Source organism: Cherax quadricarinatus, chromosome 83 (genome assembly GCF_038502225.1).
Source record: "Cherax quadricarinatus isolate ZL_2023a chromosome 83, ASM3850222v1, whole genome shotgun sequence".
NCBI lineage: Eukaryota > Metazoa > Arthropoda > Malacostraca > Decapoda > Parastacidae > Cherax > Cherax quadricarinatus.
This window is the reverse complement of record NC_091374.1, coordinates 5,335,469-5,400,858: the sequence shown is the minus strand read 5'-3', so window position 1 is coordinate 5,400,858 and position 65,390 is coordinate 5,335,469. Positions and strand designations below refer to the sequence as shown.

Genomic DNA, 65,390 nt, shown 5'->3' with positions numbered 1-65,390 from the left:
ATGGGTATGGGGTGACTACTGTCACAGGATGGGTATGGGGTGACTACTGTCACAGGATGGGTATGGGATGCCTACTGTCACAGGATGGGTATGGGGTAACTACTGTCAGAGGATGAGTATGGGGTGACTACTGTCACAGGATGGGTATGGGATGGCTACTGTCACAGGATGGGTATGGGGTGACTACTGTCAGAGGATGGGTATGGGGTGACTACAGTCAGAGGATGTGCACGGAGTGACTACTGTCACAGGATGGGTATGGGGTGACTACTGTCACAGGATGGGTATGGGGTGACTACTGTCACAGGATGGGTATGGGGTGACTACTGTCACAGGATGGGTATGGGGTGACTACTGTCACAGGATGGGTATGGGGTGACTACTGTCACAGGATGGGTATGGGATGGCTACTGTCACAGGATGGGTATGGGGTGACTACTGTCACAGGATGGGTATGGGGTGACTACTGTCACAGGATGTGTATGGAGTGACTACTGTCACAGGATGGGTATGGGGTGACTACTGTCACAGGATGGGTATGGGGTGACTACTGTCAGAGGATGGGTATGGGGTGACTACTGTCAGAGGATGGGTATGGGGTGACTACTGTCAGAGGATGGGTATGGGGTGACTACTGTCAGAGGATGGGTATGGGGTGACTACTGTCACAGGATGGGTATGGGATGGCTACTGTCACAGGATGGGTATGGGGTGACTTCTGTCAGAGGATGGGTATGGAGTGACTACTGTCACAGGATGGGTATGGGATGCCTACTGTCACAGGATGGGTATGGGGTGACTACTGTCACAGGATGGGTATGGGGTGACTACTGTCACAGGATGGGTATGGGTGACTACTGTCAGAGGATGGGTATGGGGTGACTACTGTCACAGGATGGGTATGGGGTGACTACTGTCACAGGATGGCTATGGGGTGGTTACTGTCACAGGATAGGTATGGGGTGACTACTCTCACAGGATGGGTATGGGGTGGCTACTGTCACAGGATGGGTATGGGGTGGCTACTGTCACAGGATGGGTATGGGGTGACTACTGTCACAGGATGGGTATGGGGTGACTACTGTCACAGGATGGGTATGGGGTGACTACTGTCACAGGATGGGTATGGGGTGGCTACTGTCACAGGATGGGTATGGGGTGACTACTGTCACAGGATGGGTATGGGGTGACTACTGTCACAGGATGGGTATGGGGTGACTACTGTCACAGGATGGGTATGGGGTGACTACTGTCACAGGATGGGTATGGGGTGACTACTGTCACAGGATGGGTATGGGGTGGCTACTGTCACAGGATGGGTATGGGGTGGCTACTGTCACAGGATGGGTATGGGGTGACTACTGTCACAGGATGGGTATGGGGTGACTACTGTCACAGGATGGGTATGGGGTGACTACTGTCACAGGATGGGTATGGGGTGGCTACTGTCACAGGATGGGTATGGGGTGACTACTGTCACAGGATGGGTATGGGGTGACTACTGTCACACTACTGTCACACTACACACAGTGTCAGCGTGTCAGCGTGCCTCGTTGTGCTCCCGGTTTTCTGGTGTTTTCACGGTCGCTCTTACGTGCTAGAACTTTAATTTGTGTCATCAATCCTATACGATACATCCCTCTAGCGCCTGGAACCAATCTTGGGCGGAAAACATTATATACTGAGTAAAAAAAGGAGAATTGTGTGCACTACCTAACAGAGTTTACTGCCAGAGGGGAATCATAGGCCTGTCCCGTGTGGAAAAATAATAATATTGAACTTTGTGTCAGAGGAAAGAAAGTCTCCCTGAAAGCATTGAGTATACATAGTGTATAGTGTATACTACAGTGGCTCCCTAGTATATTGATGATAAAGGCTAAAGTGTCATTTGAAAACAGGTGAATTTGTAAATGAAGTGATAAGCCTATAGAGGCAGGTGCCAGAAGTCGCCAGAAACTTACCACAGGTCAGCTGTTTTTAATAATCTTCCTGGCCTGCTAGTGTACTCGCATATAATCTAGTGATACCAGTGAATAGCAGAATACAGTGTTGTAGTAGCAACTAACCAGTATTATAATGGTACTTAGTGGAGTGGAGTGACTTTCATTAGTTTCTTTTTCTTGAAATACCAGACGTTACTGTGAATTTCATATAACCTGTAGTTACCAGCGGTCGCAATATACACAACGAGAAGCAATTATTACTACAGAAAAAGCGCCCTTCCTCCAAAATTTGCACCAGTCAACTATAGTGATAATATAGCATTTATTGTGGTGGAGACGGAAAAAAAAAAAATAGAGAAGCTAGATACAGCGATTGATAAACAAAGGTGGAGGTTCGACCGTTCGCCATTGTAGGCTTATTCCTCTAAGAAAAAGGAGGAGTAGATGTAAAACAGAAAGAGACAGGCGCTCCCTTTACAGGCGACGGAAAAGAATAACAGAGCGGCTAAAAGAGGTCAATATATCTGAAATGCGTAGGGAGACACTGGTCAGAGAAATAGCAAGCATCGAACTTAAGCTAAAAGAATCCTTTAGGAGTCAGGAATCGCGGGAAGAACTAAAAGCCATAAATGAAATCGAAAGAAACCCAAAGTATTTCTTCTCCTATGCCAAATCAAAATCGAGAACAACGTCCAGTATTGGGCCCCTACTTAAACAAGATGGGTCCTACACAGATGACAACAAGGAAATGAGTGAGCTACTCAAGTCCCAATATGACTCAGTTTTTAGCAAGCCGCTAACCAGACTGAGAGTCGAAGATCAAAATGAATTTTTTATGAGAGAGCCACAAAATTTGATTAACACAAGCCTATCCGATGTTATCCTGACGCCAAATGACTTCGAACAGGCGATAAATGACATGCCCATGCACTCTGCCCCAGGGCCAGACTCATGGAACTCTGTGTTCATCAAGAACTGCAAGAAGCCCCTATCACGAGCCTTTTCCATCCTATGGAGAGGGAGCATGGACACGGGGGTCGTCCCACAGTTACTAAAAACAACAGACATAGCCCCACTCCACAAAGGGGGCAGTAAAGCAACAGCAAAGAACTACAGACCAATAGCACTAACATCCCATATCATAAAAATCTTTGAAAGGGTCCTAAGAAGCAAGATCACCACGCATCTAGAAACCCATCAGTTACACAACCCAGGGCAACATGGGTTTAGAACAGGTCGCTCCTGTCTGTCTCAACTATTGGACCACTACGACAAGGTCCTAAATGCACTAGAAGACAAAAAGAATGCAGATGTAATATATACAGACTTTGCAAAAGCCTTCGACAAGTGTGACCATGGCGTAATAGCGCACAAAATGCGTGCTAAAGGAATAACAGGAAAAGTCGGTCGATGGATCTATAATTTCCTCACTAACAGAACACAGAGAGTAGTCGTCAACAGAGTAAAGTCCAAGGCAGCTACGGTGAAAAGCTCTGTTCCACAAGGCACAGTACTCGCTCCCATCTTGTTCCTCATCCTTATATCCGACATAGACAAGGATGTCAGCCACAGCACCGTGTCTTCCTTTGCAGATGACACCCGAATCTGCATGACAGTGTCTTCCATTGCAGACACTGCAAAGCTCCAGGCAGACATCAACCAAATCTTTCAGTGGGCTGCAGAAAACAATATGAAGTTCAACGATGAGAAATTTCAATTACTCAGATATGGTAAACATGAGGAAATTAAATCTTCATCAGAGTACAAAACAAATTCTGGCCACAAAATAGAGCGAAACACCAACGTCAAAGACCTGGGAGTGATCATGTCGGAGGATCTCACCTTCAAGGACCATAACATTGTATCAATCGCATCTGCTAGAAAAATGACAGGATGGATAATGAGAACCTTCAAAACTAGGGAGGCCAAGCCCATGATGACACTCTTCAGGTCACTTGTTCTATCTAGGCTGGAATATTGCTGCACACTAACAGCACCTTTCAAGGCAGGTGAAATTGCCGACCTAGAAAATGTACAGTGAACTTTCACGGCGCGCATAACGGAGATAAAACACCTCAATTATTGGGAGCGCTTGAGGTTCCTAAACCTGTATTCCCTGGAACGCAGGAGGGAGAGATGCATGATTATATACACCTGGAAAATCCTAGAGGGACTAGTACCGAACTTGCACACGAAAATCACCCACTACGAAAGCAAAAGACTTGGCAGACGATGCACCATCCCCCCAATGAAAAGCAGGGGTGTCACTAGCACGTTAAGAGACCATACAATAAGTGTCAGGGGCCCGAGACTGTTCAACTGCCTCCCAGCACACATAAGGGGGATTACCAACAGACCCCTGGCAGTCTTCAAGCTGGCACTGGACAAGCACCTAAAGTCAGTTCCGGATCAGCCGGGCTGTGGCTCGTATGTTGGTTTGCGTGCAGCCAGCAGCAACAGCCTGGTTGATCAGGCTCTGATCCACCAGGAGGCCTGGTCTCAGACCGGGCCGCGGGGGCGTTGACCCCCGGAACTCTCTCCAGGTAAACTCCAGGTAAACAGGATGGGTATGGGGTGACTACTGTCACAGGATGGGTATGGGGTGACTACTGTCACAGGATGGGTATGGGGTGACTACTGTCACAGGATGGGTATGGGGTGACTACTGTCACAGGATGGGTATGGGGTGACTACTGTCACAGGATGGGTATGGGGTGGCTACTGCTACACTAGTAATGAAGTATTTACAGGATCTTGATCTGGTTACATCTGGAGTTTACCAAGAGATAGTTCCGGGGGTCAACGCCCCCGCGGCCCGGTCTGTGACCAGGCCTCCTGGTGGATCAGTAGTGAGTTGGTAATAGACAAAAAAATCAGTAACAAAACATTACAATGTAGTTGCTAAATGTTTTTTTTTAATTATTTATACATTTTTAAGTAGTAGAAATATTTATAATAGCCAAAATCGAGGCACATTGCCAACTCAAAATTTTATTAGACAAAGAAATATACCTTTTCCATAGATATTTCCATTTTAATAATGGTTTAAATCAAGGCCAACCAAACGTAATGTAAAATTTGGCATTATTCTATCTATTTTTTATTTATATATGAGTCAAAGAGAGTGTATATAAAATAATCCGAATAAGTAGTTTTTTCAACTATCGACTAATTTTTAATAACCACGTTAAATAGAAAAAACCTTGCATTTTTTATGGGTACAAAAATATGAGTGTGGAGTGTATATATATAAAAAAATTATATATATAATGTATATAAATGTTCATGGTTGGGTAGGACACCACCGCGGAGACTTCAACCATGGTGCGTCTGTTTTTCTCTTATTTCTGCTCTTATTCGTGGTATATATTGACATTTAGTGGAGTGTCTTGTTGCTAACATCATGGTGATATAATGGTAGAGGTGTGGCTAGCTATGGGGTGTATGGGAGGGGGTTTAATGGCAGAGATGAGACATGGACGGGGTGTTGAGGTGGATAAGTTGGAGACGTACATAAATACGCTATTAAAATTAAATAAGGTTATTTAGGCTCAAGTACATTTTAAATACAATTATTATACATATAAACTGCCTAGAATAACCCGAAACACGATTTTTTTTCCCACTGGGGTGGTGTCCCTGCTTAATATTACCTCTAAATGGAGTCGCTTTTAAGCGTAGCCACAATATGTTAATTCTACAATTATTTCCCCTCAAGGAAGGTTCCTTGATGCTGGTGAGGGGCTCTTGATCTAGGAAATTGGATCTGTGCTCCAGTTTCCTGAATTAAACCTGAATACCTTCGACCCCCCCCCCCATCAGGCACTGTATAATCCTACGGGTTTAGCGCTTCCCCTTGATTATAATAATAATCTGCAAATATTAAGCGAACTGTGTAATGGAGAGAGTTTAATTAAGACAGGAAACCCAGTGTTTGTGGTCACTGTGGGGCCCATACTAACCTCCCACTGGGGTGTACAAATATTAAATTAATTTAGGAACAAGTACACGTTCAGTACAAGAATTATTTGTAGTGTAAATTAACCAGGACCCCCCCCCCTTCCTTCAAAAAAAAAATGTGAGTGACTTTCATTGGTGTTCTAGTTGGATGATGCCTATTGTGGCAGTTGGTCCAGTGGTTAGCGCACTGACCTGGGGGTTCTAGGACTATCCTGCCAGGGGTTCTAGGTCTACCCTGCCAGGGGTTCTAGGCCTACCCTGCCAGGGGTTCTAGGTCTACCCTGCCAGGGGTTCTAGGACTATCCTGCCAGGGGTTCTAGGACTATCCTGCCAGGGGTTCTAGGACTATCCTGCCAGGGGTTCTAGGATTATCCTGCCAGGGGTTCTAGGACTATCCTGCCAGGGGTTCTAGGACTATCCTGCCAGGGGTTCTAGGATTATCCTGCCAGGGGTTCTAGGACTATCCTGCCAGGGGTTCTAGGACTATCCTGCCAGGGGTTCTAGGACTATCCTGCCAGGGGTTCTAGGATTATCCTGCCAGGGGTTCTAGGACTATCCTGCCAGGGGTTCTAGGACTATCCTGCCAGGGGTTCTAGGTCTACCCTGCCAGGAGTTCTAGGACTATCCTGCCAGGGGTTCTAGGACTATCCTGCCAGGGGGGTTCTAGGGGACTACCCTGCCAGGTGTTCTAGGATTATCCTGCCAGGGGTTCTAGGATTATCCTGCCAGGGGTTCTAGGACTATCCTGCCAGGGGTTCTAGGACTATCCTGCCAGGGGTTCTAGGGCTATCCTGCCAGGGGTTCTAGGACTGCCCTACCAGGGGTTCTAGGACTATCCTGCCAGGGGTTCTAGGTCTACCCTGCCAGGGGTTCTAGGTCTACCCTGCCAGGAGTTCTAGGACTATCCTGCCAGGGGTTCTAGGATTATCCTGCCAGGGGTTCTAGGACTATCCTGCCAGGGGTTCTAGGATTATCCTGCCAGGGGTTCTAGGACTATCCTGCCAGGGGTTGTAGGTCTACCCTGCCAGGGGTTCTAGGACTGCCCTACCAGGGGTTCTAGGACTATCCTGCCAGGGGTTCTAGGTCTACCCTGCCAGGGGTTCTAGGACTGCCCTACCAGGGGTTCTAGGACTGCCCTACCAGGGGTTCTAGGACTGCCCTACCAGGGGTTCTAGGACTGCCCTGCCAGGGGTTCTAGGACTGCCCTACCAGAGGTTCTAGGACTGCCCTACCAGGGGTTCTAGGACTGCCCTACCAGGGGTTCTAGGACTGCGCTACCAGGGGTTCTAGGACTGCACTACCAGGGGTTCTAGGACTGCCCTACCAGGGGTTCTAGGACTGCCCTACCAGGGGTTCTAGGACTGCCCTACCAGGGGTTCTAGGAGTACCCTGCCAGGGAATCTAGGACTACCCTGCCAGGGGTTCTAGGTCTACCCTGCCAGGGGTTCTAGGTCTACCCTGCCAGGGGGTTCTAGGACTACCCTGCCAGGGGTTTGAGCCCTACCTGCCCTGTGATTTGAGAGTTGTATGTTATACATATGGGGAGACTTGTCCATTGGTACGGAGGAGGGAGGTTAATAATTGAATATTGTTCCTTACCTGGAGTTTACCTGGAGAGAGTTTCGGGGGTCAACGCCCCCGCGGCCCGGTCTGTGACCAGGCCTCCTGGTGGATCAGAGCCTGATCAACCAGGCTGTTGCTGCTGGCTGCACGCAAACCAACGTACGAGCCACAGCCCGGCTGATCAGGAACTGACTTTAGGTGCTTGTCCAGTGCCAGCTTGAAGACTGCCAGGGGTCTGTTGGTAATCCCCCTTATGTGTGCTGGGAGGCAGTTGAACAGTCTCGGGCCCCTGACACTTATTGTATGGTCTCTTAACGTGCTAGTGACACCCCTGCTTTTCATTGGGGGGATGGTGCATCGTCTGCCAAGTCTTTTGCTTTCGTAGTGAGTGATTTTCGTGTGCAAGTTCGGTACTAGTCCCTCTAGGATTTTCCAGGTGTATATAATCATGTATCTCTCCCTCCTGCGTTCCAGGGAAAACAGGTTTAGAAACCTCAAGCGCTCCCAGTAATTGAGGTGTTTTATCTCCGTTATGCGCGCCGTGAAAGTTCTCTGTACATTTTCTAGGTCGGCAATTTCACCTGCCTTGAAAGGTGCTGTTAGAGTGCAGCAATATTCCAGCCTAGATAGAACAAGTGACCTGAAGAGTGTCATCATGGGCTTGGCCTCCCTAGTTTTGAAGGTTCTCATTATCCATCCTGTCATTTTTCTAGCAGATGCGATTGATACAATGTTATGGTCCTTGAAGGTGAGATCCTCCGACATAATCACTCCCAGGTCTTTGACGTTGGTGTTTCGCTCTATTTTGTGGCCAGAATTTGTTTTGTACTCTGATGAAGATTTAATTTCCTCATGTTTACCATATCTGAGTAATTGAAATTTCTCATCATTGAACTTCATATTGTTTTCTGCAGCCCACTGAAAGATTTGGTTGATGTCCGCCTGGAGCCTTGCAGTGTCTGCAATGGTGTATTTTGGTGATAATACAGTGGACCCCCGCATAACGATGGCATCGCATAGCGATTTTTCCGCATAACGATTACTTTTATCGCAAAATTTTTGCCCCGCATACCGATTAAAAACCCGCATACCGATTTTCGTCCGAGACGCGTCCAATGTGCCCTCACATGTGCCGGCCGTCCCATTGTTTACCAGCCAGCCTCCGCGGTAACATCCAAGCATACACTCGGAATATTTCGTATTATTACAGTGTTTTCGGTGCTGTTTTTGGAAAATAAGTGACCATGGGCCCCAAGAAAGCTTCTAGTGCCAACCCTGTGGTAAAAAGGGTGAGAATTAGTATGGAAATTAAGAAAGATTTTGAAGGGTTTGGGGCTAACCCTGAGAAGCCTATGCCAGTTGTGGAATCCATTGTGCCTACTTCAAAGATTAAGGAAATGTGTGCAGAGTGGTTTGAACTGCAAACCTTTATAGATGAAAATCACCCTGACACAGCTGTTGCAAGCCGTGCTTGTGACTATTTCAATGACAATGTTATGGCCCATTTTAGGAAAGTCTTGAAGAAACGGGAGGTACAGAGCTCTATGGACAGATTTGTTGTGCGACAGAGGTCCAGTATTGAACATTTTAAACTATAATTTAAGTGGATTGCCCAATGATGATAGCTTTTTGTTGTGCAAATACGGATTAAAATCGTTAACCGGGGGTCCACTGTATTGAACATTTTAAACTATAATTTAAGTGGATTGCCCAATGATGATAGCTTTTTGTTGTGCAAATATAAAAAAATATGAAATGTAACCCAACATAACCTAACTTGTGCCACATGAATGTTCCTCAGTGTATTTTTGGTTATAGTATTATAGTTTAAAATGACCATTATTAAAAGGTTTATGCGATGGATATAGCTTTTTATTGTGCAGATATGAAAAAATTAAATGTATTCAAATATAATTTAACATGACCTAACTTGACCTAATGTAACCATATCAGCAGATATGGAAATGATTTGTATTTATGTTCATTATGATTGGCTCTATAAGTCTAATGACTGATCCATGATTGGCCAGTGCCACTGGATATTCTGTGTGGTATTCTGCCCAAAATAAAGGTATTAGTTTTGCCAATATCCCCCAAAATAATTTGCATAAGGGTGTAGATGGCTTGTATGCATTGCTAAGTATTAAATAGTGACCTAGTTCTACCGGGGAGTAACATTGTCATAAAAAAAGCAACCCTGGTCTCAGATTGGGCTGTGGGGGGCATTGATCCCTAAAATCCTCTCCAGGTATACTCCTCTCCAGTTAATTGAGATTGAGGTAAGTGCTAGGTCAGGTTTGTTGGATAATGTTTATTTTTTAGGTTACCAAGAAAAAACTTTCTCTCCATAGGCTTAAAATGGCATATAACCTTAACTGCTAATTTTAAATAACTCATAACCACTTTAGCTTGCCTAAATGCAACCATTTCTTGTCAAATATTGTGTATAGTAAATTCTGTTACTAATAACCAAATGAAACTACTATATGCTATCATGTTTTGGTACTGAATTTATAACTTTAAACTCATTACTATTGTTCTAAAATCAACAAATTTGTAAGTAGCTCATTACCACTGTACCTTAAGTAGCAAACTCGAATGTTGAAATCCAGTCCATGAACCTCTTATACGCCTTGATAAGTTTTTGACTACTGTCCACAGGATAGATATAAATTGCTTAATTAAGATATCAAACTACCTAACCTATACAGTAAATACAACCATCATATTTTTTTTTTTATTACAAATTCTTACTAATTCATGTGATTTTTTTTATTTTTAAGGGCCCCCCAAAAATGTGAAGCATACTTCTAAAAGCTCCCTATCTGTTAACCATTTCAAAAATAGCAAAAACGAAAACTACTGAATTTGATGTAATTCATGATGATGATCATGATCAAATATAAGTGTCAAATATATCTAATTCAACCTGCCCATCTAGATTCCAGTCATCAAATTACATTCGTGCACTACTTGTCTCAACCATGCCCTATCCTCCAGTTTTATTACTCAAGCTGCCAGTAATGCATTGTGTTAATCCCCTCATATTAGCATTGCAGTTATTTATAGAAGGTTTGATACCCTGAACAATCATTTTATTGATGATCATATCCTCAGACTAATTAGTTATATTAACCCTAGCATTTACATTGCCTTGGTGGGAGACTGCCGACTTGTTAAAAAAAAAAAATACGTAATCTGCCTTGAGCTGATTGTTGTCAGGTTATTTTCATATTATTAATCTGCACAAAATACATTGCATAATTATGGGCTTCGTAATTAAGAAATTTCCTTTGTAAACCAGGGTCTCTAAAACTATGCATCTTCTTGACAAACAAGGTATACTTTAGCTTTAGTTTTAAATGTGTATAAATGTGTGCAGTTCCTCATCTAGATTGTGAAAGATGTTCCTTGTAGCTTTCAAAGATTTATCAATAAAAAGTTTAGTGTACTCTAGGTTAAAAGATATTTTATAGTATCATACAGGTAGTATGGTACTATAAAATCATTATTTCATCATCTGTGAAGTTTGAATGACTAATATACAGAATTCTCAAGAACATGGAAGAGAACACTGAATGTTTAAAACCTGTTATTGTGAAAATTGTGTCTGGTATGTAGGAACAGATATTGATGAACTCTATATATTTTTTTAAATTAGTATTCTTGCTACATTTTAACTGTTCAAACGTTTAGAAATTGTATTGTTATTTTGTTCCCAAAAAAGTTCACTTGATCTTAGTTTATTACAGGACTAATTACTTGATAAATATTTATCTTAGTCAAAACTTAATGTTTCAGAATGACCACCAAGAGCAACAGAGTGAGGAGGAGGGGGAGGAGATGGAGATGACACAGCTGGGTGTTTCAAGATCATTTAAACATCCTCTCAGATGCAAATGGACAATGTGGTTTTTCAAGATAGAGCCTAACCTACCATGGGAAGACTGTCAGAAGGAAGTAACCAGCTTTAACACTGTTGAGGACTTTTGGTCGTAAGCTCAAAATTCAATTTAATAATTTATTTCCACATGATACATTGTTTGCACAGAAATGGGTGACACTTTATTATGCATGCAGAAAGTCCATGGTTATGCAGAGCATTTTAGGTAAGCTGTGTCTTCAAGAGGGTTTATTGATGGAGTAAGGATCAGCCTAGTGTTCTCGTCCACCCTACATCGTAGGTCTCCAGAATTAAAAACTACAATATCAAATGAATTATCCAAGTTATTTATGTTGCTAGTGAAGGGCTCTTGAGCCAAGGAATTGCAGCTACCCTAACTTTTCTTGGATCAAGCCTTATTATTTTACATTCCTCTGACACTGTATGAGCTGTGGGTTTGGCACTTCCACATGTATATAATAAATTTGGAAAAAATAGGACTAATAGAGTAAAGCCTTGCATTTTTATAAAACCTGCAGTCCATTAATTTATGAAACTAATTTAGTGCATGTAAGATGACACTACATACTGTGCTATACTTGCCAGTTCTTCAAGTTATATCCACTGATTCATCTGTCACACCTAATGACTAATCCAGTCACATACCCATTGATCTCTCCAGCCAGATACCCACTGACTCGTCCAGCCATGTACTCACTGACTCGTCCAACCGCATACCCACTAACCCTTCCAGTCACATACCCACTGGATATCCAGTCACACCATCCAAACCCACTCATTCACCCCCTCATTTATCTTGAAGTAACCCCAAGTGTACTGCCATCCACTGTCACATCACCACACCATTGCTATATATACCAGTACACCACTATCCAGATTACTACAGTAGCTGTAAGAAATGTGTTAGGAGGAGACTGTGAGAAATGGATCTTTTGTCCATGAAGGATTATGGATACATGATCACAGCATACAAATATTTCTTGGGCATAGACATGGCAGGCAAGAACAACCTCTTCATTGGAGCTAGAACAAGAGGACACAAATTGAAACTACACATAACTAAATCACAGACACATCAGGAAATATCACTTCAGTGTAGTTGTGAAGAAGTGAAGTTGCAAGACAGTGACAAAAGCAGTTGATTCCATATAATGGTTCAAATGCAGATATGTTATGACATAAGAATTCATGCCAGTTACTCAGTTGGTAAGAAAGACCAAGATATAGATATATTCCCCACTTCCCACATTTTAAGTTTTATGCCCCCCAAAAATCTGTCCTTTATACTAAATTGGAGAGGATGATTAAGAATCTGACAGTTATAACTTGAAGACACAATTATGCAGTAAGAAAACGGTGATAAATTGTATGGTAATGGTATTTCAGATAGTGACAATACCAACAGTGGTTCTGTGTATGTACTAGTTTTTGATGAAAATAGTATATGAAGCATAAGCATGTCGGGATTGCCAGGAGCAGCACAAATTGAGTTTGCATGTTACCTTGCTTCACATTCTGACACACAAAATAGTAATCATCTCCCATATTTATGGTTGTAGGGGTTGAGTCACAGCTCCTGACCCTGCCCCTTCGCTGGTCGCTACTAGGTCCACTTTCCCTGCTCAACGAGCTCTATCGTCTCTTCTGATGTGCATAGTGTTATTTGCTGCTTGCTACTTCACTAGGTGTTGGAATCATAATTTCTTTCAGAGTTATAGATTCTCTACTGCTGCTCTAACCATTAAATTGGAAATGATGGGCAAACTGCTTCAAGCAGACAGTAGCATAATAGACATGTATTATATTTTGTTTTATCATAATAATTGCACCTTTTAAAGTATAGGTTGAGTTTTGGGACTCTACAGCTTTTCAGGAGAGAGGTGTGCAATTTGAATAAAGTACAGTACAGTAGAACCCCCATATCCATAGGTTCAGTTTCTGTAGTTTCAGTTATTCATGGTTAATAATGGCTGCAGAGCACAAGAGTAATAGTGGTGGCAGTTCTTCAAAGCCTGAGAAGCCACAAAGTGCATCCCATCAGTGAAAAAGTGCTAATTCTCGACTTATTGTGCCTCGTACTGCCAAAATTTTAAATATGCAAAAAAGAACTTGATATTCCAAGCATCAGAGATCATGTTACTGAAAGAAATATCCTAATTGGGGTTAATATGCTCAGGCAAGCCCATTCAAACCCCTGCACAGAAGCCCTCCAAACTTTCCTCAGCACTGGTGAACACCCCTCCAGATGGATCGAAAAACTGGAACCAACCTCCTCATGAACCAGATACATGATTTATGTCAAGTAAGGCAACAGCAGCACTTCTCCGCTCCACGGGATATTACCCCATTCCAAACTACCGTCCCTCCATTCCCCCCAAACTACTACTTAAATCACAACCAAAGCTTTGCCTTGAAGCCAAACAGGATGCCTTAGGCTGTATTGATAACTTAGTCACACAGCACATTTTTTTTTTTTTTTTTATCACACTGGCCGATTCTGTTCACCAAACCACTGGTAGTGCTGCTGTTGTCATACAGAGTGATGGCTCTTAATGAAGTTGAAGCACATATCAATAATTGGGCCTCTACCCTTCAGACAGAACTGTTTGCCATACTCCTTGCACTCAAATGCATCCATGTATCTAAGGTTGACACTTTAATTGTAATTGATTCTCTGTTATTCACAAATGGTCTCAACTCATTAAGTATAAATTGTGGCATGCTTGTGTCAGAAGCCAGACACAGGTATGGTAGGATTGTGGATAGTGGAGTCAGTGCACATGCTGTGGATTCCATCTCACATTGGTCTTCAGATGCTTGGTAGCACTGATAAATTGGCTAAGCTGTATGCTTTCCAAGAAGAGGTAGATTACAATCTTGTCAGGTAGCAGTTTGAGAACAATAATACGAAAAGAACTTCGACTGAATTTTATTGACTTAAAACTCAGGGAGATTGACACTAGTCAATTCATCTATCATAATTCTATCATGCAGGAGGAGCCACATGTCTATGGTGCATTCAACAAGATAAGCCAACTCTTGGATGTCACTACCGCCTGGCTCCGGCTAGGTTACAAATATCTTTGGAAGGTTAAATCACCACCACCAGATGTAGACCAAACGAAATGCAAACTTTGCCAGATGGACTATTGTCACACCCTGCGTCATTATGTACTGGAGTGCGATAAAATTAATGAATTTAGAAACAACTCACTCAGAAATGTTCAAGATACCTGGAGTTTACCTGGAGAGAGTTCCGGGGGTCAACGCCCCCGCGGCCCAGTCTGTGACCAGGCCTCCTGGTGGATCAGAGCCTGATCAACCAGGCTGTTGCTGCTGGCTGCACGCAAACCAACGTACGAGCCACAGCCCGGCTGGTCAGGAACTGACTTTAGGTGCTTGTCCAGTGCCAGCTTGAAGACTGCCAGGGGTCTGTTGGTAATCCCCCTTATGTATGCTGGGAGGCAGTTGAACAGTCTCGGGCCCCTGACACTTATTGTATGGTCTCTTAACGTGCTAGTGACACCCCTGCTTTTCATTGGGGGGATGGTGCATCGTCTGCCAAGTCTTTTGCTTTCGTAGTGAGTGATTTTCGTGTGCAAGTTCGGTACTAGTCCCTCTAGGATTTTCCAGGTGTATATAATCATGTATCTCTCCCGCCTGCATTCCAGGGAATACAGGTTTAGGAACTCAAGCGCTCCCAGTAATTGAGGTGTTTTATCTCCGTTATGCGCGCTGTGAAGGTTCTCTGTACATTTTCTAGGTCAGCAATTTCACCTGCCTTGAAAGGTGCTGTTAGTGTGCAGCAATATTCCAGCCTAGATAGAACAAGTGACCTGAAGAGTGTCATCATGGGCTTGGCCTCCCTAGTTTTGAAGGTTCTCATTATCCATCCTGTCATTTTTCTAGCAGATGCGATTGATACAATGTTATGGTCTTTGAAGGTGAGATCCTCCGACATGATCACTCCCAGGTCTTTGACGTTGGTGTTTCGCTCTATTTTGTGGCCAGAATTTGTTTTGTACTCTGATGACGATTTAATTTCCTCGTGTTTACCATATCTGAGTAATTGAAATTTCTCATCGTTGAACTTCATATTGTTTTCTGCAGCCCACTGAAAGATTTGGTTGATGTCCGCCTGGAGCCTTGCAGTGTCTGCAATGGTAGACACTGTCATGCAGATTCGGGTGTCATATGCAAAGGAAGACACGGTGCTGTGGCTGACATCCTTGTCTATGTCGGATATGAGGATGAGGAACAAGATGGGAGCGAGTACTGTGCCTTGTGGAACAGAGCTTTTCACCGTAGCTGCCTTGGACTTTACTCTGTTGACGACTACTCTCTGTGTTCTGTTAGTGAGGAAATTATAGATCCATCGACCGACTTTTCCTGTTATTCCTTTAGCACGCATTTTGTGCGCTATTACGCCATGGTCACACTTGTCGAAGGCTTTTGCAAAGTCTGTATACATTACATCTGCATTCTTTTTGTCTTCTAGTGCATTTAGGACCTTGTCATAGTGATCCAATAGTCGAGACAGACAGGAGCGACCTGTTCTAAACCCATGTTGCCCTGGGTTGTGTAACTGATGGGTTTCTAGATGGGTGGTGATCTTGCTTCTTAGGACCCTTTCAAAGATTTTTATGATATGGGATGTTAGTGCTATTGGTCTGTAGTTCTTTGCTGTTGCTTTACTGCCCCCTTTGTGGAGTGGGGCTATGTCTGTTGTTTTTAGTAACTGTGGGACAACCCCCGTGTCCATGCTTCCTCTCCATAGGATGGAAAAGGCTCGTGATAGGGGCTTCTTGCAGTTCTTGATGAACACGGAGTTCCATGAGTCTGGCCCTGGGGCAGAGTGCAGGGGCATGTCATTTATCGCCTGTTCGAAGTCATTTGGCGTCAGGATAACATCGGATAGGCTTGTGTTAATCAAATTTTGTGGCTCTCTCATAAAAAATTCATTTTGATCTTCGACTCTCAGTCTGGTTAGCGGCTTGCTCTGAGTCATATTGGGACTTGAGTAGCTCACTCATTTCCTTGCTGTCATCTGTGTAGGACCCATCTTGTTTAAGTAGGGGCCCAATACTGGACGTTGTTCTCGACTTTGATTTGGCATAGGAGAAGAGATATGTCTAAGTATTTTATCCACAGTGGTATATTACAGACAATTTTGAATAAAATACCCTGACTTTGCTCCATGTAAATAAAGCATTACCACTGTGTGTGTGTGTACTCGCCTAATTGTGGTTGCAGGGGTCGAGACTCAGCTCCTGGCCCCGCCTCTTCACTGATCGCTACTAGGTCCTCTCCCTCTCTGCTTCCTGAGCTTTGTCATACCTCTTCTTAAAACTATGTATGGTTCCTGCCTCCACTACTTCACTTGCTAGGCTATTCCACTTTCTGACGGCTCTATGACTGAAGAAATATTTCCTAACGTCCCTGTGACTCGTCTGAGTCTTCAGCTTCCAGTTGTGACCCCTTGTTTCTGTGTCCCCTCTCTGGAACATCCTATCTCTGTCCACCTTGTCTATTCCCCGCAGTATCTTGTATGTCGTTATCATGTCTCCCCTGACCCTTCTGTCCTCCAGTGTCGTCAGTCCGATTTCCCTCAACCTTTCCTCGTACGACATTCCCCTGAGCTCTGGGACTAGCCTTGTTGCAAAGCTTTGTACTTTCTCTAACTTCTTACATGCTTGACCAGGTGTGGGTTCCAGACTGGTGCTGCATACTCCAGTATGGGCCTAACATACACAGTGTAGAGTGTCTTGAACGATTCCTTATTAAGGTATCAGAATGCTATTCTCTGGTTTGCCAGGCGCCCGTATGCTGCAGCAGTTATCTGGTTGATGTCTGCCTCCGGAGACATGCTCGGTGTTATGGTCACCCCAAGATCTTTCTCCTGGAACGAGGTTTGCAGTCCTTGGCCATCTAGTCTATACTCTGTCTGCGGTCTTCTTTGCCCTTCTCTGATCTTCATGACTTTGCATTTGGCAGGGTTGAATTCAAGAAGCCAGTTGCTGGACCATGTGTCCAGCCTGTCCAGGTCTCTTTGAAGTCCTGCCTGGTCCTCATCTGATTTAATTCTCCTCATTAACTTCACATCATCTGCGAACAGGGAAACCTCTGAGTCTATCCCTTCCATCATGTCATTCACATATACCAGAAAGACCGTAGGCATACTGTGAAAGATATGATACTACGTTCCACAATCAGCTCTCCTGGCACTGTACCATTCACTCGTATACCCTTATTTTACATATGGAATTTGTGCATGGGGATCAACAACATCCAATCACCTAAAACCCCTAATAACCCAGCAAAAGGCAGCAGTAAGAATGATAACAAATTCCCACTCCTGCCAGCATACTCCACCAATTTTCAAAAGTCTGAATCTGCTTACCATTAAGAACATCCATACTTATTCATGTGCCTACTACATACACAGAACAATACACGCAAATATAAACCCCCCACTCACTTTTCCTCACCAGCCTAAACAGGACACAAGACACAGATCTCTTTTTGATATACCTCGTGTCCATATCACACTGTGTAAAAACTCTATGCACATAAAGGGCCCCAAAATATGGAATTCATTACCAGAAGATATTAAAGTAACCCAGTCTGAAAATCAATTTAACACTCTTCTCAAAAGCCACTTAATCACCCTAGACTAAATGCTAAATACACAGTACACATTTATTCACCTGTGTACTCCCACATCATAACTGAAACAATCACATTGAGCCTTTTATCCATTGTTGACAGGACTATAATTGAATCATTGTTTTTCACAATAGCATTTTAGAATATAAATACGTATATCTTTGTATTATACAAATTTTGATTCATATATAATTAATATTCTACTGTACAACTATGAAATAATTACTTTCCTACTGTATAACTATGATATACTACTCCTTAGTATTAAGTAGAATGTAAGCCTGTAATGTTAAGTTGGCCCATAATGCCAAGGCATAATAGAGGCTCTCTTTGCATTGTATCCCACTATTGTATATACACAATCTCAATGTACTGTTTGCAAAGACATTAAATAAATTAATAAATAAATAAATAACCCTGGTCCTAGGACCGACCCCTGTGGGACCCCGCTCGTTACACGTGCCCACTGTGATACCTCATCCCATACCATGACTCATTGTTGCCTCCCTGTCAGATATTCTCTGATCCATTGCAGTGCCCTTCCTGTTATACGCGCCTGATCCTCTAGTTTCTGCACTAGTCCCTTGTGAGGAACTGTGTCAAAGGCCTTCTTGCAGTCCAAGAAAATGCAATCAACCCACCCCTCTCTCTCTCTCTCGTGTCGTACTTTTGTAACTTTGTCATAGAACTCCAGAAGGTTTGTGACACAGGATTTGCCTTCCATGAATCCATGCTGGTTGTCGTTTATAATCTTGTTCTGTTCCAGGTGCTCTGCCACTCTCCTCCTGATAATCTTCTCCATGACTTTGCATACTATACATGTGTGTGTGTGTGTGTGTGTGTGTGTGTGTGTGTGTGTGTGTGTGTCTGTCTGTCTGTCTGTCTGTGTCTGCTTGTGTGTGTGTGTTTGCATGTGTATTTGTATACTCATATGTGTGAGTGCTTATACTCGTGTGTGTGTACTCACCTATTTGTGCGTGTGTGTGTGAGAGAGACTCAACAATCAATATTTGCACCAATAACTCATTACAGTTGTGACCGGGTGTGGACGTGTGAATTGTTCATTACTCTATAATTTGTTCATGATTGTAGCCATGTATAAACTTAAGTAAATTTACGTACAGGATTCTTTACCTTTGTAACTTGTGAGTTCATTACCTTTGTACCTAGTTCAGCTATCAAAACTTTGGGGGCCCAGTCCCTGGACCCATTATATACCTCTGTAATCTGTAAATACCTTTGTAACTTGTCATTATTGTGACCAGATCTACCTGGAGTTCATTACCTTTGTAACTTGCTCAGCTATCAAAACTTTGGGGACCAGTCCCTGGACCCATTATGTACCTCTGTAATCTTTTGACTACTGCCCACAGGATGGGTATGGGGTGCATAATAAACATATTAAACTAACTCGTACATTATTTATCAGTTAAACTTTATTGTAGGTACATATGTATGTAAATGAAAAATGAAAGGTATAGGTTTCATTACTATCCATGGTTTTGGGTATCCACTGTATGTCTTGGAACATATTTCCTGTGGATATGGGGAGACTACTGTACAGTATATTTAAATTTGTGATAAAGTACAGATATTATTTTTCTTTATCAACCAAGTAAGTTAAGTCCTGCCAGCGAATGTGGTAACAGGTAATACTATGGGTGTCAGAATACAGTATACTGTATTACTATTAGCCAGTGTTTTACTTATTTTATGTAATTTATCTTTCTTTTTATAGACTGTATAATCACATTGAACCTCCATCACGGTTGAAACCAGGGCGTGATTACTCTTTGTTTAAGGAAGGAATCAAACCTATGTGGGAAGATGAGCGAAATTGTAAAGGAGGACGCTGGCTTGTCACTATCAACAAGCAGCAACGTTCTACAGAACTAGAAATATTGTGGTTGGAAATTGTAAGTAGAAATAGAGTAGTTCTGAGTAGAAATAACTATGAGATTAGCTTAATAATTTTGCAGTGTGGCAGTAGGATAGTAAGAGAACTCTTATGAAAAATAGTATTGATGTGGTATCAGGGCCTCCACAGCTGGGATGTGCATAGATACGAAAAGTATCAATAGAGCATAATGTGACTTTGTCCAGTTATGATGTGGTTGGGATTATTTCTTAAACAGTTGACTACAGTACATAAACAGACATTTTATCCAGGACTACACTACATTAACAGACATTTTATCCAGTTAATGGGAAGACAGGTCCAGGTCCTTGGATCATGAGTCCTTCACCACCTCTGAGGGGTCACAAATGGTCAATAACTTTTAGTCCTCACATTATGATTTTAGATCTTAAATTTTCACACTTACTGTGCACACAGGTTCTTGGGTGAACTGGAATTTCCTCGGAGACATTCTGTATCTCTTGTGTGTAGAAGGTGGTTATAATTTTCTGAAATGACACTGTCCTTATAGGGAATTTTACTAATGTTGATCACTCAGTGAGGCTCCCATGAAGTAATGAGTGGTGGGACAAATGTCATGACACATCCATGGCTTTTATATACGACAACTGTGATGAGAAATAGACTGAAACCACAGAAACCGAATCAATGGATGTGGGGTCCTACTGTACCTAGGATTTTATCATTGTGTCTCATGGTGCATGTATTGTTCATCAATATGTTTAAATTTATGTCTTTAACATTTTGTAGAAGGTTTTGTCAGTATTGACTGCGAGTATGTTGTCATCCACGCACACCTTTTTGAACATTACCTATAGTTAAGGACAATAGGATTTACACTTGCAGTGACATGTTACGTCATCTGCAAACAGAATTGGTTTTAGTTCTTGCAAGGCATTGGGAAGATCATTGATATAGATAAGGAATAGTAGAGAGCCTTGTCAGTGCTCTTAATAATATCAAGTTTTTAAAAATACTGACTTCAGCTTTTGGCACTTTACAGCTAATGTTAATGATTGGAGAAAATTTTGAAGATCATAATGAAGAAATTTGTGGCGCTGTTGTAAATATACGCAACAAAGGAGACAAGATAGGTGTATGGACTGCCAATTCTAAGAATAAATGTGGCATTCTTAAGATTGGGTAAGTTGATTTTTTCATTGATAAATGCCCAATAAAAGCAGTGAGAATATTTAATCACATTCCTTTGAAATAATTTTGTTTGTTAATTCGTAGGTACATATTGCAGAAAGTAGGTTTGTATTTCTCTGCGATTACTGTATCCTAAATTTATGTGGCAACTCCTAACTACAGGGGTTTAACCTAATGAAGCTACAATTCTCTAGCTTGTATTGAGTGAATATACTTTGGTTTAAGCCTTTGAGAATGTAAGACAGTCAGCATAAAGTTGCTTTGTATATTCATCAAGGTCATTCAGGACATGAAATATATAGCAACAGTTTTTCTTTATTTCCTAATGGAGATGGCAATATTTACAATTCAAGTAAGAAGGATAATGTAGAGGTTTGAGATATTTGCTATTCAGAGGGACATCTAAAGTGTCATATCCGTGCACCTCTGGCAAGACAGTGATAATACAAGTGATGGAGAAACTGCCTCTTTTTTGGTGGGAGACGGCCAGCATGTTAAAAAAAAAAAAATGGAACTGTAACGTCATGTCATTTATTTGATCAAAATAATTTTTCCAGTGAGATTTGCAAATCTGCAATGAAACTGAACTCGACCCAAACTATTACCTATCAAGCACATTCTGCCCAACAAAAAAAGGGCTCAGATGTACGCAGCATGTATACTATTTGAAAAGAAGAAATGAGTGTACCATGCTAAAGGAAGTCCTCCATGTGCAACTCCTGCCATGTCAAGGGATATCAAGGTTTGCATGTGTGCAAAATCAATAAAATCTTGTTCCTATTAATGTAAGTAGGTAAAGTATTATGAAATTTGTTTTATTTTTGTATTTATAAAGCTGTTTATACATGTATTACATTATAAACTTGTCAGATTTTTATGTACAAAGTTAGTATATAAGTCAGGGATTTACATTAACTTATTTATGGAAGAAGGTATTATAAAATTGTGATGTTTGTTGCATATTTCAACATCAAACTGTTTCACCTAATTGTATTTTGACTATTTTTAATTATGCAGTGTTACCCTAATGTATTTGTTTTATTTCTTAAAATCTAGGTAGAGTACTGTATTAATACTGTACAAGAGAATGGAACTTAGTCAAAACAGCTACCCCTTTATTTTTTTTATTGCTGGGTGTAGGTAATACAGCTGTGTTATATATAATGGTTATTTAGGTAACTGAAGTTTGCAATAAAAGAATCACTGAGTTTACTCAAGACTTAGGTCAGATGCTTGGTAATTTATTTATTAATAGGTAAAGATGTCAGTTTTATTTTCTTTGGTTAGACTTCTTCATACTCGTTGATGGCTTTATTTGAGAATGAAGCTATGAAATGGGAATGGGAGTGACATGGTGAGCAAGAAGCACCAATTATAATTTCTGTTCTGTAGTTTTGACGTTATATAAAGATTTCATGAGGATTCTTTGATTTTCATAGGAAAGTAAAACAAGATGCTTATTAAGTAATTCATTATGGATGAGAGTAAGTGCATGTGGCAAGGTCTTGTAGCTAGTACATGTACTGCTATGAGATCTGCTAATTTTTGTTTTGCATTTTCCGTAAAATCCTGTTTTATTATGCCATCAGAATTAACTTTGTATTATTTAACTTCTTTATAGTTATATTATGGCAACCTACTTTTCAAATAAAAAAATTTTCTTTTTACACGTATTACTTACGCCAATTAAGCATTTCAAGAATATTTGCTTTAAAATAACTGATTAATAATATATGGTATAAGTAAGAACAATATTACCTGGAGTTTACCTGGAGAGAGTTCCGGGGGTCAACGCCCCCGCGGCCCGGTCTGTGACCAGGCCTCCTTATATATAGTACATATTTTTTCCTAGTTTCTATAAAACATGTGGTATACCTGGAGGGTAAGTTTATTCAGGTATATGCAAATAGTTACATAGATTATAATTATCATACATAACAGCTTATGTGTAGAGAACCTGGGATAACCCAAAAAAGTCAGTGACTTATTTCCATTGGGGTCTTTTTTATACTTTATTATTATACTATGAAGGAGATAATATATTATTGTTCTGCAATAAAGGAGGTATACTAGGAATAAGGTAAAAAGAGTTATTTACATTTACGTGTGTGTTAGCTAAAATGAAAAATCATTCTCCTCCCTTTGTCGCTACATTCGTTAGGTACCTTTTGGCTCTCTTCTTGAACTGGCTCATGCTATGATTGGCTTTGACATGTGCAGGCAATCTATTCCATTCTTTTATTGCTGTACAATAATAGATGTTTGAAGCCTGGCCACTGACTGTAGGTACTACAAAGTTGTGCTCTCTTTCCCTAGTACCATGATTGCTTTGGTTCCCAGTCTTGACAGAATTGGCAGCAAGATATTCTGGATACTGTTTGTGGGCACTTTTATAAACTTTATTTAACTTCAATTGTTTTACTCTGTCTTCAACTTCAGAATATCCAATTGTTGTAATTCATCCTGGCTTACATGTTCTCTTGGACCCAGGTTCAGGATGAATCTTACAATTTTGTTCCGGGTGATTTGCAGTTTATCTTTGATTTTTTTGTCAAGGCAGAGTACCACGAAGAGCAAGCGTAGTCCATATGACATTGTATAAGGGCTAGACATAGGGTCCTGTGATCCTCAGTAGGTAGACACTGTGCTTGTCTGTAGAGGAACTTTAGTCTGGCATTCACTTTCTTTACTACACTGTTCCCTATCAGTTCTAACATGTATGGGTCAAAGGGGATTCCCAGATATTTTACTGAGGAAACTGAAGTGGTGGGTTTCCCATTACACCGGACATTAAAATTATTTACTCTTTTCAGTTTGTTTCGTGCCAAAGAGTATGGCTTCTGTTTTCCCGAGGTGTAACGATAGTTTGTTGTCTACAAACCATTTGTTGCAGGACACTAGTTCTAGTGTTATTACATTAGCTGTATCTGGTGAGTCTTTACCTGACACAAACAGAACACTGTCATCCACATACAGTAGGAGTTTGTACTTGACACTGATGGTCATGTCGTTTACATAACATAGAAATAATAAGGGACTCAGAATACGTATACGTACTACCTTGGGGAACTACACATGCTGTCAGCAGGGGTCCTGATTCTGTTTTGTTGATTTTTGACAATTTGTTTCCTATTGCTAAGATAGGACTTAAACCACTCTATGGAACCTATGCTGATAGCTTGTTTCTTACATAATATATTGTGGTTGACAGTATCGAAAGCCTTTTGCAAGTCTAAGGTTACCATTCCTGTGAGGTTCCCTATCAGCACTTCAGTTCTCATGTAATCCATCAGATTAATTAGGGAGGTGTTGGTTGAGTAAGATCTCCTAAAGCCTGATTGGTACCTATGAAGAATGTTGTTGTCATTAAGATACTCAACTACTTGACAGTACATCGCCCTCTCTAGAATTTTGGATATTACACTGAGTATACTAACAGGCCTATAGTTGCTGACATCAGACTTACTATTTTTCTTGAAGATAGGAGTAACTGCTTCGGTGGGATACGGCCGGTTTGTTGAAAGAAGGAGTAACTCTGGTCTCCATGAACCCCTCCGGTATGGTATTAGTGGTGATGGACAAATTTATTATGTGAGCAATGGGTGTCAATGCCCCTGCAGCCTGATCCATGACCAGGCTTTGAAGTGGATCAGGGCCTGATCAACCAGGCTGTTATTGACTGCTACACACAAACTAATGGGTAAGGGAGGAATATTTGGCTATCCAGGTTGTTTCATGCCAAAATGTGCAAGGGTTGAGATTCTGCATTTCAAATAAAAAAAACTGTTAACCAGATTAGTGTATAATTCTGAAGTCAACCTACTTTGTAGCAACTATGATAACTCGTTTAGGAGAAATGATAAATGCCACTTTTATATTTTCATATATATTTTACATAGTACAGTTTAGTATATTATAACCTTGCACTGAAGGAAAGGAAGGATGGGGCCGGGGGGGGGGGACAATAATGATTTATAAAATACTGAGAGGAATTGACATGGACAGGGAAAGAATGTTTCAGAGATGGGACACAGCAACAAAGGGCTAGCCACAACTGGAAATTGAAAACTCAGATGAGGCACAGGGATGTAAGGAAGTATTTCAGCACTGGAGTGGTCAAGATGTGGAATAATCTGGAGAGTGATGTAGTGGAGGAAGGATCCATACATAGCTTTAAGGAGAGGTATGACAAAGTTCTTAGAGCAGGGAGTGTGTGGACCTAGTAGCAACCAGCAAAGAGGAAGGGCCAGGAGCTGCAAATTGACCCCTGCATCCACAAATAGGTGAGTATTGGTTTCTTTTTTTTTTTTTTTGAGGAAGGGGAGGTGGAGACTACAGAACTGTTTATAGTTACAGGGCAGAGCTAATCTCATTGTGTCCCATCTTCAGTAATCTGTTACAGTTGCGTACCTAAGGTATGGCACATACCCTGGGCGCCACTTGAAGGGGCAGGGGTTGCATCATAGATCAGTTTGCATCAGTGAAAGCAAGGAAGGTGCAGTTGTAATTTTCATGTACCATAATTTATTAATTAAAAATGTAATGAGCTTGACTTGTATTTTGGAGCTGATTTTATGGTAAAGTCATCTAAAAGAAGGGTGTAGGATGTTAGGATGGGGGCAGTTTCAGTGCTTGCTACAGGCACTATTTTCTGTAGGTACGCTCAATTGTTTGTTGTATAATTTCATGTGGATTCTAAAAATTAATGAAATTATTGAAGATAAAATGAATACCATGAACAGAGCTCTGCTCCTGTAGCTACAAATACGTAGTTGCAGTACTCTATTCAAAAGATTAAACCAGTATGGGTCATTCAGTGTTAATGTGACTTATTAGTAGGTTTAGCACTTCTTTTTTATTATAATAATAGTACAAGGTTATAATTAATGTAATGTTATGTAGTATGCTCAGCCTTTGTGGCTTAGCGCTTCTTTTTGATTATAATAATAATATGTAGTATGCTTATGAAAGGGACATTGACATGTTGCTTATATGAGTTACTGTAGTTGTATTATAAAGTAAGCCAGATACAGAATTGAATTACAATCTGGATAATAGCTGTATAATGATGCTCCAAAGTGTCAAATCTCAATAACCCTTGCAAATTTTGCCAGGAAACCAACACACAACAGCTATGCTAAATCCCTCTATGTATTTGTATTCTGTTAATATTGGCTTATGCATTATATATAAAGCATTGTTTTTTAAGATACCATAATCTATTGCAAAAAATGTGCTGTGGCAGTAAATGAACCCTTAATGTGTACTGAAGGTTTGGAAGTTAAAGCTCCATGGTAGTGTGGCTTCAGGTTGAACCAAGTGTTATCATACTTGTTGGAGGTTGGCAGATCATGAATAGTGAACCAGGAGGCTTATTAGGCATTCATTACCCTGAACATCAGTCTCCAGGAACCCAGTAAAAATTTGTGCTTGCTAGAAATTCAGCATAACCAACATGTATACAAGACACTTTGCAACACTTAAGTATCATAATGCTGCAACTTTTTGCCTGTGCAGCAGGCTTGTCATATACTAGAATTTTGTACTGGTAGAAGTGGATAAATAATAGTGCTAAAACCACAAGGGTCATACAGCGCTGTATTAAGTGCTAAACCCGGGGAAGCAGGGAGATAACTTATGATGTTCAGTTCCATAACCTTGATATTTTTATACTCAAAGCTAGTGCTAAACCTCAAGGGTCATATAGCACTGCTTAGCCTGAATAGAAAGTGTTGAAAGGCCAAGGTAAGATGGGTATGTATTAGTGATTGGTGTATATCTACCAGTGATGCATACTAGGAATATCATCATAATCATGGAGTGCTAAACCTGTAGGGATTGTACGGCAGTTGTGGGAGAGGAGGGGGGAGGCTAATTCAGGGAATTGGAGCACCTCCAGTTCCCTAGATCAAGAGCCCCTCATCAGCATCAAGGAACCTCCATTGAAGGGTTGTAGATATTATGAATGATGCATAAGAGTATGCAAAAGTATGCATCCTGGGGATGTCTCAAGTCACACCATTAGTTTTGGTTATGACAATGTGTTTAAGGTTGTCAAACTACTACTTAACACTTAAATTTATTAGAAAAGGATATCTAGAATTATACATTTTTTTAATTTTAACATTTTGTAAGAAATAGCAGTACCTTCAGAAATTCTTAATAAATTGACAAATAACATCAAATGCTTTCCAAGTCAGTCACAGTTTATAAGGCTTGGGAAAAAGAAAAGTCCTAGTTATGGGTCCCTTATGTATGTTACTATACTCCGATCAGATTCTCACTAGTTGACCCACAGTCTGTTCATTACAATTTGAGTGTAGGGCAACTAATTATCAGATCATAAAGTTACAAAATATGTATTTAAGTAAAGCTTGAAATGGACCCACAACTGGGTAATTCTCAAACTATTTTTGAAGAACCAGTAAACCACTTACTTATGAAAAATGAGCAACAATAAGTCATAAAACTGAAAAATTACAATGAAATGATTAACCACATCAAGCTTTTTTTAAAATTCACCATTCCAGAATGCAATTTTAATCAAGCCAATATATTTTTTTTAAAGTACCAAGTTTACATATTCAACATACCTACATGTCTTTAGTACCGCATACAAAACCCTTGCTACAATACTGTACCCCCCCTACCATAGGCACACTGATATGTCAGACACGACTGAATTCTCAGTTGTAACTTGGCCTTTTGACTATTCTGTCATTAAATAGGTATGCAAATACTGTATCAATTTATTGGAATTTCATCAAGCTCAGTGACTCTGCAGCTGCATTTACAAGAAAATTAGTCAAAATTATTAAACTCCAGTGCTTGCATACAAATGAGAAATAAATATAGGTAACTAAAGCATTCTGCCTCAAAAGATAACTCCAAAGAGCAAACTTGAAAACTTTTTATATGTACATGTAATAAAATTAAGGTCTATCACAGAATTTAACAGTTATTTTAACGAGACACCTGTAGTTAAAGATGTAAAACCATTAAAAGGGAGGTTTTTTTGTTGTTACTGAATGTCCCACTGCATGACCTCCACACAGGTTTCACTCTTTTCCTAACAATAGGTGCTGCATTCTACACTGTACCATTCGCAGTGACTTACCCCAAGTTTGGCTCCACTGAAAGTTCTCACTATGCTGGTTTACCACCAGTGGTGACTAATTTCATCGTATCAATTTAATGCAGTGTCACAAGTACAGATTCTTTATTATTCAAGAACTTTATATACAAACTTAGAATTCTGCAAAATGTCATAAGACCTTCAAAAGGATTATCAGAGGTATATTAGTTGAAAGAAGGCTCCTAACTTTAGATGGTACTAGACTGAGTCATAAGCCAACCAGCATTTAATACAAAGTTATAGGCAATAAGGTAGCAAAGTTAACAGAAGCCAACCGAGGAGCAATAATCACATCGTATGTAAATCTCTGGAAATGGAACAAAATATTAATGTGCATTAACTTTCGGTGCATCTTATACAATAGCCATCGTTCCTTTGACGAAACTCTTAGCAATGTTCCAACTACCAGTGATTTTCTTCCAACCAAAAGAAAAGTTTCTACACGACGCTACCAACTCACTGCAGGGCTCGAATAACAGGAAAGCTTACACACTGCACTCGTCACCTCATTATATATTACTCAGTTCCACTACATTACACAGCACAATGCAGGTACATTTCATTTACACTTCACCTTTACAGAGATGATAAAAAAAAAATAAAAAAAAAAAAAAAAAAACAGGAGGGGGTGAAATGAATAATAAAATTTTTTGTTCACCCAAACCCTCTTCCCCCCCTCCCCTCCTTCATTAAGAAAAAATGAATTTTGAAATTCAGATATGGTTGACAATTTATTGCAAAATTATAAACCACCCACTATATGAGTAAAATTATAATAACTGAGTAAATATCAAAGAAAGCAAACATTTAATATCATTGCTTTTAATAAACAAGGCAACAATTAACATGAGCAAGTGCATAAGTATGAAGTTATGCAAAGTTCAGAAAAATTATAACTGCTTTTCTTTTTTTCCAATTTATCAGTTCATTTTTTAATTTTTTTTTTACAGAGCTTCACAACTAGTACTACATTGGACTGACTTTGCATTTTAACTGCAGACCATTAAATTTCTGAATTTTTGATAATGGAAATGAAGCATCTCAACAGCAAAGCAATTTAATGCTTTATATATAATATAAACTTGTAAACCATTCAGTGCCAAATATCCAAATTGCTTTCACACTAAATACAGTAAATCAAGGTAGCCATTTAGTATTGCAGCATCTTCTAATATGGAAAATGTCATGCTCATCTGGAAATGCCACCTCTTCCTATATTTCAATTGCAAAATAAACTCATCACCACAAATGTGAAGTAGCTCAGCACAGAATCTGATTATCATGCCTGTAAAACATGTATAAGACTGGAGGCTATGTAACATTGTGGGGGTCAGACAGTAAACCTGTTCTTGGCTGTAGATCCAGACTTAACCATTGTGTCTGTATGAGCTTGAAAACCAATGCTCACATGCCGAGGGATGTTTAGGCGCTCCTTCAGAACATGCCTGTTAAAAAAAATTAAAAAGTTACAAGAAAAATTTGCTCCAACATTAAAACTGCATCAGCAGGACACACACACACTAACTCTTTCACCACTGTGACCCCTGAAATTAAAAGTGCTGACAGTGTCACGATTCCAAAAAAATTCTGAAATGGTAGAATCTTTTTCTGAAGCTAATGCAAAATTTGATGGAAAACTTAAGGAATTATGCAGGTTTGACACAATTTATGTATCTATGATTTCACCCAACTGGAGTTTTATTTTAAGCTAATTCCTTTGCTCAATTGGACCCAATTCCTACCCAACTCGATACTATACCTTCCATTCTGTTGAATGCAAGAAACTGCCCAGTCAATGGGCAATTTTACGCATCAATTCCAATTTAAAAAGGAGTAAAAAAATAGTGTAGGCATTCCAGCCATAAAAGCAATCTTTCCTCTGTTCATTAACAATTAAACTGTCTGAACATACATCTACTTTTTTTTTTTACATGCTTTCAAATGGAGAAAATCAAGGTCGGAGCGCTACGCGCGTAAACATAGATCTCTGTTTGGACACTAAGGGTTAATAATGTCCTCAGGCCTCTTCTATATAACGCTTGCCTTTCATTTTGAATCAATCATACAAAAATCAGTTTTTGCACTATTTCTCAGATAAAATACAAGCAAGAATTAGTTGTTTGGGTTGTCCAAATAATCAAAGCAGAACTAGTAAAAACCATGAGACCAGTAGGGAGAGGCCTACATTTCCAACACTTTGAGACCTATATCAAACTACTGCTGGTATGTCTTCCATTCTATCAAATGATACCAAGAAACAGCCAATAAAACCATCCTAGAAAACATCTCCAAGTTATTTTAAACCAAACACAAAATCAGACTTTGCTTTTCTAATCATGCACTCTGTGGGATTTTTTTTTTTTTTTTTTTTTTTGCACAGAACTATGCACACCCACTGCACAGACCCATTCTTTCACCTAGGTTAAAATTTACTGCTCACAGTATGTTTGAGGGCACTGTGCTTAAGAGAGATTTAAGTGAGTGGAACTGGCATCATTAACTTGTATCTATGTAAGGGACTGTGAAAGAATTAACATAAAAAGTAGCACCTCCATGTGTTAAAGTGCAATAAACCTAGTCTTAATATTTCTAAGTGTTACTTACCCAAGCAAAAACCACGTGATAGCAATAGACAAAGTGCAGTCTGAAAGAAACACGAGTTGGGAAGAAAATAAAAATAGAGGAACCATCTTAATGGGATGTAAACAATCGAGGTTCTCACAAGGTGAAGACTGTAATGGCTATGTCAAACATTTAGATCAAGGTAGCAAGGCTGATAGCCAGCAACTGCTCAAAGAGGTACTCTGTCCTCCTATACACAGGTGAAACTGAAACCTGTTTTGCATCTCCAAGATTGCTGGTCATTTCTTTATCTCATGAAGGTTGGTGTAAAACTGGTTTATGGGGCACAAGGATCGACAGAAAATCATGAGATTAACAAATAACGATACCTCAAGACAATGCTATAACTAACATTTAACACCTTAGAGCAGTTTTTTGAGTTTTGAGAAATAAAATGTAATGTCAAAACTTGCATTTGTGGTCACAGTGGGGCCCATGCTAACCTCCATGTTGTGTATAGAAATATACCTATTTGGATGAATCTTTTTAGGGCCCGCACTAGCCTGAGAGTTTCAAGACTCATTTGCCAAGGGTTAAGCCTCACCCAGTCTGTGCTATTTTTTTTTTTTTAATTAACCAAGATCTCATAGCATCAAGAAAAAACAATGAAATCCAATAACAATTTTTTTTAATTTATTAGGCACCATACATCAAAAAGCCAACTGCCACAGATGAACAACAGAAATCTTATAACTGCAAGCTGACACTAAGAGGTAGTCACTAATTGCTTGACAACAATCTAATACCATGGAAACTGGCAATTTTGCATAACTTTTTTTTTTTTACAAGAAGCAATGAGGAGATAAGTTTGTGATTGGCAAAATAGTAAGTCACAGAAAAGCTGCTGCTTACTGAAATAAATATGACACAAAAACTAACAGATGAAGACACATGTGCAATACCTAGGTATCTTTACTTCAGACATTTTGCCAACCAGTGGCTTTATCAATCAAATACAAAGACACTGGGTGACACAATGTCTCCTCAAGAAAGATACTAGTGTTTCACATTATATTCATCTACATGGCAATTTTCCTAATATTACAGAAAGTTTACATTTGAGAAAGCTGTCATGAGGATAAACTATACACACCATAGGTGCGAGGACAATATGCACGACAAATCGCTACTAATAGGTTTTCAGTTTTCAGACTCAAAATAATGTCAATGAATGGAAGGACAGTCATAAAATGGGTATGAGAGGTCAGCATTACCCATAGAAAGACTGGTTTGCAAGTAGTGTTTTGTGTTGTGCTTGGTGGATGAAGGATCAAACCTGCACCCACCCTCCACTGAATGATCCCAACAGTTTTAGCACTTCACATAAATATATACTGCTCAAAGTGGCTGAGATGAAGAATGTGAGCATTATTCCTGTGTTAATGGAAGAGTGAGGAACGAGAGGATGCAATCAGACAAAATGTTACAGGGTATATACAGGAAGGTAGATAAGGATAGGCTCTTTACTAGCTTTTCAACAAAAGGAGGCATGGTTAGAAATTACACACCAAAGTGAGCTATAGATATATTAGGAATACAACACTGCTTAACTGCTCAAGATAGTGTACTTGAACACAATATAAAGATTGTAAACATCAATATTTTTCTTTGAATGTTTAAGGGTTACATCAAATTTCTGAAACTCTTCAACCATACAAGTAAAATTTATTTAAAAAACTTTGTAGTGGCTAACCCTTGAACACAGTTTAAGGGATCTATGGCATATACAATATATATAATTAACATTAAAGAGATTTCTATAGTATCCAATGTTACTGTTGGGACTACCACAAGAAAGTGAATGCATTACTTTGTTTTAATTTAAAATCACGTATAGTACTAACAGACAGCATTTAGAATGATTATTAAAAAAATAAAAAAGATAACTTACCCAATTTTAAGAATACTCTCATTTTTCTTAGCATCTGCAGTCCACACGCCTATTTTATCTCCTTTGCTACGTACGTTTACAACTGCACCGCAAACTTCATCACTGTGATCCTCGAATGCTTCACCAACCATCAACAGCAGCTGAATTTTTTTTTAAATTATTAACATCACAATGAATAATATAGCAAAAATCTGATGGTGGAGGAATGGTGACAGTGCATAAGAATTCTAATATGTACAGTGGACCCCCGCATAACGATCACCTCCGAATGCGACCAATTATGTAAGTGTATTTATGTAAGTGCGTTTGTACGTGTATGTTTGGGGGTCTGAAATGGACTAATCTACTTCACAATATTCCTTATGGGAACAAATTCGGTCAGTACTGGCACCTGAACATACTTCTGGAGTGAAAAAATATCGTTAACCGGGGGTCCACTGTATTGTTAAAATTAAGCAGTATTTTGTTTGAAGCATGAGCAGTGCAACATTTCTAAGAGATTCTGGAGATCAGACTTAGTTCTAGAAATGTGAAGTACAAGAATGGTGGTGATGCTGCTGTCTGGAGTTAATTTGAAATGTGATGTCCACATTTCTGGCATGTCAACTAATGAATGAGATATGGTAAATGTGTTTCCTTCTTTGGGTCACCATATCTCACTGGGAAACAATAATTAACACAGCAGTATGTCCATGTATACAAGCCTCAACACCAAACACTGCCATGCAAATTATGAGAACATAAGAAGAGAGAGGGTACTGTATGCCTGGTCATGGACCAGGCTGCGGGAGCATTGATCCCCGGAATACCCTCCAGGTAGACTCCAGGTATAATAGCACATTATACATAAAAAACTATTGAGTTATATAGACATTTACAATAATGTGTTGGAAACACTGAGAATTTGTGTTGGATGAGATAGTATGATACCCACATACAGGATCATAAAATGACTATATAAAAATGATAACTCTGCACCATCAACAAGAGACCAAGACACCAGTTGCAGGGGGGAAAAAAAATAGTAGCATTTCTTCATAAAAAGAGTTGTTGACTTCTGTTATAAGATCCAAAAGGAAGACATGCAATATGTTACAACTAGTGAGAACTACAAAATCATATTTAAAGTGGGAGTTATGCAGTGATCAATGTAACAAGCCCCCTATTTGGAAAACTACAAAACCAAAATTAATATTTCAACCTGAATTAGAGGCCTTTTTTAACCCTTAAATGGTCCAAACAGATCAACGTTCAAATTCGTAGTGCTACAAAAGTAGATCTACTTTTTTTATATATTTTCAATAACAAAAAAAAAAAAAAAAAAAAAAAAAAAAAAAAGGTAGATAAAAGTTTTTTTACACGTTTTCAAATGTAAAACAAAAAAGATTACATTTTTTTACATACTTTCAGATGTTGAAAAAACGTATATATACGTTTGGACCATTTAAGGGTCAAGTTCTATTTTGCAGATGTAAAACTTTCAGCATTTTAGGGTTCTCTTAGGTTTTTTGCTAGATGGTATGTGTGAATTCTTTGATTGCTGGAAATATCAGTCTCAAATGGTCCAATGTTTAAATGAACCGCTCTACTTAGAGAGAGAAAAAAAAAAAAAAAAAAAAAAAAAAAAAAAAAGCCAAACAACCATGTTCAAGCAATTAATAAAACCTGGCAAACCTGCAATAAGTACATAAAAAAAACTTAACCTAACCAAATCTAAACAAAATTTATACCTAACTTGATCATGTTCATTTTATTAATTTACCCTCACTAAGTACAGTGGTACCCCGAGTTTCGTACAGCTCCCAATTTGAACAATTATGTAAGGGTATTATTTTAAGTGCTTTTGTAAGTGTATTTTTGGGGGTCTGAAAAGGACTAATCTAATTTACATAATTCCTTATGGGAATAAATTCGTTTGGTATCGGCACTCGAACAGCCTCCTGGAACGAATTATGGCCAAAACTCAGGGTACCACTGTACTTTAAGTTAAGAAAAAAAAAGTGTACTTCCTGATTTATAGTTTGAACTATAAAAAAAGTATACCTGATAATATAGTATCAATAATGAACATGATGTAGGTACAAAACAGTAAATGGCTTTGAGACAACCCATTACAGTGGAACCTCTGTTTTCGCCATTAATTCGTTCCAGAAAATCTGATGAAAACCAAATTCGACGAAAACTGAAGCAATATTTCTCATAAGAAATAATGTAAATCCAATTAATCTGTTCCAGACACCCAAATGTATTAACAAAAAATACATTTTATAGAGAATAACTGTAGTTTTACATACAGAAAACAATAAGAAATAAATAAAAAGGACAAATGAAATGGATAAATGAACATTTAACATCGCTTTTACCTTTATTGACATTATCTCTACCACTATCACAACCACTACCACTACCACCCTCTACAAAGGTAGAGGGTGGTAGTGATATTTCTCATCAAAACTTTGCAATTTATTCCACTTTCGTACTTTGCTACGAGTTCTTTCTTGAATTCTAGTGCGTTTCTCACCTTCTTCATCAAAGGGCTGGCACTCGGAACTTTCTTTGACCCCATGGTGGCTTATTTAGCAGTTGTACTCAAACAAGAACAAAAAACAATGTATTACAAAATATTTAGGATGAACGTGCTGGGTAATGCTCACTCAACGAGAAACAAAGCCAGACTAACTCAGAACATGTGGGATGCTCTGTGTGGGTACCGGTAGGCGGACACATTGGTACGGCAGACCACTGTCAACTCGACGACAACCGAAGTGATGAATGAAAACTGGGGCAAAACTTTGACGAAAAAAAGTCGTAGAAAACCGAATTCGACGAAAACCTGGGCAGATGAAAGCCGAGGTCCCACTGTATATGCTTAGAAGTCTAACAAGTTTCCACACTAGTTTAAATATTTATTTTGATTTAACCCTTTGACTGTCGAAGGGCCAAATCCTGAAGTTGCTTCTGGTGTCGCAAAATTTTCGAAAAAAAAAAAAATTATTTTTTCTTATGAAATGATAGAGAATCTTTTCCCGATTGTAAAGACACCAAAAAAACGAAATTTGATGGAAAACTGACGGAATTACGCTCTCGCGAAGTTAGCGACTTCGGCGATATTTAAAAATCGGCAATTTCGCCCACTTTGAGCCCTATTTTCGGCTAATTCCGTTATTCCAGTCAACCAAACTCATAACTATTTCTTCAGAACTCTATTTTTTCTATCGATTGAGTACAAGAAACTGCCCATTTACCGATTTCAACTACCCAATAACATGGTCAGAAATTTGCAATTTGGCCAATTTCACGAAAATTAAAAAATACGACAATTTCAAAATAAGGTCCAGAATGAACAATGCAGACATTCCTGGCTCTAAAATAACATTTTCTTTGTTCATCAGTCATGTCTCCAGGTCCCTGTGATATTACTCTTGCTTTTTATTTTGAAATTTTATTCAAACAAAAAATAGAAGATTTACTGTTATGCAGACTACTGCAATACTGTAATAATTGTAAAAATTACATCAACCCATTCATGACTGCGTATTAGAATGGCTATTTGGACATTTATTGGACAATGACATCATTTGTTTACTTTTGAACATCGGCAAAAATCAAACATTTCCTGTACTTTCTGCTCCATTTCCAGGTTCTTTTTATAGTAAAATTAATCAAAATCACCTCCATTTCTATAATATAGTTTCCATTCTATCAAATGAGACCAAGAAAATGAGAATACAACCACAAATACTATACGAAAATAGACCACAAAGTCGGCATTTTAATTAAAAAAAACGGTCGGAGTTTTTTTTTTCTCATTATGCACTGCGTGCTCCAGGATTTTTTTTATGTGGTGCACACTGACCACACAGACCCATTCTCTCACATGTGGGCCTACTAGCTTTCTCCTGCCTGATTTGAAGCCGCTAGAATTTATGAGTATATATACGTCAAACACGGTACCTCGCAAACGTATATATACGGCCGCGACAGTCAAAGGGTTAATGATGCACCTACTTAGGTTTTTCATTATTTTTTTTTTTTTTAAGTCGGCTGTCTCCCACCGAGGCAGGGTGACCCAAAAAGAAAGAAAATCCCCAAACTGAAAATACTTTCATCATCATTCAACACTTTCACCTCACTCACACATAATCAGTTTTTGCAGAGGTGCTCAGAATACAACAGTTTAGAAGCATATACAGTGGAACCTCAAAAATCGAAAGTATCACATATCGAACATTTTGAAAATAGGACCATTTTTTCGGACAAACCGTGTCCCTATTATCGAACGCGCCCCTATTTTCTGACCGCCGGGTACGGGACCTGTCTGCCGCCAGCGTCCCCGCGCAGGCGCCGTGAGCAGTCTAGCTTTGTTTATGCTTGAGTGAACACTAACCTGTGCTCTCATTCACGCATTTTATGATTATTTCGTTGTGTTTAGTGCTTGTGGGACTGTGAAATAAGTTGCCATGGGCCCAAAGAAACTTGCTAGTGGTACCCCTGTGGTAGAGAAAGTGAGAAACATCATAGATGTGAAGAAGGATATAATACAGAAGTATGAGAGTGGTGCGAGACTTGTTGAGCTTGCCAGGATGTATGGGAAAAACAAGTCGACCATCGGCTCTATCCTGTCAAAGAAAGAATAAATCAAGGAAGCTGATGTTGCGAAAGGTGTTAATATAGGGAGTGGATGAGGTGCCTTCTTCAAAGATTAAGGAGATTTGTGCCAAGCAGAATGATGTCCAAATGTTTGTGCAGAAGTACCACCCTGAGCAAGCTGAAACAAGCCATCTTTGCAACAAGTTCAGTGACAGAACCATGTCCCATTTTAGGGAAATGTTAAAGAGGCACCAGAAACAGAGGACTGTGGCCAGTTATTTTGTGAGACAGGGGTCCAGTGACTCTCAAGCTGGTCCTAGTGGCATTAAAAGACAGAAGGGAAGTAACCCCAGAGAGGGCTTTACCTGAAGTCCTCATGGAGGGGGATTCTCCTTCCAAACACTAACCCCAACTCCCTCTCTCCTCCTCCCTATCTTCCAGATGCCATCACCAATCTTCAATAAAGGTAAGTAAAAATGTTATTTTATATGTATTACTATACATAATTAAAAACTATAGTATTTGTTGTATGTAAAACTGTAATTAATCTCTATAAAATGTATTTTTTGTGTGAATATTTTTGGGTTTCTGGAATGGATTAATTGCATTTCCATTATTTCTTATGGGAAATATTGCTTCGAATTTCAGACTTTTCGAATTTAGAACTAGCTCCTGGAACGGATTAAGTTCGATTTTTGAGGTTCCACTGTACGTATAAAGATACACATGTCCCTCCAAACTGCCATTTCCAGGACTCAAGTCCAGCTATATAAAAATAACCAGTTTCCTTGCATCCCTTCACTAAATAGTACCCTGCTCACACTCCAACAGCTTGTCAGGTCCCAAATACCATTTGTCTCCATTCACTCCTGTCTAACATGCTCACACACGCTTGCTGGAAGTCCAAGCCCCTCGCACATAAAACCTCCTTGACTCACTCTCCAACCTTTCCTGGGCCAACCCCTACCCCACCTTCCCTCTACTACAGATTTATGCACTCTCAAAAGTCATTTGTTCCATCCTCTCTACATGTCTGAACCACCTCAACAACCCCTTCTCAGCCCTCCTGATATTAGTTTTGGTAATCAAACACCTCTTCCTAATCTCCAAACTACGGATTCTCTGCATTATATTCACACCACATATTGCCTTCTCCTAGTTGCAACATTCACCACCCATGCTTCACACCCACATAAAACCATTGGTATAACTATACTCTCAAACATTCCCCTCTTTGCATCCATGGATAAAGTTCTTTGTCTCCACAGACTCCTCAGTGAACCACTCACCTTTTTCCCCTCGTTAATTCTATGATTCATCTCGTCTTTCATAGATCTATCTGCTGACACGTCCACTCCCAAATATCTGAAAACGCTCACCTCCATACACTTTCCCTCTGTGATACCCAATCTTTCATTACCTAATTTTTTTGTTATCCTCATCATCTTACTCTTTCCTATATTCACTTTTAATTTCCTTCTTTTACATACCCTACCAAACTCATCCACCAACCTCTGCAACTTCAGAATTTCCCAAAAGCACGGTGTCATCAGCAAAAAGCAATTGTGACAACTCCCACTTTGTGCTAGATACTTTATCTTTTAACCCCACACCTCTTGCCAACACCCGAGCATTCACTTCTCTTACAACTCCATCTATAAATGTATAGAGCAACCACGGTGACATCACACATCCCTGTCAAAGGTCTACTTTTGCTGGGAAATCTCCCTCTCTCCTACATACTCTAACCTGAGCCTCACAAAAGCTCTTTCCTACTTTCAATAACCTACTTCCCATTCCATAAATTTGCAACATCTGCCACATTGCCCCCCCTTATCATATGCCTTTTCCAAATCCATAAATGCCACAAAAACCTGTCTACCCTTATCTAAATACTGTTTACCTATATGTTTCACTGTAAACACTTGGTCTACACACCCTTTACCCTTCCTAAAGCCTCCTCATCTATCTGCTATCCTGCTCTCCATCTTATTCTTAATTCTTTCAATAACAACTCTACCATTCACTTTTTTTTGTGTGTGTGTGTGTGTGTGTGGGGGGGGAGGGGAAGTTTCAGATATTTTGCAAAATGTCAATACCATATTAGCTTTAGTTTTTTAAGAATGAAGATAGGATAAATTACAGTAATTAGTGTCAGAATAAATTCGGATTAGCAATGTTACCAGGTATACTCAACAGACTTATTTCCCTATAATTTTTACACTCTATTTTGTCCTCTTTGCCTTTATACAAAGGAACTATGCATGGTCTCTGCCAATGTCAATCCCTAGGTACCTTACCCTCTTCCATAATAAACATTAAAAAAAGAACAACAAACTCCAAGAAAAAAAAGCCGTGTTTATAGCAGGTGTCCAGTGTTTGTGTTGTCAAATGAAAGTAATAACTATCCATATCTGTACTCACCACCTCCATCCAAAAATTATCCAGCTCTGAAGCGCGCTGCTGTTTGTTGAGATTAATGAGCCAGCGACCTCCTCGACAATTATGCTCATCTTCCCACATGGGTTTTATACCCTGCTTAAACATGGAGTAATCACACCCAACTTTCAAATGAGAAGCAGGTTCAATGTGATTGTATAACCTGTAAATACAAACCAAAGATAGTATACCAATAAATGAATTCATATTTTTTTTTTAAATGCAAACACAAAACACAGATGAAGCAACAATCTGTCAAATTTTATAATTCAGATACTAACCACAGCAAAAATCTTTTGCCTCATTCCCTCTGGAACCTCCTCATGTACACTCATTCCTAGAAAAGTGCTGAAAACCTTAGAAGAAACACCTCAGCATGTACAAAGCAATGTAGAAAGGGAGAAAATGCAGAAAAATTCAAAGGTGATTATAGTGTCATTACACTTGTAAATCGTTGCTTCACACATGGCAATAAAATGTAGCTCCAATGATAATGTATGATATTCATTATCCAATGGAAAGTCAAGGCATCCACAAATTTTTATTTCCCAGTTACTATTAAACATATGGTGACTTTAAATACCATATTTATTAGGGGTTGAGCTGAAAACACTAAAGATGCCGAGCTGATATGAGGTACGTACAGTAAACTCTCTTATAAAGCCTTCTATATAGAAATTATTTTTTAAAATGCAACTGAAAAGATCATCGAAAATTGAATAGCACCTACCAATAAGGCCTTTCCATGCACTATTTAATTTAAAATGTACTTTTCAATTGCATTTACAAAATATCACACTACTGAGGAGCTTTATAAGTGCTTAGACTATAGAATACACGTTTATAAAGGGATATGAAACAATATACAAAAAATTTTCTAGTACCTTCAACAGATATAAGAGACTACAGATGTAAGAAAAAAAAGTAGAGCAGAAGGGTTACTAGGAATTTTTTTTACAAGTAGTGGTTGAAGAATGGAATAAACTGTGAGCTGGAAAATATTAAAAACCACTTAAAATAAAAAAAAATAAAAATTCTGAAAACATTTATCAAGACAAGATACCACAAGCATAGCTCTGCTTGTGTAGCTACAAAAAAGTAGATTAATTGGGAAGACTGGTAGTGAGAGTATAGTTTGCCTCATGATGAACAGACAAGGGGATTGAGCCTCTTCTTCTTCTTGTTGGGTTTTAGGGCCACCGACAGCATACGCCGTATCGAGCCCGGCCGTCCAGTGCTAGGAGGGGGAATATCAACCAAAGTGGAAGAATGTCTTGACTAATAACTATGTATCATATGTCTCTGATACGCCCTGAAGCCAGCAGAAAGGAGCAGGTACAAGCCAATATCTCCTGATGGTCCAGAGGGCGAAACCCCTCCCCGCTGAGGAGGACAGGTAGAGTGAAAGTGTGCACCCCAAGTGTGCGCAAGGCCGCACGGAGAGTAGTCCATCTCAGGCTGTGAGGGACACCACGGGCAGTATGGAGAGTCCGTCATCCGAAGGCGATATAGATGAGCCGCCAGTCGCAAGTGCCCGACTCGAAGGCGAGTCAGTGCAACATCCACTGAGCGGTTGGGATGGCGAGCCCAAGGGCAGGGGCCATTCAAAGTTTGGACAGAGCCCAATGCCGAAGAAGAGAGGGAGCGTGCAAGGCCCTCTTGCCACTGATGACGGATTCCCTTCCAAACAGCCCTTGTGAAATCACTGTGGCCCAGGGCAAGAGGGGTAACAGTAGGAAGTGTGTGCGCGGGGGAGGCTGACCGATCTGTCACTTCATTGCCCCAGATTCTAACATGGGCGGGAACCCACTGAAGGGAGATGCTCCAACCTGGGCTCCGCAAGAAGCGCAGGAGGAAAGATTATGTCCGACAAACGAGGACGCGCAGTGATCGTGGATGGGCAGAGCACAAAAGTGCCAGGGAAGATTGAGAATCAGAGAAGAGGACCAATGGTTGTGGGGGAATGTGATCTAGGACAAAAGCCAGAGCCTGGTGAATGGCAAAGAGCTCCCCTGCCAGAACAGAATGAGCAGGGTCCAACCGCCACGTTTGACACGGAGAGATTAGCGAAGAAGGCCGCAGATGTAGAAGGGGGGAGGACCGTGCCGAGCCATCCGTGTAGACTGAGAATGAAGAGCCATATGTAACAGAGCAAAACTCTTCAAATAGAAATGCAACTAACTGAGGGGGTTCCCTGTTCCTGCAGTGCTAATCCAGATGAATGTATCGTGTCAGGTCCAGCCTGGGGGGGTGCCGGAGAGTGGAGAGGGGAGGGAGTCATCACAAGTGCAGGAAGAGTAAGGCAGGACAGGGAACGCTGGGCCCTGGCTACAAAGGAAGGCTGAGCCATACATGGGGGGACAGAGGCTGTCTCCCACATCTGTGAAGAGAGGCAACAGGGGTGAGTACAAGGCAGAGAGGCCATATGATGGAGTCGTAAACAGTTCCTCACTGTCCTCACCAACGAAAGAGGGACTATCCCTGACTCTACCTCCAAGGCTGCGATAGGGGTGGAGGGGAATGCCCCCAGCATATTATGGATGGCTGAATTCTGGAGAATGTCTAAGCGATGAAGAGAGGAGGAAGAAGCCAAGTCATACACCTCACTCGCATAAGTGGGCTTGCTGCGAACCATAGCTATATAGAACTTATAGAGAAGGTCTCGATCCGCCCCCCACTTGGTGCCAGAGATCCGGCGCATAAGTGCAATGTGACGTGCACACGAGAGGTGGAGGGCCGCTGTGTGTTTCTTCCATGTCAAGAATGGTACATCTAAGGTGACTCCCAACCAACAATGAGAAGAGACCAAAGGGATTGGCGTCTGGTTCAATGAGACTGATGGAAGAGTGGGGAGCCGGCGTCTAGTGAAGCATAAGAGCTTGGACTTAGTGTCACTAACCTCCAAACCCCAGGTGGTGGCCCATGATGTTATGCATTGCAGGGCACCCTGAAGTGTTTCCTGTGCTGTCAGTAAAGCTGGGGCACTGCACATAAGGGCCACATCATCCGCATATACCAGGGTATGCACTCCCTGGATGGAAGGGAGATCCGACAATAAGACAGAGAAAATGAGTGGGCTAAGAACAGATCCCTGGGGCACTCCCCGGTATACAGGACAGGGCGAGGACAAAGCACCACCCACTGCTACACGAAAGGTCCTCCCTTGCAAAACGTTGCGCATCCAGCAGAGGGGAGCTCCTGTCAGCCCCATGTGGGCCAGCTTGAAAACAATTGCTGTGTGTGATGCAGAGCCAAATGCTCTGCACAGGTCCAAAAATGCAGCCAAAAGGAACTCCCGGCATTTAAATGAAGTGTGCACAAGCTGTGTAAATTGAAGCAAAGGGTCGAGGGTGGATCGACCTTCTCGGAAGCCACTCTGGCTATCAGGCAGGAGGCCATGTTCCTCAATCCACCAAGAGAGACGAGTAGCCACCAGTCGTTCCAGCACCTTGCCCAAGCAGGGCAGTAGAGTGATGGGCCGGTAAGGGCTCGGTTGGGTATCATCCTTGCCCAGCTTTAGAATCAGAATCAGAAGTGTGTTTCCATATATCAGGGAAGACACCTGTATACCAGCTGGTATTGAAAACCTCCAGCATAGCTTCTGTACAGGAGGGAGGTAGATGTAGTATAAATGAATAGGGTAAGTTGTCCTTCCCTGGAGAATAGCGGGAAGAAAGTTGGGAAAGTGCCCGCTGCAGTTCATGGGAGCTAAGGGAGATGCCAGGGATTGAGCCTCTAACACTCCCATGTGCTAAATAATCCAGAAGGATTTAGCAATTCACATAAATAAAATAACAAATGGGTAATTACACAGGTCTTCAGCAGATTTTTCATGCATTTCTTCTTTCAACAAACCGGCCATATCCCACTGAGGCAGGGTGGCCCGAAAGGTAAAAAGAGTGTTTCTCCTTTTAAATTAATATATACAGGAGAAGGGGATACTTGCCCCTTGCTCCTGGCATTTTAGTTGCCTCTTACGACACGCATGGCTTACAGAGTAAGAATTCTGTTCCACTTCCTCATGCATTACATAGTGTTAAAAAGGATTATACGTGATGCAACCCCACATAGGACAATAAAGCCTAAATGACTTAAGAATCCAGTAAAGAATACCAATATACTGTAGCATAAATTATGCCAGTTTGCATTCAGAAATTTTAACATTAAACTCACGCCCAAAAGTCTTCAATTGTATTGAAGCTGGATATTTCCATCTGACAGTCTTCCCAAGTTCTGTTGTTCTCTATCTTAAAAAACCATAATGTCCATGTGTTCTGTAATGGATGCTTGATCAACATGTCTGGTGAAACATCCTGTTGCTCCTTTACTTCCTCCTCACCCCGTTGCTGCTGTTGCTTGTCATTCTGAAATATCAACATTTTGTTTAATTACATACCAGTAATATAACAATGGAGTTAGGGGGTGAACTAGGTTTCATTTGGGATGAAGGGAAACAGTATGAAATTTTACCTTAATTTACTGGCCAATTGCACTTTAACAATGAGTAAAAACTTCGGTAAAATAGGAACAGCCAAGGGATGTGATAGGAGGGGGGGGGGTGAACAGGGAGGAAAAAATATTAGGGATGAACAGGAAGGTGGAAAAGAACAGTAGGGGCAAACAGAGAGGTAAATATAAGCTGGGGTAAATAAGAATACAAGTAGGAGCAAAGAGGGGAATATAAGTAGTGGGCAAATAAAATAGGGGCAAACAGAGAGGAGAATACAAGTAGAGGCAAATAGGGAGACTAAAAATAGGGGTTAACATTATCACCTTCAATCAACATGTGTGATCCGTGTCAGTTGCACTATCTATGGAATTCTAAACAATAACTGACACAATACAAAATAAATACCCTGATGAGCTTTGCATGTAACAATGTTATCTTTCAGGTTGCTAACCCAGGAGGGTTAATAACTAATAAATTAAAGAAGAAACTTTTTCAAAGGCTGCCTAAATGCCATGTATTCAAACAAACTACAGGACCTTGTTAATGCATTGCAACATTGTAAACAAGACATTTGTGCAACATTTGATTAGGGAAGTCTTCGCTCCTGAGAGCTTTGTTAATACAGAGTCCGAGAGATTATCAGAATACAGTGGACCCCCGCATAACGATTACCTCCGAATGCGACCAATTATGTAAGTGTATTTATGTAAGTGCGTTTGTACGTGTATGTTTGGGGGTCTGAAATGGACTAATCTACTTCACAATATTCCTTATGGGAACAAATTCGGTCAGTACTGGCACCTGAACATACTTCTGGAGTGAAAAAATATCGTTAACCGGGGGTCCACTGTACGTATATACAGGCAGGCCCTACTATACAGCAGGTTAGGTTCTGGGCTACCACTGTAAAACAAAAATTGCTGTAAAGTGAAACAGCCTTTTCTCACTTTCAAATGCATATAAAAGCCTGATAACATCTTTACACTCTCACATTAAGTGAGCAATAGAGCTAGGCCTAAAAATAAAATGAATATACAGTACACACATTACTTACAATATTTTTGTCCTTAGCTTATAGTGATTGGTGAATATATTTATTGTAGGAAGCCTGAATAAATGAAGAATGGGTGTAACTGAAAACCACTGCAATAGTGAAACACTGTAAAGCGAGGCCCTCCTGATATTACACAATTTACTTGACATTTTCTGCACATGAATTCTCTTCCCCAACATACAGTATATTAATATCTCTTATGGTAAGCACTGGACTGATAAAATTCCCAGAAGTGAAAAGTTAACTAATAAAATATTCAAGTGGTGCACAACTGTCTTGTTTAAATATTTATTAAATTGAGTTGGCCTAAAGTTACTGTAAAAGCATTACAATACAGTAATGTATATCACTTTGAAAATAAATTACCATACTACCTTTAAACCTTATAGCTACAAAGTATGATAAAATGATTTTATGTGGTTTGATAGAAATTTTAATATCAAGTGACACTAGTATGTAGCGTAAACTTTTTTTTACTCGCATATATACAGAAAAACATTATGTTTTATGCTGGAAATAAATGATTGTGAATAACTGTAGGAAAAACCTAAATCATCACAATTATGCATACTATTAATCATTATAAATTTGCTTGTAAGCTGATAATGCACCATGAGCATTCCTCTCTCTATGAGATTATATCAAGCACAAGGGAAAATAATAATGATGCTATCAAGGACCCCAATGGAAATAAGTCACTAACTTTTTTGGGTTATCCTAGGTAATCGACACATGGTACTATGTATGATAATTTATATAACTGTATTTATGGGGGCTCTGGTGGCCTGGTGGTTAACGCTCTCGCTTCACACGGTGAGGGCCTGGGTTCGATTCCCAGCCAGAGTAGAAACATTGGACGTGTTTCTTTCCACCTGTTGTCTATGTTCCCCATCAGTAAAATGGGTACCTGGGTGTTAGTCGACTGGTGTGAGTCGCATCCTGGGACACTGACCTAAGGAGGCCTGGTCACAGACCGGGCCGCGGGGGCGTTGACCCCCGGAACTCTCTCCAGGTAATCTCCAGGTAATGTCTACCTGTACCTGAATAAACTTACTATCAAGATATGGTAAATATGCGATGCACGAGGCTGCTGCTGGCATAACACGGCATACTGTTTGAAACTTATTTTTATAAGTAGAAAGAGTACACTTTAGAAATAAACCAGTAACATAGTTGTTTATTATCATTACCAAGTATTATCTACTGTACATAATTTTATGGCAGCACAGTAGGTTTGTTTACACTGTCATATGTACAGTCCTTCACTGACTGAAATGTTATGTGGCCAATAACTGTACTACACTCTTTGCTGACCAGAAAAAAATATGCATAGTATATTAATGTATCTTGATGGATATATACACGTTGCACGTCATAGTACAAAACTCAACACGGATATTATGGACATCTCTTGGCAATGAGATCACGGCAAATGTATAGTATAAAGTTTGGTTACAAAAAATTTCTTTAGGAAGTGTTATTTCCTCCATACAGTAAAAACAGTGAATGACCTTAGTCTTCTGTGAAAATAGTGTACTACAGCCAATAAGTTATTTGGCCGGCAGCTAATTACCCAAATGTAGATACAATATGTAATAAATTGAACTGTCAGATGTTTCATTTACTTCTTACAGGTTTAGTTGTGGACTATATAACCTAATCCAACCCAACCTAACATAACCTGGCTATCCTAGGTAATTTACACAATGTAAAATAATCGTACTTGTGTACCTGTGCCTAAATATACTTATTACTGCTGTGTCAGCCTTTAACAATCTGTTCACTACCCAGGCTGCTGACCAAATACACACTTCCTTACTGTAGGGAGAGATCTAAACCTGTAGTTCTACACTGCCGAGGTAACAATACAGAGTTCATACAATGCCGGGGGGAATGGGAAGTACTGTAATAAGGTATGATCCGAGATAGGGGATGGACAGTTCCAAGGACCCTAGTGGAAACAAGTCACTGATTTTTTTGGGTTATCTTTGGTAATTCACACTATGTATGATACTTGTACTTATAAGTAAGTTTATTTAGGTGCACACACACATATCTTAAGATCAAGATCCTTCACAATCATAGACAATTTACTTAGACATTTAATATACTTATATCTTCCTGGAGGGTGTCCTGGGGGGTCTCAAAGCACCCGTGGCCCAGTCTATGACCAGGTCTCACGGTGGATCTGAGCCTGATCAACCAGGCTGTTACTGCTGGCCACACAAACTGACGCACGAACCACAGCCCGTCTGGTTAGGTACTGACTTTAGGTGCCTGTCCAGTGCCTTCTTGAAGACAGTCAGGGGTTTACTGGTAATCCCCCTTATGTATGCTGGGAGGCAGTTGAACAGTCTTGGACCCCTGACACTTACTGTGTTGTTCCCTAAACCCTAGACCACACACAGGGTAATGTCACTTATTTTTATATTTTCATGTCAATTTCCTCTACTTTACTCCATTAAACATTCTAATCGTCTATTTAAATTTCCACGACTTGACATAATGTGTTCCATTCAAGGTCGGTGCCTTGATGCCGGTGAAAGGCTCTTGATCTATGGAATTGAAGCCACCTTTTCCCCCCTTTAAAATACTTACACTATATCTGACCTTTCATCATAGGTAATTTAAACTACGTATGATAATGGTACTTATGTGTACCTGTGCCTAAATAAACTTGATTTCTGTACCTATCAATCCCCCCGGGCACTAGAACCCCCACGGGTTTAGCGCTCCATCTCGTTAATTTAATCCGTAATAGCCAGCAGGTAACATTTTTACATAAATATTACATCAAGTATAGTGTTGTACTTCCTGGTAATATTGCGTGTTACAGCTGCTGTTATCTTCTTCAATAATTATTATTATTATAATCAAACAGAAGCGCTAAACCACAAGGGCTATACAGCGCTGTTATCTTCCTCAAACATTGAAACTTCAGCTCAAACAACAACCTTTCTTATCACCTTAATACGTAATTAACTGTATATATCCTGGGGTAATGAACTGGGAGTGAAGGAGAGACGTGAAGTCAGGCTGCGGGATCGTGAAAAACCACCCAGAGTTGAGAGAGGAGAGGAAAGAAGGTCAACTTCTGATGTAGCTCAGACCCGGTAGGAGGCTGTCACGGCCATTATTGCCTCTCCTCAACACCCCGCCGCATTCCAATGAATGAACATTCACCCAGAAATATTCGAGGGAAAATCCCCGGTGGTTGGAGTGAGCGGGAGAGGTCCAGGGAGGGCTAAACGAGGGTAACATCTGCCTTACATACCTCCATCCCGTCCAAGCCATCAGCCGCCATGTTGCACTCTACTTGGAGCGCCTCCAGCACCTCACTCCGAGCCTCGACATGCGCAATTTTAACAATTTCCTATACAAAACCTGCCCATTATGCCCTCTGCCCTTGCCATGACATCAGCAACATCTCGCTGGATTACTACACGTCCCTGGTGGTGTTTCATAAGGGAGGATATGAGAAATGTAACTGGTTTCTGTCAGTCTCACTTCTGCCACGTTGCCCTCAGAGTGGAAATTATTATTTCCCATTTACGGGTTATCCTAGGTCACTTCTCCATAATATATCTCACATATATCATACTAATAATGATGTTCTCAGTGCAAACATTATAATAATAAAAAACAACGGCCTGTATAAAAAATCTATATTTACCCAGAATAAAACTGCTATGACTCTCGTATCTTCCAAGGGAAGTAAGTAGGTGCTAAGTTTCTTTAGGTACAAATACACATAAATACTGTTACATAAATTATCATACATATCAGCCTATGTATAGATTACCTAGGGTAACCCAAAAAGGTCAAAGTGACTTATTTCCACTGAGGTCCTTGTATCTTCCAAGGGAAGTAAGTAGGTGCTAAGTTTCTTTAGGTACAAATACACATAAATGCAGTTACATAAATTACATACATAGCAGCCTATGTATAGATTACCTAGGGTAACCCAAAAAGGTCAAAATGACTTATTTCCACTGGGGTCCTTGTAATATCTTATTATTTAAACCTTAAAAGTTAAGACAAATAAGTAACTGAACTGTGCGAAAATCAATTACAATAAAAGATGTACTAGGAATAATGTAAACTAACTTACTTATATTAACATTAAAGAGAGGATCAGATCACAGTAATAGGTACATGTTACAGTAATAGGTACATGTTACAGTAGGAGGTACATGTTACAGTAATAGGTACATGTTACAGTAATAGGTACATGTTACAGTAATAGGTACATGTTACAGTAATAGGTACATGTTACAGTAGGAGGTACATGTTACAGTAAGAGGAACATGTTACAGTAATAGGTACATGTTACAGTAATAGGTACATGTTACAGTAATAGGTACATGTTCTTATGTTCTTATGTTACAGTAATAGGTACATGTTACAGTAATAGATACATGTTACAGTAATAGGTACATGTTACAGTAATAGATACATGTTACAGTAATAGGTACATGTTACAGTAATAGATACATGTTACAGTAATAGGTACATGTTACAGTAATAGGTACATGTTACAGTAATAGATACATGTTACAGTAATAGATACATGTTACAGTAATAGGTACATGTTACAGTAATAGATACATGTTACAGTAATAGATACATGTTACAGTAATAGGTACATGTTACAGTAATAGATACATGTTACAGTAATAGATACATGTTACAGTAATAGATACATGTTACAGTAATAGATACATGTTACAGTAATAGGTACATGTTACAGTAATAGATACATGCTACAGTAATAGGTACATGTTACAGTAAGAGGTACATGTTACAGTAATAGGTACATGTTACAGTAATAGATACATGTTACAGTAATAGATACATGTTACAGTAACAGATACATGTTACAGTAATAGGTACATGTTACAGTAATAGGTACATGTTACAGTAACAGATACATGCTACAGTAATAGGTACATGTTACAGTAAGAGGTACATGTTACAGTAAGAGGTACATGTTACAGTAATAGGTACATGTTACAGTAATAGGTACATGTTACAGTAATAGATACATGTTACAGTAATAGGTACATGTTACAGTAAGAGGTACATGTTACAGTAAGAGGTACATGTTACAGTAAGAGGTACATGTTACAGTAAGAGGTACATGTTACAGTAACAGATACATGCTACAGTAATAGGTACATGTTACAGTAACAGATACATGTTACAATAAGAGGTACATGTTACAGTAAGAGGTACATGTTACAGTAAGAGGTACATGTTACAGTAAGAGGTACATATTACAGTAAGAGGTACATGTTACAGTAAGAGGTACATGTTACAGTAAGAGGTACATGTTACAGTAACAGATACATGTTACAGTAAGAGGTACATGTTACAATAAGAGGTACATGTTACAGTAAGAGGTACATGTTACAGTAAGAGGTACATATTACAGTAAGAGGTACATGTTACAGTAAGAGGTACATGTTACAGTAAGAGGTACATGTTACAGTAAGAGGTACATGTTACAGTAAGAGGTACATGTTACAGTAACAGATACATGTTACAGTAAGAGTACATGTTACAGTAACAGATACATGTTACAGTAAGAGGTACATGTTACAGTAAGAGGTACATGTTACAGTAAGAGGTACATACAGTTACATGTTACAGTAAGAGGTACATGTTACAGTAAGAGGTACATGTTACAGTAACAGATACATGTTACAGTAAGAGGTACATGTTACAGTAAGAGGTACATGTTACAGTAAGAGGTACATGTTACAGTAAGAGGTACATGTTACAGTAACAGATACATGTTACGGTAAGAGGTACATGTTATAGTAATAGGTACATGTTACAGTAAGAGGTACATGTTACAGTAAGAGGTACATGTTACAGTAAGAGGTACATGTTACAGTAAGAGGTACATGTTACAGTAAGAGGTACATGTTACAGTAACAGATACATGTTACAGTAAGAGGTACATGTTACAGTAACAGATACATGTTACAGTAAGAGGTACATGTTACAGCAGGAGGTATATGTTACAGTAACAGATACATGTTACAGTAAGAGGTACATGTTACAGTAAGAGGTACATGTTACAGTAACAGATACATGTTACAGTAAGAGGTACATGTTACAGTAGGAGGTACATGTTACAGTAACAGACACATGTTACAGTAACAGATACATGATACAGTAACAGATACACATTACAGTAAGAGGTACATGCTACAGTAACAGATACATGTTACAGTAACAGATACATGTTACAGTAACAGATACATGTTATAGTAACAGATACATGTTACAGTAACAGATACATGTTACAGTAAGAGGTACATGTTACAATAAGAGGTACATGTTACAGTAAGAGGTACATGTTACAGTAAGAGGTACATATTACAGTAAGAGGTACATGTTACAGTAAGAGGTACACGTTACAGTAAGAGGTACATGTTACAGTAAGAGGTACATGTTACAGTAAGAGGTACATGCTACAGTAACAGATACATGTTACAGTAAGAGGTACATGTTACAGTAAGAGGTACATGTTACAGTAAGAGGTACATGTTACAGTAAGAGGTACATGTTACAGTAAGAGGTACATGTTACAGTAAGAGGTACATGTTACAGTAACAGATACATGTTACAGTAAGAGGTACATGTTACAGTAGGAGGTACATGTTACAGTAACAGATACATGTTACAGTAACAGATACATGATACAGTAACAGATACACATTACAGTAAGAGGTACATGCTACAGTAACAGATACATGTTACAGTAACAGATACATGTTACAGTAACAGATACATGTTATAGTAACAGATACATGTTACAGTAACAGATACATGTTACAGTAAGAGGTACATGTTACAATAAGAGGTACATGTTACAGTAAGAGGTACATGTTACAGTAAGAGGTACATATTACAGTAAGAGGTACATGTTACAGTAAGAGGTACATGTTACAGTAAGAGGTACATGTTACAGTAAGAGGTACATGTTACAGTAAGAGGTACATGCTACAGTAACAGATACATGTTACAGTAAGAGGTACATGTTACAGTAAGAGGTACATGTTACAGTAAGAGGTACATGTTACAGTAAGAGGTACATGTTACAGTAAGAGGTACATGTTACAGTAAGAGGTACATGTTACAGTAAGAGGTACATGTTACAGTAACAGATACATGTTACGGTAAGAGGTACATGTTATAGTAAGAGGTACATGTTACAGTAAGAGGTACATGTTACAGTAAGAGGTACATGTTACAGTAACAGATACATGTTACGGTAAGAGGTACATGTTATAGTAAGAGGTACATGTTACAGTAAGAGGTACATGTTACAGTAACAGATACATGTTGCAGTAAGAGGTACATGTTACAGTAAGAGGTACATGTTACAGTAAGAGGTACATGTTACAGTAAGAGGTACATGTTACAGTAACAGATACATGTTACGGTAAGAGGTACATGTTATAGTAATAGGTACATGTTACAGTAAGAGGTACATGTTACAGTAAGAGGTACATGTTACAGTAAGAGGTACATGTTACAGTAAGAGGTACATGTTACAGTAAGAGGTACATGTTACAGTAACAGATACATGTTACAGTAAGAGGTACATGTTACAGTAACAGATACATGTTACAGTAAGAGGTACATGTTACAGCAGGAGGTATATGTTACAGTAACAGATACATGTTACAGTAAGAGGTACATGTTACAGTAAGAGGTACATGTTACAGTAACAGATACATGTTACAGTAAGAGGTACATGTTACAGTAGGAGGTACATGTTACAGTAACAGATACATGTTACAGTAACAGATACATGATACAGTAACAGATACACATTACAGTAAGAGGTACATGCTACAGTAACAGATACATGTTACAGTAACAGATACATGTTACAGTAACAGATACATATTATAGTAACAGATACATGTTACAGTAACAGATACATGTTACAGTAAGAGGTACATGTTACAATAAGAGGTACATGTTACAGTAAGAGGTACATATTACAGTAAGAGGTACATGTTACAGTAAGAGGTACATGTTACAGTAAGAGGTACATGTTACAGTAAGAGGTACATGTTACAGTAAGAGGTACATATTACAGTAAGAGGTACATGTTACAGTAAGAGGTACATGTTACAGTAAGAGGTACATGTTACAGTAAGAGGTACATGTTACAGTAACAGATACATGTTACAGTAAGAGGTACATGTTACAGTAAGAGGTACATGTTACAGTAAGAGGTACATGTTACAGTAAGAGGTACATGTTACAGTAAGAGGTACATGTTACAGTAAGAGGTACATGTTACAGTAAGAGGTACATGTTACAGTAAGAGGTACATGTTACAGTAACAGATACATGTTACGGTAAGAGGTACATGTTATAGTAAGAGGTACATGTTACAGTAAGAGGTACATGTTACAGTAAGAGGTACATGTTACAGTAAGAGGTACATGTTACAGTAAGAGGTACATGTTACAGTAAGAGGTACATGTTACAGTAAGAGGTACATGTTACAGTAAGAGGTACATGTTACAGTAAGAGGTACATGTTACAGTAAGAGGTACATGTTACAGTAAGAGGTACATGTTACAGTAACAGATACATGAACATCAAAATGGTATACAATACCGACAGGTTGGTAGGTAAGACACATAGGCAACAGTTAGGCAACTTTATTCTCGGAATAAAGTTGCCTAACTGTTGCCTATGTGTCTTACCTACCAGTAACAGATACATGTTACGGTAAGAGGTACATGTTATAGTAAGAGGTACATGTTACAATAAGAGGTACATGTTACAGTAAGAGGTGGTTTAAAAAGTCACGTAAGCAAACACTATGACATATTTATTAGAAAACGTTTCGGTCCTGGGACCTTGATCACTTCTAACATACAGAGGTAGAAAGGCATTATATATATAGGCGGAGAGTGAGGTGTGACGCACGTGACCTGAGGAATGTCATAAGAACATAAGAATGGAGGAACACTGTAGAAGCCCTACTGGCCCATGCGAGGCAGGTCTTTATCAAAACAACCTCTGCCTATGATTAGGACGGGTAGACGATGAAATCATGTGACTCCTGTGTTGTTGGGTTGGTGGTGCTTAAGTATCATGTAAGCCATACATGATACTTAAGCACCACCAACCCAACAACACAGGAGTCACATGATTTCATCGTCTACCCGTCTTAAATAGGCAGAGGTTGTTTTGATAAGGACCTGCCTCGCATGGGCCAGTAGGCCTTCTACAGTGTTCCTCTATTCTTGTGTTCTTATGACATTCCTCAGGTCACGTGCGTCACACCTCACTCTTCGCCTATATATAATAATGCCTTTCTACCTCTGTATGTTAGAAGTGATCAAGGTCCCAGGACCGAAACGTTTTCTAATAAATATGTCATAGTGTTTGCTTACGTGTCTTTCTAAACCAACTTGTCGGTATTTATTACCAAGGTTTATACCACAGTAAGAGGTACATGCTACAGTAACAGATACATGTTGTAATAAAGTTGGTAGAATTACCGACAATATGTAAAGTAAAAGGACACAAGTGCAACTAATGTGACATTTATTGTGGCAACGTTTCGCTCTCCAGGAGCTTTATCAAGCTTGATAAAGCTCCTGGAGAGCGAAACGTTGCCACAATAAATGTCACATTAGTTGCACTTCTGTCCTTTTACTTTACAGATACATGTTACAGTAAGAGGTACATGTTACAGTAACAGATACATGTTACAGTAAGAGGTACATGTTACAGTAACAGATACATGTTACAGTAAGAGGTACATGTTACAGTAACAGATACATGTTACAGTAAGAGGTACATGTTACAGTAACAGATACATGTTACAGTAAGAGGTACATGTTACAGTAACAGATACATGTTACAGTAAGAGGTACATGTTACAGTAACAGATACATGTTACAGTAAGAGGTACATGTTACAGTAACAGATACATGTTACAGTAAGAGGTACATGTTACAGTAACAGATACATGTTACAGTAAGAGGTACATGTTACAGTAACAGATACATGTTACAGTAAGAGGTACATGTTACAGTAACAGATACATGTTACAGTAAGAGGTACATGTTACAGTAACAGATACATGTTACAGTAAGAGGTACATGTTACAGTAACAGATACATGTTACAGTAAGAGGTACATGTTACAGTAACAGATACATGTTACAGTAAGAGGTACATGTTACAGTAACAGATACATGTTACAGTAAGAGGTACATGCTACAGTAACAGATACATGTTACAGTAAGAGGTACATGTTACAGTAACAGATACATGTTACAGTAAGAGGTACATGTTACAGTAACAGATACATGTTACAGTAAGAGGTACATGTTACAGTAAGAGGTACATGTTACAGTAAGAGGTACATGTTACAGTAAGAGGTACATGTTACAGTAACAGATACATGTTACAGTAACAGATATATGTTACAGTAACAGATACATGTTACAATAAGAGGTACATGTTACAGTAACAGATACATGTTACAGTAACAGATACATGTTACAGTAAGAGGTTCATGTTACAGTAACAGATACATGTTACAGTAACAGATACATGTTACAGTAACAGATACATGTTACAGTAAGAGGTACATGTTACAGTAAGAGGTACATGTTACAGTAATAGATACATGTTACAGTTAGAGGTACATGTTACAGTAAGAGGTACATGTTACAGTAACAGATACATGTTACAGTAACAGATACATGTTACAGTAACAGATACATGTTACAGTAAGAGGTACATGTTACAGTAACAGATACATGTTACAGTAACAGATACATGTTACAGTAAGAGGTACATGTTACAGTAACAGATACATGTTACAGTAACAGATACATGTTACAGTAAGAGGTACATGTTACAGTAACAGATACATGTTACAGTAACAGATACATGTTACAGTAAGAGGTACATGTTACAGTAACAGATACATGTTACAGTAAGAGGTACATGTTTCAGTAACAGATACATGTTACAGTAACAGATACATGTTACAGTAAGAGGTACATGTTACAGTAACAGATACATGTTACAGTAACAGATACATGTTACAGTAAGAGGTACATGTTACAGTAACAGATACATGTTACAGTAAGAGGTACATGTTACAGTAACAGATACATGTTACAGTAAGAGGTACATGTTACAGTAACAGATACATGTTACAGTAACAGATACATCTTACAGTAAGAGGTACATGTTACAGTAAGAGGTACATGTTACAGTAATAGATACATGTTACAGTAAGAGGTACATGCTACAGTAACAGATACATGTTACAGTAAGAGGTACATGTTACAGTAAGAGGTACATGTTACAGTAAGAGGTACATGTTACAGTAAGAGGTACATGTTACAGTAACAGATACATGTTACAGTAAGAGGTACATGTTACAGTAAGAGGTACATGCTACAGTAACAGATACATGTTACAGTAAGAGGTACATGTTACAGTAACAGATACATGTTACAGTAACAGATACATGTTACAGTAAGAGGTACATGCTACAGTAACAGATACATGTTACAGTAAGAGGTACATGTTACAGTAACAGATACATGTTACAGTAAGAGGTACATGTTACAGTAACAGATACATGTTACAGTAAGAGGTACATGTTACAGTAAGAGGTACATGTTACAGTAACAGATACATGTTACAGTAAGAGGTACATGTTACAGTAAGAGGTACATGTTACAGTAAGAGGTACATGTTACAGTAAGAGGTACATGTTACAGTAACAGATACATGTTACAGTAAGAGGTACATGTTACAGTAACAGATACATGTTACAGTAAGAGGTACATGTTACAGTAAGAGGTACATGTTACAGTAAGAGGTACATGTTACAGTAAGAGGTACATGTTACAGTAACAGATACATGTTACAGTAAGAGGTACATGTTACAGTAATAGATACATGTTACAGTAAGAGGTACATGTTACAGTAAGAGGTACATGTTACAGTAACAGATACATGTTACAGTAACAGATACATGTTACAGTAAGAGGTACATGTTACAGTAAGAAGTACATGTTACAGTAACAGATACATGTTACAGTAACAGATACATGTTACAGTAAGAGGTACATGTTACAGTAACAGATACATGTTACAGTAACAGATACATGTTACAGTAAGAGGTACATGTTACAGTAAGAGGTACATGTTACAGTAAGAGGTACATGTTACAGTAACAGATACATGTTACAGTAAGAGGTACATGTTACAGTAACAGATACATGTTACAGTAAGAGGTACATGTTACAGTAATAGATACATGTTACAGTAAGAGGTACATGTTACAGTAAGAGGTACATGTTACAGTAAGAGGTACATGTTACAGTAACAGATACATGTTACAGTAAGAGGTACATGTTACAGTAACAGATACATGTTACAGTAACAGATACATGTTACAGTAACAGATACATGTTACAGTAACAGATACATGTTACAGTAACAGATACATGTTACAGTAAGAGGTACATGTTACAGTAAGAGGTACATGTTACAGTAAGAGGTACATATTACAGTAAGAGGTACATGTTACAGTAAGAGGTACATGTTACAGTAAGAGGTACATGTTACAGTAAGAGGTACATGTTACAGTAAGAGGTACATGTTACAGTAAGAGGTACATGTTACAGTAACAGATACGTGTTACAGTAAGAGGTACATGTTACAGTAACAGATACATGTTACAGTAAGAGGTACATGTTACAGTAACAGATACATGTTACAGTAAGAGGTACATGTTACAGTAACAGATACATGTTACAGTAAGAGGTACATGTTACAGTAATAGATACATGTTACAGTAAGAGGTACATGTTACAGTAAGAGGTACATGTTACAGTAAGAGGTACATGTTACAGTAAGAGGTACATGTTACAGTAACAGATACATGTTACAGTAACAGATACATGTTACAGTAACAGATACATGTTACAGTAACAGATACATGTTACAGTAAGAGGTACATGTTACAGTAACAGATACATGTTACAGTAACAGATACATGTTACAGTAAGAGGTACATGTTACAGTAACAGATACATGTTACAGTAACAGATACATGTTACAGTAACAGATACATGTTACAGTAACAGATACATGTTACAGTAAGAGGTACATGTTACAGTAAGAGGTACATGTTACAGTAAGAGGTACATGTTACAGTAAGAGATACATGTTACAGTAAGAGATACATGTTACTATAAGAGGTACATGTTACAGTAAGAGGTACATGTTACAGTAAGAAGTACATGTTACAGTAAGAGGTACATGTTACAGTAAGAGGTACATGTTACTATAAGAGGTACATGTTACAGTAAGAGGTACATGTTACAGTAAGAGATACATGTTACAGTAAGAGGTACATGTTACAGTAACAGATACATGTTACAGTAAGAGGTACATGTTACAGTAACAGATACATGTTACAGTAAGAGGTACATGTTACAGTAAGAAGTACATGTTACAGTAAGAGGTACATGTTACTATAAGAAGTACATGTTACAGTAAGAGGTACATGTTACAGTAAGAGGTACATGTTACTATAAGAAGTACATGTTACAGTAAGAAGTACATGTTACAGTAAGAGGTACATGTTACAGTAAGAGGTACATGTTACAGTAAGAGGTACATGTTACTATAAGAAGTACATGTTACAGTAAGAAGTACATGTTACAGTAAGAGGTACATGTTACAGTAAGAAGTACATGTTACAGTAAGAGGTACATGTTACTATAAGAAGTACATGTTACAGTGAGAGGTACATGTTACTATAAGAGGTACATGTTACTATAAGAGGTACATGTTACAGTAAGAGGTACATGTTACAGTAAGAGGTACATGTTACTATAAGAGGTACATGTTACAGTAAGAGGTACATGTTACAGTAAGAGGTACATGTTACTATAAGAAGTACATGTTACAGTAAGAGGTACATGTTACTATAAGAGGTACATGTTACAGTAAGAGGTACATGTTACAGTAAGAGGTACATGTTACAGTAAGAGGTACATGTTACAGTAAGAGGTACATGTTACAGTAACAGATACATGTTACAGTAAGAGGTACATGTTACAGTAAGAGGTACATGTTACAGTAAGAAGTACATGTTACAGTAAGAGGTACATGTTACTATAAGAGGTACATGTTACAGTAAGAGGTACATGTTACAGTAAGAGGTACATGTTACAGTAAGAGGTACATGTTACAGTAAGAAGTACATGTTACAGTAAGAGGTACATGTTACAGTAACAGATACATGTTACAGTAAGAGGTACATGTTACAGTAAGAGGTACATGTTACAGTAAGAGGTACATGTTACAGTAACAGGTACATGTTACAGTAAGAGGTACATGTTACAGTAAGAGGTACATGTTACAGTAAGAAGTACATGTTACAGTAAGAGGTACATGTTACAGTAAGAAGTACATGTTACAGTAAGAGGTACATGTTACAGTAAGAGGTACATGTTACAGTAAGTGGTACATGTTACAGTTAGAGGTACATGTTACAGTAAGAGGTACATGTTACAGTAAGAGGTACATGTTACAGTAAGAGGTACATGTTACAGTAAGAAGTACATGTTACTATAAGAGGTACATGTTACAGTAAGAAGTATATGTTACAGTAAGAAGTACATGTTACAGTAAGAGGTACATGTTACAGTAACAGATACATGTTACAGTAAGAGGTACATGTTACAGTAACAGATACATGTTACAGTAAGAGGTACATGTTACAGTAAGAGGCACATGTTACAGTAAGAGGTACATGTTACAGTAAGAAGTACATGTTACAGTAAAAAGTACTTGCTGCAGTAAGAGGTACATGTTACAGTAAGAGGTACATGTTACAGTAAGAGGCACATGTTACAGTAAGAGGTACATGTTACAGTAAGAAGTACATGTTACAGTAAAAAGTACTTGCTGCAGTAAGAGGTACATGTTACAGTAAGAGGTACATGTTACAGTAAGAGGTACATGTTACAGTAAGAGGTACATGTTACAGTAAGAGGTACATGTTACAGTAAGAGGTACATGTTACAGTAAGAGGTACATGTTACAGTAAGAGGTACATGTTACAGTAAGAGGTACATGTTACAGTAAGAGGTACATGTTACAGTAAGAGGTACATGTTACAGTAAGAGGTACATGTTACAGTAAGAGGTACATGTTACAGTAAGAGGTACATGTTACAGTAAGAGGTACATGTTACAGTAAGAGGTACATGTTACAGTAACAGATACATGTTACGGTAAGAGGTACATGTTATAGTAAGAGGTACATGTTACAGTAAGAGGTACATGTTACAGTAAGAGGTACATGTTACAGTAAGAGGTACATGTTACAGTAAGAGGTACATGTTACAGTAAGAGGTACATGTTACAGTAAGAGGTACATGTTACAGTAAGAGGTACATGTTACAGTAAGAGGTACATGTTACAGTAAGAGGTACATGTTACAGTAACAGATACATGAACATCAAAATGGTATACAATACCGACAGGTTGGTAGGTAAGACACATAGGCAACAGTTAGGCAACTTTATTCTCGGAATAAAGTTGCCTAACTGTTGCCTATGTGTCTTACCTACCAGTAACAGATACATGTTACGGTAAGAGGTACATGTTATAGTAAGAGGTACATGTTACAATAAGAGGTACATGTTACAGTAAGAGGTGGTTTAAAAAGTCACGTAAGCAAACACTATGACATATTTATTAGAAAACGTTTCGGTCCTGGGACCTTGATCACTTCTAACATACAGAGGTAGAAAGGCATTATATATATAGGCGGAGAGTGAGGTGTGACGCACGTGACCTGAGGAATGTCATAAGAACATAAGAATGGAGGAACACTGTAGAAGCCCTACTGGCCCATGCGAGGCAGGTCTTTATCAAAACAACCTCTGCCTATGATTAGGACGGGTAGACGATGAAATCATGTGACTCCTGTGTTGTTGGGTTGGTGGTGCTTAAGTATCATGTAAGCCATACATGATACTTAAGCACCACCAACCCAACAACACAGGAGTCACATGATTTCATCGTCTACCCGTCTTAAATAGGCAGAGGTTGTTTTGATAAGGACCTGCCTCGCATGGGCCAGTAGGCCTTCTACAGTGTTCCTCTATTCTTGTGTTCTTATGACATTCCTCAGGTCACGTGCTTCACACCTCACTCTTCGCCTATATATAATAATGCCTTTCTACCTCTGTATGTTAGAAGTGATCAAGGTCCCAGGACCGAAACGTTTTCTAATAAATATGTCATAGTGTTTGCTTACGTGTCTTTCTAAACCAACTTGTCGGTATTTATTACCAAGGTTTATACCACAGTAAGAGGTACATGCTACAGTAACAGATACATGTTGTAATAAAGTTGGTAGAATTACCGACAATATGTAAAGTAAAAGGACACAAGTGCAACTAATGTGACATTTATTGTGGCAACGTTTCGCTCTCCAGGAGCTTTATCAAGCTTGATAAAGCTCCTGGAGAGCGAAACGTTGCCACAATAAATGTCACATTAGTTGCACTTGTGTCCTTTTACTTTACAGATACATGTTACAGTAAGAGGTACATGTTACAGTAACAGATACATGTTACAGTAAGAGGTACATGTTACAGTAACAGATACATGTTACAGTAAGAGGTACATGTTACAGTAACAGATACATGTTACAGTAAGAGGTACATGTTACAGTAACAGATACATGTTACAGTAAGAGGTACATGTTACAGTAACAGATACATGTTACAGTAAGAGGTACATGTTACAGTAACAGATACATGTTACAGTAAGAGGTACATGCTACAGTAACAGATACATGTTACAGTAAGAGGTACATGTTACAGTAACAGATACATGTTACAGTAAGAGGTACATGTTACAGTAACAGATACATGTTACAGTAAGAGGTACATGTTACAGTAAGAGGTACATGTTACAGTAAGAGGTACATGTTACAGTAAGAGGTACATGTTACAGTAACAGATACATGTTACAGTAACAGATATATGTTACAGTAACAGATACATGTTACAATAAGAGGTACATGTTACAGTAACAGATACATGTTACAGTAACAGATATATGTTACAGTAAGAGGTTCATGTTACAGTAACAGATACATGTTACAGTAACAGATACATGTTACAGTAAGAGGTACATGTTACAGTAACAGATACATGTTACAGTAAGAGGTACATGTTACAGTAACAGATACATGTTACAGTAAGAGGTACATGTTACAGTAATAGATACATGTTACAGTAAGAGGTACATGTTACAGTAAGAGGTACATGTTACAGTAACAGATACATGTTACAGTAACAGATACATGTTACAGTAACAGATACATGTTACAGTAAGAGGTACATGTTACAGTAACAGATACATGTTACAGTAACAGATACATGTTACAGTAAGAGGTACATGTTACAGTAACAGATACATGTTACAGTAACAGATACATGTTACAGTAAGAGGTACATGTTACAGTAACAGATACATGTTACAGTAACAGATACATGTTACACTAAGAGGTACATGTTACAGTAACAGATACATGTTACAGTAAGAGGTACATGTTTCAGTAACAGATACATGTTACAGTAACAGATACATGTTACAGTAAGAGGTACATGTTACAGTAACAGATACATGTTACAGTAACAGATACATGTTACAGTAAGAGGTACATGTTACAGTAACAGATACATGTTACAGTAAGAGGTACATGTTACAGTAACAGATACATGTTACAGTAACAGATACATGTTACAGTAAGAGGTACATGTTACAGTAACAGATACATGTTACAGTAAGAGGTACATGTTACAGTAACAGATACATGTTACAGTAAGAGGTACATGTTACAGTAACAGATACATGTTACAGTAACAGATACATGTTACAGTAAGAGGTACATGTTACAGTAACAGATACATGTTACAGTAACAGATACATGTTACAGTAAGAGGTACATGCTACAGTAACAGATACATGTTACAGTAAGAGGTACATGTTACAGTAATAGATACATGTTACAGTAAGAGGTACATGCTACAGTAACAGATACATGTTACAGTAAGAGGTACATGCTACAGTAACAGATACATGTTACAGTAAGAGGTACATGTTACAGTAAGAGGTACATGTTACAGTAAGAGGTACATGTTACAGTAAGAGGTACATGTTACAGTAACAGATACATGTTACAGTAAGAGGTACATGTTACAGTAAGAGGTACATGCTACAGTAACAGATACATGTTACAGTAAGAGGTACATGTTACAGTAACAGATACATGTTACAGTAACAGATACATGTTACAGTAAGAGGTACATGCTACAGTAACAGATACATGTTACAGTAAGAGGTACATGTTACAGTAACAGATACATGTTACAGTAAGAGGTACATGTTACAGTAACAGATACATGTTACAGTAAGAGGTACATGTTACAGTAAGAGGTACATGTTACAGTAACAGATACATGTTACAGTAAGAGGTACATGTTACAGTAAGAGGTACATGTTACAGTAAGAGGTACATGTTACAGTAAGAGGTACATGTTACAGTAAGAGGTACATGTTACAGTAACAGATACATGTTACAGTAAGAGGTACATGTTACAGTAACAGATACATGTTACAGTAAGAGGTACATGTTACAGTAAGAGGTACATGTTACAGTAAGAGGTACATGTTACAGTAAGAGGTACATGTTACAGTAACAGATACATGTTACAGTAAGAGGTACATGTTACAGTAATAGATACATGTTACAGTAAGAGGTACATGTTACAGTAAGAGGTACATGTTACAGTAACAGATACATGTTACAGTAACAGATACATGTTACAGTAAGAGGTACATGTTACAGTAAGAAGTACATGTTACAGTAACAGATACATGTTACAGTAACAGATACATGTTACAGTAAGAGGTACATGTTACAGTAACAGATACATGTTACAGTAACAGATACATGTTACAGTAAGAGGTACATGTTACAGTAAGAGGTACATGTTACAGTAAGAGGTACATGTTACAGTAACAGATACATGTTACAGTAAGAGGTACATGTTACAGTAACAGATACATGTTACAGTAAGAGGTACATGTTACAGTAATAGATACATGTTACAGTAAGAGGTACATGTTACAGTAAGAGGTACATGTTACAGTAAGAGGTACATGTTACAGTAACAGATACATGTTACAGTAAGAGGTACATGTTACAGTAACAGATACATGTTACAGTAACAGATACATGTTACAGTAACAGATACATGTTACAGTAACAGATACATGTTACAGTAACAGATACATGTTACAGTAAGAGGTACATGTTACAGTAAGAGGTACATGTTACAGTAAGAGGTACATATTACAGTAAGAGGTACATGTTACAGTAAGAGGTACATGTTACAGTAAGAGGTACATGTTACAGTAAGAGGTACATGTTACAGTAAGAGGTACATGTTACAGTAAGAGGTACATGTTACAGTAACAGATACATGTTACAGTAAGAGGTACATGTTACAGTAACAGATACATGTTACAGTAAGAGGTACATGTTACAGTAACAGATACATGTTACAGTAAGAGGTACATGTTACAGTAACAGATACATGTTACAGTAAGAGGTACATGTTACAGTAATAGATACATGTTACAGTAAGAGGTACATGTTACAGTAAGAGGTACATGTTACAGTAAGAGGTACATGTTACAGTAAGAGGTACATGTTACAGTAACAGATACATGTTACAGTAACAGATACATGTTACAGTAACAGATACATGTTACAGTAAGAGGTACATGTTACAGTAACAGATACATGTTACAGTAACAGATACATGTTACAGTAAGAGGTACATGTTACAGTAACAGATACATGTTACAGTAACAGATACATGTTACAGTAACAGATACATGTTACAGTAACAGATACATGTTACAGTAAGAGGTACATGTTACAGTAACAGATACATGTTACAGTAAGAGGTACATGTTACAGT

The 65,390-nt window shown here is 39.0% G+C and overlaps 2 protein-coding genes across 4 annotated transcripts; one reads left to right on the top strand and one right to left on the bottom strand.

Annotated features, from left to right (window-relative positions):
- The first annotated feature begins 5,233 nt into the window (after positions 1-5,233).
- On the top strand, positions 5,234-22,770 carry LOC128702187 (eukaryotic translation initiation factor 4E-1A-like). The gene is made up of 5 exons (XM_053796287.1): positions 5,234-5,267; positions 11,268-11,461; positions 19,775-19,952; positions 20,958-21,097; positions 21,664-22,770. The coding sequence occupies exons 1-5, from the start codon at positions 5,265-5,267 to the stop codon at positions 21,773-21,775; spliced, it is 627 nt and encodes a 208-aa protein (XP_053652262.1). The 5' UTR covers positions 5,234-5,264; the 3' UTR covers positions 21,776-22,770.
- A 4,402-nt stretch (positions 22,771-27,172) lies between these two features.
- LOC128702186 (eukaryotic translation initiation factor 4E-1A) lies at positions 27,173-48,719 on the bottom strand. 3 transcript variants are annotated; one of them, XM_053796285.2, is made up of 5 exons: positions 48,562-48,719; positions 43,957-44,147; positions 39,769-39,946; positions 32,755-32,894; positions 27,173-29,686 (listed from the first exon to the last, which is right to left on the bottom strand). In XM_053796285.2, the coding sequence occupies exons 1-5, from the start codon at positions 48,589-48,591 to the stop codon at positions 29,572-29,574; spliced, it is 654 nt and encodes a 217-aa protein (XP_053652260.1). In that variant the 5' UTR covers positions 48,592-48,719; the 3' UTR covers positions 27,173-29,571. The 3 variants fall into 3 exon arrangements, with proteins under 3 accessions (XP_053652260.1, XP_069958861.1, XP_053652261.1); XM_070102760.1 differs by having other exon boundaries at positions 48,471-48,596; XM_053796286.2 differs by lacking the exon at positions 48,562-48,719 and adding an exon at positions 48,254-48,408.
- Between the last annotated feature and the right edge of the window lie 16,671 nt (positions 48,720-65,390).

Bases quoted from the DNA above. Each gene is read 5' to 3' on its own strand.
- LOC128702187 (XM_053796287.1), top strand. The intron at 11,462-19,774 runs GTAAGCTCAAAA...TTCTTTTTATAG, and splicing joins ACTGTTGAGGACTTTTGGTC to ACTGTATAATCACATTGAAC. The intron at 21,098-21,663 runs GTAAGTTGATTT...TAATTTTTCCAG, and splicing joins TGTGGCATTCTTAAGATTGG to TGAGATTTGCAAATCTGCAA.
- LOC128702186 (XM_070102760.1), bottom strand. From the start codon at position 48,581: ATGGCTTGGACGGGATGGAGGTATGTAAGGCAGATGTTACCCTCGTTT. The intron at 39,947-43,956 runs GTGAGTTTAATG...TTGTATTTACAG, and splicing joins ACAATTGAAGACTTTTGGGC to GTTATACAATCACATTGAAC. The intron at 29,687-32,754 runs GTAAGTTATCTT...TTTTTTTAACAG, and splicing joins GAGAGTATTCTTAAAATTGG to GCATGTTCTGAAGGAGCGCC.